Genomic DNA, 72,089 nt, shown 5'->3' on the forward strand with positions numbered 1-72,089 from the left:
TATCTCAACGATATCATGAATTGATATCGTTGAGGATAACAACGTGACTCAACGATATCATGAGTTGATATCGTTGAGATAACAGCGTAAATATCTCAACGATATCATGAATTGATTTCATTGAGATATAACGGCGTACAATATCAGTGTGAATTCCTCAACGATGATAATCTTCTAAGATAATTTGACATTTTTAATATATAAATTTTTCATAGAATAAGAATGATTAAAACAATTTAAGTATATATATGCATATATAAGGTAAGGTAAGGGAAGGGTAGGGAAGGGAAGGGGGAGAACTTACCTACGGAACGATACAGGAACAATGCCAGCATGCCAATCGGCAATCTGCATGAAGGCTGGTTTGGCCATGTCGAAATGCTTGCGGGGAGGGTTGCACCACCCTCCATTATCTGAAGCCTGTGCCCAGTTTGGTGGGCAAAGGTTTGTGGCTGTGATTGTTATGATGGGAGATCCTTTAAGGCAATGAGGTCCATCACTACACCTCATCTGGTAACAGGTGCCACATCCAAGACCATCATTAAATAGAGTGGTGCTTAGTGCTGCTGTATCGGTTCCATACCCGCTGCTGAAAAGGTTCCCGTATCCACATGCCCCTCCTGTATGCATGGCCCAAATCCATGAACAAATTTTTAAATTTTACAACACAATTTTTATATATGGGAGGGCCATTTCTTGGTGAAGTTTTAGATTTAAAAAGGCGTGCAACACACGGATTTTTCATGAGGTTACCCATCTCTGTACTATTTTCACCCAAACATGCTAACTTCATGTGTTTTGATGAGATATCTAAGCCATCACTTGTTTCAAAATTGTAGCACAAGGATTTTCAAAGAGGTCACTAATCAGGGTACTATTCTCACCCAATAACGCTCGACTTTAGAGTTTTGATGGGAAGTCCAAGACCTGTGTTCAGGTTAAGTTTATAGGTCTAACATAAGAAAGTGTGATCTTGACAATGTAATATATATCATGCTAAAAAAACAAAGTCGACATGATTTTGTCTGCTTGGAAATGCGGATCACCCTTTTCCTATGCAGCCGAGCAAGCAATTAAGCAAAAATAAAGAGGCATATAGAAGGACATACCCATGGTCTCCGATGCTGTTTGGTCACCATAGAAAGTGGCATGAGCAGGGGTCCATGCACCGGGCTGGAATCCACCACTGGGCGGCGGTTTGCTGCCACGGTATGGTGACTTGCCAGCGGCTTGAAGATGAAGAGGCCATGAGCTGAGCAGTACCAGGCAGAGGAGAAGGGCGTAGCTCAGTGAGGGCATGAAGCCAATGCTAAGTATGTTACAAAGCATACCTACTCCAATGCCAGCTCGTCCGGATCGCCTTCCTGCAAGCATTACTTCGTTCTACTTTGATCTGGGCAAGTATATAGATTTGCAGATATGTATGGCTGCATTGACTATTTGAAGAGGCTACTTTAGCCTAATATTATCATTGATGACACTGAGTCCAAAACTGTTAGCCGTGCTGCCATGAAGTCTCTCTCTCTCTCTCTCTCTCTCTCTCTCTCTCTCTTCCAAGACGTGCAATCCACATTGGGCATTTTCATGTGCCCTCACATCGTGCATCCTTGTAGTAGAGTTGGTGGCAAACCGCACTAGGTTTGAAACTTCATCTTCTTTTGTCTCAAAACGAATAAAAATATGATCATCAACATTTTCATAAGTATCTTTCAAAGGAATGTCTCCTGTAATATCCACTAACATTTGCAAGAGAAAGAGAGAGATTTTAAATGCCCTTTGATTATGTGTAACTTTTTAAGAATAATTTACGTAAAAGGAACTCAATGCATGATAAATTTAGTTTTAGCCAGTTTAATTTTTCACTATTTAAGATGAACGACTATTTTTTAAAGAATCCGCTAAGATGACCCCTTAAGTTGTTTGGGGATAATATTTGCTAGTCATTAAACACCTTTTATCTCTTTCTTTCTTTCTTTATGTAACTAACCTTGCAGATATGATCAGCCCCAAGGGGTTTGGTGCAGTGAAAGGGGCCTTGGTCGCTAGACAAACTGTCAGGGTTTCATTCCCATGAGCATCAGCCTTTTACATTAATGAGGGCAAGGGATAAACTTTTGTTTAGCAACTCTCTGTGAGCGAGGGGTGCATCACAAGTTTACACCATTAGAACAACAACCCTAACTACAACAAAGGTAGCCAACATGACTAGGTTTCTGATTCCAAGGGTGGTTTCTCCATTTTTCATGAACAAAAACCCTGCAGATATGATCTGTATGTTTTTGTTATCAGGAATAGATTATTAAATCATTGAAGTATGGCATGTTGGCAGGTTCTTATAAGGCTTCAAAATCAACAACCTACAATTTGTGATATTTTCTTGGATCAAAAAATCCTATTTCTTGTAAAAAAAAAACTATCCAAGATACCACTCCCTAGTACTTTAAACATACTGAATCCATCTATATATGAGATCTGATTGGATAAAAAAAGAACGTTTGTAGCAAATATTATACTGAGTCGACTTTTATATCACCATGCTGCAGTCAACCATATAACGTAACACATAAACTTTCGGATATCACTTAATTTGTAGCTCTTCAAAGAGTAAAAGTAACATACCCTGGCGTCTGAGCAATTTCTTAAGAATGGTAGGTTTCCATTTCAAAAATTTGAAAAAGTGAGAGAGTTATACATAAATTCACCATACATCAAGTGACTATATGTAAATTAACTCTTATCACTGTAAGTCCAGTCTGCAATGCGTTCAAGATCTCTGGTGATTCTGCCATTAGCTATTATTGCTAACATGCAGAGCAAAAGCAGAAGGTGACGTAACCAAAGGCAGCCTTCAACGCTTTCAAGGGGGTTGTCGATTAAAGTACAAAAAATGTTAAAAGAAAATTAATTTATAATATCCAGGGAGCGAGAATCATCCTTTTTGATTGTATGATAAAATAGACATTTAAGGTAAAAAGAATATATGAAATTAATTTATAATATCCGGTGAGTGATAACCATTGTTTTTAATTCTGTGACAAATTAAGTGCTCGATCTCCAAATAATAAACCAACATGGGACCCGGAAAAACAGGAGAACACTTCCTTTTCCTTGCACTGAATATTGTGAAAATGGAGAAGTAATATATGACCTTTTTCTCTTTTTCCTTAGGAGAGATAAAAGAGACAACATGATTCAAAGTCTTGGTTTTATACGTATATTCATTGAAAATATCTTCAGTGGAAAGGTTTGCAAAAGGTGTAGGGTACGTTATGGTCTGGATGAGGGGTCTGAGAACGTTGGACCCAAATCCAGTTTAGTCTTTAGAGGGTTTTTATCCAGAATTTTTTTTTATAGTTAAACAACACTAGTGCCTTAAAAAACATTATAGAGAATCACAAGTGGTTGGGATCTATCCAAGCCTACAGTTTGTGCTTCCCACCATAGTGACAAATATGGCGAGATTTATGAAAATCTCGCCATAATATCGTGAGAAATTGCCTGCAAGTTTAAAACGGAAATTTCTTGCTAGATTTTCAAAATATCATGAGATTTATGAAAAAACATAAATACTGAGATTTAAACGGGATATTTACTTTTTAAACAGCTGTTTATCTTGAAAAAACCATGTGTTTTTAATTTTAAATAATGTTTATAAATATTTTCTTATAAAAATTATTTTTTTATATTTTAATTTATTTTTTATTGCCAGATTTTGCCAAAAAACATGAGATTTATGAAAAATTTTCAAATTATCACGAGTTTTTGAAAAATGATATTTTGCCGTTTTTAACTTTTGTCAGTGCTTCCCCACTAAGTGGGACCTTTTTTAAACTTGATAAGCACCTCAGGATTCACTTGGTATTCTTTGGAGCCGAGTTTGGCAGGGATTCTCCTCCACTTGGGTCATCATATTAGGATTTTAGCCCTCTCCTTAGCCTCCGTGTAGGTCTGGTCAATCTTCAGAGCCAAATCTAGCACTTTATTTCCAGATACCGATTCTCAAAATAAGGTCAAAAAGTATTTTTGGTTTATGTTAGATTTATATATTTGGACTTGAATTTTGTCTTCTTTTACCAGATCCATCAATACCACATATGTTTTTTTACCAGATCCATCAATACCACATATGTTTTGGATCAGGATTGAATTCAGATCGGTGTCATGTTTTTTCTTTTTGGATAGGCCAAGGAAAAAACCACCCCATCACCAACCGCAGATTGTTTGGCCTTCAGGAACCAACCAAGCCTAGTTTGGTAGCCCAATCAAGTTGAAAAAACAGTGGGTCATTTGAATGTAATGGTAACCAGTAATATTGTTCATTTGAATCCATACCCAGTCTACTTGACTCAAATCAACGAGTTCGGTTTCACTCATCCCATATGTCATCACCCATGTTCATCTTGTGATGCAAGTTGTTTCGATCAAATCTGACCCTATAGATGGATTGAGCATATAGACGATTTAATAAGAATCAATCCTTAGATAATATTATTCAATAAAAAATATGGTTTTTAAATTACAAATTTTCTGTTTTGTCAACCGTTGATTTTTGAATGGACAAAAAAGTCCTGCCTATAGGGCTGGTAAACTAACAAAACAGATCACGACTCAGCTCGATTCAGATAGTCACGAACTCATTCGTATAGCTGGCAAGCCGAGCCATGAGCATCTTGTTAAGCTTACACGAGTTGAGCCCGAACACAGGGTGTTTAGCTCGGGAGGGCCTCTATAGATAAAATATATATATTTATATATAACATATATTTTAAGTATAATATATAAAAAATAACTCCGCCTGTGTATAACTGTTTAGTTATACACTGCCGGTCCCAAGCCCGGATAAAGGAGGAGGGTTGCGATAGGCCTGTGACAGCCAGCATAAAAACTTAGTCATACCCTATGAAAATGAACCAATATGAGATTTTCGTTGGGGCGTTCCCTACTGAGCGACGCGCTGTACTCTCTAGGCCCGGAGGCAGTGATAAATGGGCAAGGGTTGCTAGGTCGTCGCCCAGAAGCGACGCGTCACACCGGCGCCCGAGTGTGGTGTCAAATAGGCAAGGGTTCCCTCACTTTGTTGGACGGGTGGGGGTAAAGAAGTTAGTCCAAGACCATAAAATTAGGTTAGCCACTTGAAACATAGGGTCTTTAACTGGTAAGTTGGTAGAGTTAGTAGATGTTATGTGTAGGAGAAAGATTGATATTTTATGTCTACAAGAGACCAAATGGGTAGGTGAGAATGCAAAAGTGATAGAACCTTGGGGATATAAGATTTGGTATACAAGAATAAATAAGAATAGGAATGGAGTAGGGATTGTTATGAGTCGTCAGTTTATAGATAATGTAGTTGAGGTCCGTAGGAAGGGTGATAGAATTTTATTTATTAAATTAGTATTAGGTACGGATATTATTAATATTATTAGTGTTTATGCACCTCAAGTAGGTTTAGATGATTCCATTAAGCATCAATTTTGGGAAGATTTAGATGGAGTAGTACAAGGGATATCTTATGGAGAAAAGCTTTTCATCGGCGGTGACCTTAATGGACATGTAGGCATTAGTAGGGATGGATTTGAGAGTATTCATGGAGGCTATGTTATAGGAGAAAGAAATGAAAGTGGAGAAAGGATTTTAGATTTTTGTTTGTCCTATGATATGATCTTAGCAAACACTTGGTTTAGGAAGAGGGAGTCTCACCTAGTAACATTTAAAAGTTGGGTTAATACGAGTTAGATAGATTTTTTCCTACTTAGAAAGAGAGATAGGGGTTGTTGCATTGATTGTAAGGTTATACCGGGAGAAAGTGTAGCTACACAACATAGAGTCTTAATTTTAGATCTTAGAATTAGACAAAGCCGCAAAATGGATAGACATAGGATAGATCCTAGAATTAAGTGGGAGGCACTGAAAGAAGCTAAATAAGGAATGTTTGTAGAGCAGATAGTTAAGGAAGTTGATTGGTGTCTCGAGGAGGATTCAGAATCAATGTGGAATAAGATAGCGGGTGGCATGAGAAAAGTGGCTAAGGAGGTATTGGGTGAGTCTAAAGGCGGTGCACCACTAGGTAAGGATACATCATGGTGGAACGAGGATGTCAAATTAGCTATTAAGGTTAAAAGAGAGTGTTATAGAAATCTAAGAGTCGTGATAATGAGAATTTGGAGAAGTATATGATAGCAAAGAAGGAAGCTAAAAAAGTAGTTTGAAACGCGAGGGCTAAGGTATATAAGGAGGTTTATGACAGGTTGGATACCAAAGAAGGCAAGAAAGATATTTATAGGCTTGCAAAGATGAGAGATAGGAAATCGAGGGATTTAGGTATGGTTAGATGTATCAAAGATGAAACGCAAAGGGTTTTAGTCAAAGATGAGAAGATTAAGGAGAGATGGAAAAATTATTTTGATAAGCTGTTTAATGATAGTCATGCTCAAGATCTTGGAGACTTCTCCATTCCTTTTCATGAGATAAATCGTGACTTCATGCGCAAGATTCAAAAGAAAGAAATTGCAGAGGCTTTAAAGAAAATGAAATCAAGAAGGGCAATTGGCCCAGATGGTATACCTATCGAGGCTTGGAAATGCTTGGGAAAGAAAGGTTTAGAATGGTTGATAAATCTTTTTAACTTGATTTGGCGAACAAATAAGATGCCTAATGAGTGGAGGAAGAGTACTTTGGTGCCTTTATATAAGAATAAGGGTGATATACAAGATTGCACAAACTATCGTGGTATAAAACTCATGAGTCATACTATGAAACTTTGGGAGAGGGTGATTAAGTCTAGGTTGAGAAAGGTTGTCATGATATCGAAGAATCAATTTGTTTTTTTGCCTGGAAGATCAACTATGGAAGCTATACATCTTCTTAGACAACTTATTGAAAGATATAGAGAGAGAAACAAAGATTTGCATATGGTTTTTATTGATTTAGAGAAGGCATACAATAGAGTACCTAGGGACGTTCTCTGGTGGACAATGATGAAGAAAGGTGTTTCTCTCAAGTACATTAGTATAATTAAAGATATGTATGAAGGAGTAGTAACCAATGTCCGAACTTGTGGAGGGATGACAACCAATTTTCCGATAACGGTTGGGTTACATCAATGATCTGCTTTAAGCCCTTTCCTATTTGCGATAGTGATGGATGAGCTTACGAGATCAATTCAAGAAAATGTACCGTGGTGTATGTTGTTTGCTGATGATATTGTTTTGATTGATGAGTCTAGAGCTGGGGTTAATGCTAAGTTAGAATTATGGAGACAGACATTGGAAGCTAGAGGTTTTAAGTTGAGTAAGAGTAAAACTGAATATATGGAATGTCGGTTTAGTAAGCAACGAAGTAGTGATGGGAGTGTAGTGAAGCTTGGTGAGCAAGAAATACCGGTGAATGATTATTTCAAATATTTGGGATCCATCATTCAAAAGTATGGAGAAATTGATGGAGATGTAAATCATAGGATAAAAGTTGGGTGGATGAAATGGAAAAGTGCAACTGGAGTGCTGTGCGATCGTAGAATGCCATTGCGGTTGAAGGAAAAGTTTTATAGGACGACTATTAGACCCAATTTACTATATGGTACGAAATGTTGGGCTGCCAAGAGACATCATATTCAAAAAATGAGTGTAGCTGAGATGCGGATGCTTAGATGGATGTGTGGAAATACAATAAAAGATAAGATTCGGAACGAGGAGATACGTAAGAAGGTAGGTGTTGCACCCATTGAAAATAAGATGCGAGAGAATCGTTTACGGTGGTTTGGACATATTCGGCGAAGGCCTAATGATGTTCAAGTTAGAAGGTTGGAGAAATGGGAAAATATATTAGTTAAAAGAGGTCGGGGTAGGCCTAGGAAGACTTGGATGGAGATGATAGGAAAGGATATGAATGCTTGGAACCTCACCGAAGACATGACATTGGATAGAAATGATTGGAGGAAAAGGATTCATGTGGAAGACCCAAAATGAATTTCTTTTTTGGTTCATATCGCTGACCCCAATTGTTTTGGGATGAAGGCGTTGTTGTTGTTGTATAATATATAAAAAATGCATAAAATATATGCATAAAGAGAAGGATGAATGAACAATATATACATAAAATATGAACTATTAAGTGTAATATAAAAAAAAATATATTTTAAGTTTAATATAAAAAATATATATTTCATGTATAAATAACATAGAATGTTTTTGCACGAGTCGGCTCGTGTTTTGGCTAAAGAGTCAAGCCATAAGCTCAATCCACTGGTAAACGAGTCGATCCTGAACATGCCCTGCTCGGTTCGTTGGGTTCATTTACCAGCCTTACCTGTTTAACTGCAAGACAAGTGTTGATGGGTCCCACATGACATGCCACAAACAAGCTAAAATTGGCGGAGCCTGAAGACTGTGCCGGAAGCGTGTTTGGTTTTCAGCAAAAGCATGACGTGTTCGGCGAAATGTGATTGCAACCTCTCTCTCTCTCTCTCTCATGTTTTTTTTTTTATCTTAGCTATTCATCAAGATGCTACGCTAACTCTCCTTGTTGAGTCCATGATTTTTTTTTGGTTCAGTGGATTGTGGATCCTTATCCTTTGGATCGTATTTATTACCGCAATCTCTTATGATGAAGCTAGTGTATATCTTATGATTAGGGGTGTCAATGAGTCAGGTTTGACCCGAAACTGACTCATACCAAACCCTGTAGGGTCAAGGTTTGGTAATAAACAAGGAGGTCCCATTAGAAACCGGGTCAGATTCAAAGGATTTGATTAATATATAGAGCTGGGTATGGTTTATAAAATTTCATATCAGACCTGGGCATGATCGGGGAGATCCGACTATGATATGCAACTTTTTAATGTAAAAAAATAAAAAATTTAATTTTACCAGGTATGGTCCAGGTCGGGTTTATGCAATCCTAATAGGATCCAGGTATGGTTTCTCTTATGGTAGGTCTGATTGGACTCGAGTCCAGACCCTGGTACCAGCATCTTAAATCAAATATGGGTTTGGTCTCACTTGGGTCTGAACCAAACCCGACCTGTTGGCACCCCTACTTATGATGCCACTTTCATACAAAGCAAAAGGGTTTTACATGGAAAGACGGAGGCCTCACTATCTCTTTCTCATGTGATACCTGTTTTACTTCCAAACAAGGGAAATGGGGCCTCTTTCCCATGTTATGGGGTGAAACAAACGCCCACTTGTAACTGAATCACACACAATGTGTAAGCTGAAAGTTAGACCAAGTTCACACCAACTAGGTGTGTGCCCGATCATGATCGAGTGGTGCATCAATGATGTCACTTGGTTTGTTATTCGAATGATATATGCTTTCACATAGGCTTTGTTTGGAAACTGGTTGTTCAAGGGAGTTTATGCATTTGGAAAAGACATTGCTGGTTGTTCAAGGGAGTTTAGGCTTTGTTTATGCGGGTTTCAAACTTGTGATACCATAATAAAGTTGTCAAAACTTTTCCTATTCTCACAAACACTGTGATCTTGGAAAGATGAAACTTGTGCTGTATTTGTGAGTGGTCACTTGAGCATGAGACCATGGATCACGTGCTAAACATATATAGCATGTTGCTGGTGGCATGCATGCATAGAATTGAACTCCTGCTTCTTTATGTACTTATTTATTTATCACCGTGGACCGGGTCTTTTAATAGACCCACCCCTCTATGAGGTAAAACCCCAGATCAGGACATGACCACCCTGCCTTACGTGCCCCATCCACCATAAAGCTGCGGACAAACCCTCACACAAGCGACCAGCCACCCTGCTTCTTATGTAGTTAATTAGCAGGCGAGTCTTGTTAATCCAGGGTTCTCCTTCAACACATGCTTCTGTCCAAAGCTGTGAAGCATGTGTTGAAGGAGTTGTTAGGAAGGACAACTCTCTCCTTATGATCATAAAAAAGCACAAACTACACATAACACGTACCAGATTTAGAGTTGTTCGGTCCAAACATGACTTAGGTCCACTATTATATCTCTCTATCTCTTTATCACACAATAGAGAAGAGCTGTCCTTCCTTTTTATTAACAATTTTAGTGGTTATAAGTTTTGATTACAAGAATATCTAGAAACATCTTCATTGTGAGTCTTGTAGCATGAACTAAGCTTTCTTTCCTTCTTCTTAGCTAGATTGCAGGGATGATTTTCTTTTCCTTCCTTCTCATTAGTTGGTTTGTGATGAATATTTTCTTGTCTTGTACAATCATCAAGATAGCAACTTTTTTCCTCCATGTTGATGGATCTTTCCTTCATGACGCGCAGGCCCTTCTGAATGTCTGCACTGGTTTGGTGTAGATCTGATCCATCATCATCAATTGGATCTAGGTTTGTCACATTAATCTTCACACACCCCCTCGAGCTAATCCCTCCAAGAATAAGCTTGTCCTTAAAATATTGAAATTTTGATCCAGGTAGAGCCTTTGTAAGAATGTCAGCAATTTGACCTTCAGAAGGTATGAATTGAACTTCGATTTCTCCTTGAACAACTCTATCTCACAAAATGATTATCAATCTTTATGTGTTTCGTCTTGGCATGAAACACTGAATTAGCAGTTAAGTATTTAGCTCTTATAATGTAGCACCAGAAAACCAGAACAATACCCAAAACCTTCAAGAGTTGTTTAAGCCACATTAATTCTGAAATGACTCCTATAAGGGCCTTGTATTTAGCCTATGTGCTCGACCGTGCAACAATATAGTGCTTAGATGAGCTTCAAGAAAGCAAGTTGGATAAAAAAATATGAGATATCCACTATTGGATTTTTGATCATCTGGGCATCCTGCCCAATTAGCATCAGCAAACCCTATAAGTCTAAGATTGTTAGATCGTTTAATATGCAAATCATAACTAAGAGTCCCTTTAAGATATCTCAGGATGCGTTTAACATGTTTCCAATGATCCAGCACTGGCTCATACATGAACTAACATGCTTTGTTAACAACATATGCTCTGTCAGGTCTTGTAAATGTAGCATATTACAAAGTTTCAACAATATTTCTTTACTGAATTGCATTATCCAACAATTCTCACAAAAAATAAATAAATTAAAAGAGAAACATTAGCAACAACATTTTCGCAATCAATTATACCATATTTCAATAAGAGATTAGTGATATATTTTCTTTGAGCCAAAATGAATTCGGATGAATCTTATATAACTTTTAAGCCCAAAAAGTAGTGTAAAGAAACCAGATCTTTGATAGAGAACTCCTGATCAAAAGCTTTAATAATATGTTTGACTTCTTTATGAGAATTTTTTGTTATTACAATGTCATCAAATATATTAAAATATACAATTGTATATATTCCATTATGATGATGAATAAACAAAAAATGAGTTGACCTAAGACTCAATAAAATTTATTTTTTTTAGGTACACTTTTAACCTTTCAAACCATGCACATGGTGCCTTTTTCAACTCGTATAAAGCTCTATTGGGCTTGCACACATAGCCAGGGTAACATTTATCTTCAAAACCTGGTGGTTGCAACATGTAGACTTCTTTCAAAAAATCATACAAGAAAGCATTGTTAACATCTAGTTGATGAATTTGCCAACAAAAACTAACAACAATTGAGAAAACCATTTTAATGGATGTAGGTTTGATTATGAGACTGAATGTTTCAAAATAATATACACCCTTTGATTGACTATACCCCTTGGCAAGTAACTGTGTCTTGTATTGAGCAATGAACCCATCAATATGCAATTTTATTTTGTAGATTCATTTATAACCTACTAGATTATTGGCAACTGAGGGAGGAATAAGAGTCCAAGTTTGATTTATATGTAAGATAGTTATTCCCTCTTCTATGGCCTGTTGCCATTTTGGTTCTTGTATAGCTTTGCCAAAACTGTATGGTTTTTTTCTTCCTGCATTACCTCTATCTAATATGAATGAGATATCCCATAGCAGCAAACAATCTATGTTTCAACGTCCCATCCTGAGAATTGATTGTCATATGATGTGTCCTAATAGGACCTTAATTGGTGAGATCAACAACAAGGTTTATCCCTTCTAACTCAGAACTAGATATATGACACAATTCCTCTAAAGGTATAACATGAGTCTCTTTTGGTGAAGTAGGAGAATTGTGATCAACACCTATATTTTCTTGATTTTGATCTTGGTGCACAGATTTTTTTGGAGAGTTACAAGTTGACACATATAAATAGGAATCAGATAGGACAACAGGTGAAGGGAAATCATGGACACTATCAAGTTTTTTCATTAGTGTTTGTGTCAAATTTTGAATTTAGATCCAGGAGGCAACTTCCTTGTCAACAAGAAGTTCTTTTGTTCTAGAATATAGAAACTTAAGTTCATCAAAGATTACATGCCTGAAAATAAAAACTTTCCTTGTAATTGGGTTATAGCAAACATAACCCTTGTAGTTGGTACCATACCCAATGAACACGTAGGCCTTAGATCTTGACAATAATTTGGAGTTAACATAAGACCTTAGATATGAATAACAAGTACACAATTTTTTTTAAAATGCTCATAACCTGACACACGATTCAACAACAATTCATATAAAGATTTGTCACCCAAATCGGACTTAAGAGACAATTAATCAAATAAACAACAATACAAAAAGCATCAACCCAAAATTTAATATCCAAAGATGCATGAACCAAAAGACTCATCCTTGTTTCACAAACATGTTTATGCTTTTGCTCAACAACCCCATTTTGTTGATGTGTATAGAGACAAGACAACCATCTCTTTATGCTATGCTTGTTCAAAAAATTAGAGAAAACACCACGGACAAATTCTCCTCCTCAATCACTATGAAAATTTTCTATTTCCCTTTCAAGTTGGTTCTCAACTATTGTTTTAAAATTTTCAAAATATGCTAGAGCATCCGACTTTCTATTGGAAAGAGCCATGAAAACCTAAAACAATTACCAACCAAAAGCATATAACAATTATATCCTTCTCGTAAAAGAAAAGAGGCATACCAAATTAGGTCGACATGAATGACCTCTAAAGCAGAGCTATACCAAAAAATTAAGCTTTCTAAAAGAAAGCTTATGAATCTTGTTCACCATGCAACTAGAACAAGAGTGATCACCACATGAACCATAAATATCACCATCACATGATATCGACTTATTTTTTTCAAGCAATTTCAATGTTCTAAAATTAACATAACCCAAACGACCGCCAAATATACTTAAAAATTTATGAGACACTTATCAAAATAAATTTCACCAAAAACAGCTTCATCACTCTTCTTTTTACCATGTGGGGGAACTGGCTAGGAGTACAGTCCTCCTACTTAGTCCTCTTTGAAGAGTAGTCCCATTTCTCTGATCTTTAAATAGTTGAATCTACCCATGCAGTGTGCATTCAAACAAGGAGGTGCCACCTTGTTTGCACACTTTGAGGATGAAGCAAATCAAACTTCGAGAGTCTGGTGCAATGAATTCTATCCATCGATTCATATGCCAACACCGAGGCCTTTGAAGAATAATGTTTAGGATTTATTCTGAATTTTATGTATTTATTTATTTTTATGTTTTTCTGTGTAAGTTTATTTTTAGTTTAGTTCAATATGAACTTAGTTGGATCCAACCTTGGTGGGTCTAGACCCAACTAATATTGGATCATATTTTATTTTTTAAGCATTGGGCAATGACATTAAAATGAGAGGGTAGATGTTGGGAGCTCTTCCACTCTCTGTCTTTTATTGTTTTAAATGCTAGTAAGGTAGGTGCTAGGTGGATGGCATTATGTTTGTTTAATATTTTAGTTGAGGAAAAAAGTAATTGAGTCAAAGGTAGAAAGTACATTGGTTTTTTAAAATATTTTTTTGTCTTATATGGGTTAGTAAGTAAGTAGGTAGTTGTTATTTAAACAGGTAGATAGTTTTTTAAAAGTTTTGGTTGGTGAGATAGACGTTGGTGGCTTATCACATATCATTAGCTAATTTTCTATAAATATAAATCATATAGAGATGTATGAGTTTTTGAATGAAATGAGGTTTTGGAATATTCTTTCTTTGAGTGCTTGTTTGTGAGGATACTAAAGAGAGAATAAGAGACTCGATGAACCATGCGTTGAAGCCCCAGTCAAAACGTCCTTGCCCTTGTGTGCTATTGTGTTCATGCTCATGTCATGGATGGCCCATGTTGCATTGTGGGATCCGTGGTTGGAGCCCACCTAGCCATGTATTACCAGTTTGTTGTGTGACCGATGTTTTTGTTGATGAAAGACCACTCTTTGGTGTAGAGTGCATTACGACCAGCATGGATAGGTTGCACACTCTAATTATGTTCATTATTGGACTCAATCGTCCACATCATTTGGAGTGTAGGATGTTGAGCATCTTAGTTAGACACAATCTATGGCATGGAGCAAAGATCGAGTTGAATTTATCCATGCAGTGTGTGTTTGACCCTGGAGGTGCTGCCTTGTTTACGCACTTCAAAGATGAAGCAAATCAAACCTCGAGAGGCTGATGCAGCGAGTTTTGTTGCATCAATTTGCATGCCAATGATGGGTCCTTTGAAGAATAATGTTTAGGATTTATTTTGAATTTTTCATAATTTTTTTATATTTTCTATGTAAGTTTATTTTTAGTTTAGTTAAATATAAACTTAGTTTGGTATAATCTTGAGAGGTCTAGATCCAACTAATATTCAATCCAACTAGATTATTTAAAGCATTGGATAATGACATTAAAAGGAGAGAGTAAACATTGAGATCTCTCCCCCTCCATGATATCTTCCCTTATTTTAAATGCTAGGAGAGTAGGTGCTAGGTGGATGTCATTGAGTTTGTTTAATATTTTAGTTGTCAAAAAGTAGTTGAGTCAAAGATAGAAAGTATATATGTTTTTTCATAACTTTTTGTTTTATATGAGTTAAGAAGTAAGTGGGTAGTTGTTATTTAAATATGATGGTATTTTTTTTAAGTTTTGGTTGGTGAGGTAGACATTGAGGGCTTGTCCTACATCTTTACCTATTTTCTTATTTAAATGCATATAAACCTTAAGGAGATATATAAGTTTTTGAACGAAATGAGTTTTTTGAAAATTCTTTTTTCTTTCTTTGTGAGGATGCTAAAGAGAGAATGAGAGAGTCGATGTAACGTATATTGGAACTCCGACCAAAATGACTTTGCCCCCCATGTGCTATTGTGTTCATGCTTGTGTCTTGGTCATCCCATGCTGAAGCTAGTACACTATGAGACTTTGGCCTGACCACACCATATCATGTGATACCAGTTTTTTGTGTGGCCAATATTTTTGCTGACGAAGGACCAACGTTTGGCTTAAATCATGTTATAGCAAGCATGAACATGTTGTGTGCTCTAACTTTGTCAGCCATGGGTCTTGACATGCGCATCATTTGGAATCATAGTGTAGATTGATGAGATTCTCAGTTAGACATGATCTATGGAGTGAAGCAAAGATAAAACTGAATATGCTCATGCAATGTGAGTTCCACCCTAGAGGTGCCACCTTGTTTACGTGCTTCAAGAACGAAGCGAATCAAACCCTAGAAGTTTGATGCAGCAAGTTTTACTGCCTCGATTCATATGGCAACGTTGGAGCCTTTGAAGAATAATGTTTATGATTTATTTTTTTTATAATTTTTTATTTTTTCTATAATTTTATTTTTAGTTCAGTCAAATCCAAACTTAGTTGGATACAACCTTGGTAGAGCTAGAGCCAACTAATATTGGACCCAACTAGATTTTTTAAAACATTAAGCATTGACATTAAAAGAAGAGGGTAGATGTTGAGAGCTCTCCCCCTCCCCAACATCTTTCCCTATTTTAAATGCCAATAGGGTAGGTGCTAGGTGGATGGAATTTGGTTTATTTAATATTTTAGTTATCAAAAAGTAGTTGAGTCAAAAATAAAAAGTAGATAGTTTATTTTTAACATTTTGTTGTCTTATATGGATTAGGAAGTAAGTAGATAGTTGTCATTTAATTAAGTAGGTAGTTTTTTTAGAGTTTTGGTTGGTGTGGTAGACATTAGGGCCTTGTTACACGTCTTTTACCTATTTTTATATTTAAATGCATGTAAACTTTATGGAGATATGAGTTTTTGAATAAAATAAGTTTTTGGAACATTCTTTCTTCTTTGAGTGATTCTTTGTGAGGACACTAAAGATAGAATGAGAGAATCGATGAATCACTTGTTGGAACCTCGGCTGAAACATCCTTGCCCCCTGTGTGCTATTGGGTTCACATTTGTGTCTTTGCTGACCCATGTTGTAGCCAATACACTATGGGACCCTTGGCAAGACCTCTTCTTGCTGTGTGCTACTAGTTTGCTGCATGGCCAATATTTTTGTTGAAGAAGGACTACCCTTTAACATAGATCACATTACAATCAATATGGACATGTTGCACACTCTCACTCTGTCAACTATGGGTTACACTCGTTCACATCATTTGGTATTAGACCCTACGCTATTGAGCTTCTCAATTCGACATGATATACGACATGGAGCAGTGATTAAGTCAAATCTGCCCATGTAGTGTGCATTTGACCCCAGATGTGTTGCCTTGTTTACATGCTTCAAGGACGAAGCAAATCAACCTCCGAGTCTGATGCAGAGAGTTTTACTACCTTGATTTATGTGTCAACATTGTGGCCTTTGAAAATTAATGTTTATGATTTATTCTAAATTTTTTATATTTTTTTATGTTTTCTGTATAATTTAATTTTTTGTTTAGTCAAATCCAAACTTAGTTGGATCCAACCTTTGTGGGTCTGGACCCAACTAATATTAAATCCAACTAGATTTTTTGAAGCATTGAGTGGGAACATTAAAAGGAGATGGTAGACATTGGGAGCTCCCCTCCTGCCCAATGTCTTTCCTTGTTTTGAATGCTAGTAGGTAGGTGCAAGGTGGATGGCATTGAGTTTGTTTAATATTATAGTTGTTTAAAAGTAGTTGAATCAAAGGTAGAAAGTAGATAGTTTTTTTTAACATTTTTTTGTCTTATATGGGTTAGGAAGTAAGTAGATAATTATTGTTTAAATAAGTAGGGAGTTTTTTTAAAGTTTTTATTGGTGAAGTAGATGTTGGGGGCTTGTCCTATGTCTTTATCTATTTTTTTATTTAAATGCATGTAAACCTTATGGAGATGTTTGAGTTTTTATATGAAATGAGTTTTTGGATTATTTTTTCTTTTTTGAATGCTTTTTTGTAAGGACACTAAAGAGAGAATGGGCGAGTGGATGAAACACATGATTAAACCCCCCCGGTTGAAACGTTCTTGCCCTTGTGTGCTATTATGTCTATGCTCGTGTCTTGGTCAGCCCATGTTAGAGCCAATACGTTGTGGGACTCTTGGCTGGACCTCACTTTGGCATTATCAGTTTGTTGTATGGCTGATATTTTTGCTGATGAAGGACTACCCATTGGCGTATGAACATGTTACACACTCTAACTTTGTTCAATGTGTGCCCCAATAATTTGTATCATTTGGTATGAGAGCGTAGGTAGTTGAGCTTCTAAGTTTGACACGATATACAACATAGAGCATAGATAGAGCTGAATCTACTCATGCAGTGTGCATTCGACCCTAAAGGTGTCACCTTATTTGCACACTTTGAGGATAAAGAGAATCAAACATTGAGAGTTTGATATAATGAGTTTTGATACCTCGATTTGCATGCCAATATTGAGGCCTTTGAAGAATAATGTTTAAGATTTATTTTGTATTTTTTTTTATTTTTATGTATATTTTTTTAACTTAGTTGGATTCAACTAAATTTTTTAAAGCATTGGGTAGCAACATTAAAATGAGAGGGTAGACGTTGGGAGGTCTTCCCCTTCCCAACATCTTTCCTTGTTTTAAATGCTAGTGGGGCAGGTGTTAGGTGGATAACATTGGGTTTGTTTAGTAGTTTAGTTGAGTCAAAAAGTAGTTAAGTCAAAGGTAGAAAGTAAATATGTCTTTTTAGTATTTTTTGTCTTATATGGGTTAGAAATTAAGTAGGTAGTTGTTACTTTTACTTCGCTTTGGTTGTTTGTGTGCTCCGAGGATGAAGTGAATCGAACCACGTTGGCTACTACCTACTTACTTCATAACCCATACAAGATAAAAAATATTAAAAAAAACTATCTACTTTCTACCTTTGATTCAACCACTTTTTTACTTAACTAAAATATTAAATAAACCCAATGCCATCCACCTAGCACCTACCCTACTAACATTTAAAACAATGTAAGACATTAGGGAGGGGGAGAGCTCCCAATGTCTAACCTCTGCTTTAAAAAATCTAGTTGAATTTAGTAGGCCCGCCAAGGTTTGATCCAACTAAGTTTGGATTTGACTAAGATGTTTGGAAGGGGAGAGAGATCCCAATGTTTAACCTCTGCTTTAAAAAATTTAGTAGAATATAATAGGCCCGTCAAGGTTTGATCCAACTAAGTTTGAATTTGACTAAACTAAAAATAAAATTATATACAAATTTGACTAGATCTCTGTTCTATGCCATAGATTATGTTGAACTGATAAGTTTGACAACCTACACTTTGATACCAAATGATGCGAACCATCAGGGCCCACGACAGATAGAGTTAAAGTGTGCAGTATGTTTATTATGGCCTTAACATGATCTATACCAGAGGGTAGTCCTTCATCAACAAAAATGTCAACCACACAACATTCTGGTAGCATACGGTAAGTTGGGGTCCGGCCAAACATCATACAACGTACTGACTCTAGCATGGTCCAGCCAAGACATGAGCGCGAACACACAAGGGGGTTGGAGGGAGGTAAAGACATTCTAATTGGGGTTCCAGCATGCTGTTTATCAACTTTCTCATTCTCTCTTTAGCAACCTCACAAAAAAATACTCAAAGAAGAAAGAATATTAAAAAAACTCATTTAATTTTAAAACCCACACATCTTTATAAGGTTTACATGAATTTAAGTAGAAAAATAGCTAAAAATGTGGCACAAGCCCCAAAGTCTACCTCATCAACAAAAACTTAAAAAAAACTACCTACCTATTTAAATAACAATTACCTACTTTACTTCTTAACCCATATAAGACAAAAAAAAAACTATATACTTTCTACCTTTGACTCAACTACTGTTGACTTAACTAAAATATTAAACAAACCCAATGTCATCCACCTAACACCTATTCTACTAGCATTTAAAAAAAGAGAAGACATTCCTCTCCTTTTAATGTCACTACCGAATGCTTTAAAAAAGCTAGTTAGATCCAATATTAGTTGGGTCTAGACTCGCTAAGGTTGGATCCAACTAAGTTTGAATTTGACTAAACTAAAAATAAAATAGGCAATGAAACTCACTATATCAACTTGACAATTGACAAGAGTTTTTTTATGCCAGGCACATAAAAAACATATAAGAAAGCAAATTGTTTTCTATGAGCAGTCAAAGAAAGATTACCTATGTTTGCAATTGATAAATTTAGACCATTGCCAACCATGTCTCCTTCACGTCCATGATATTCAGACTTGTTCATCATACTTTTGTTATCTATCAACATGTGATATGTGGCTCCCTGAGTTATGTTGGTTGAGAATTCTTTAAACCGTGTTAAGATTCAGTATAAGGATTATGTGTGACTTTATAAAACAATGATTATACCCAAAGGAAGGTCATTGTTTTCCAAATTCACACCGAGAGTAATAGTAGGTGTGTATACCAGCTCATGAAGCATATTCATACTCAAAGGTATAATGGCAAATTATTTTTGGTTACATGATCTGCTAGTTTCGTCAATTAAAGTCAATTACTTATAAATTGAGGAGTCGAAGCATCTTTGAATATTAGTGTTTCCACCAAAGTGGATCGATACTGACTCTATTATGCTTGTCTCAAAAAATATGAATAATAAAGGGTTTCAATTTTACCTTTTCAATATTAGTCTAATTCAGATAGTTAATTGGGATATTAAACCATTCAAAGAATAATAGACCCCCAATTGATCCAATCTCTTTCAACGTATTTAAACAGTGCATACCCGTAATGATTTTTGTTATGCCTATGTTAATTGTTGTTTGTCTAAAATCCACAATGTTCTTGATTGGTATAAATTATAGTATGCTCTTATGTGCTGACACTTTATTTGCATGCCTTGGGAAGATATTCTCTATTAAGGCTTGTAAAGTCCGACCCTCAATATTTACCGTTTTTCAGATCAGCATGAATGAATGTAAGCTATTGCGAGATGCTAGGACTGGATTCATGGTGTTCACCTCTTCCTTGCCGATCTGAAAACCACTTTCATTTGATTTAGTAGTTTATTCAAATTTGAAACTATTTGATGTAATAATTGTTACAAACTCAATGAAATGACTTTTGTTTTTTAGTAACTTTATCCAAGATGCACTCATCTGGAATTACCCAAGATTTTTCAACCTTACTCCATTTATTTTCGCTGTGTATTGATTGAAAAAAAAAATTGCCTGAAATTTTGGATTAAATTTTGTAGTGTTACATGTTACCTCCCTCATGTTTGTCCATGGTTCTTTGTTTCTTTGTAAGGCTAATGAGGCTTCTATATATTAGCTATTTCAAAAACATATTGATTGAGTTTGAACAATATGCAGGGATAAAAATAAACCAGTTAAAGTCCCAATTCATTTCCTTGAATACTGACCAAGACGCTGGTAATCAATTGCAGAATATATTGGGATGGAGCCGAGGAGCATTACCGTTCAAGTATCTTGGTCTTCCATTGTTTGCGGGAAATTTGCATTCAAAGTGGTATTCAAATCTCCTTGCCAAGACCCGAAAAAAACTTGATGGATGGCAGTCTCGTATGCTATCATATGCAATAAGGGTTTGTCTCATCAAGCACTTACTCTCAAGCATTCCTTTACATTGGGTTATGTTATTTAAACTCACTATCTATGTTATAAAAGGACTTGAGTGAATATTTTCAGCAATTTTTTTATGGGCTGGTGTTGGACTCACTCCAAAACTTAATTTGATTAAATAGAATCAGTTATGTCGGCCAAAGAAGGAAGTCGGGATAGGATTAAGAAAAGTCTCAGAGGTTAATCAAGCAAATCTTGCCTATTTAGGCATACAATGCATTACTTCCAAAGTTTGTTGGGCAAGATGTATGCGCAACACATATTTGAAAAGGAAAAGTATGTGGTGTCATAAGACTAATTTGAGAGGGTCTTATGCGTGGAACAGACTCAATTGAGGTTGGTGTTGCATAGCGAAAGTTATGAAATGGAAGATCACTAATGGAGCGAGAGCTAAATTCTGGACAAAACCGTGGTCGTCACAGTGCCTTGTCCGTCATCACACCGGAACAATATGGCCAAATACATTATGACTTGCAGCTCACAGTATTTGAGGCCATTTTTCCTTTACCAAAATCGTGAAGACACATTCCATCAATTCAGAAAGGTTGTCTCCAGCTAACTCGAAAGGAGCTATGGAAAGGGTTGAGAGTGAAATACAACAAGAGTGGAGACATAATATATGGCTTAAACACTGCCTTCCTCGAGCAGCTTGGATGCTATATGGCCTGTGAGGAACATCTATTAACACAAGACCGAATTCATCCCTATGGTCAATCGATGTCCACCGTGCTGTGCATGCATGAAAAGTAATCACCACATATTCATATCATGTTATGTCTCTCGTAGTAGTACATGGAACAATGTCTTTGGCACGGTACGGTAAAAACCAAGATTTTTTCTCATACTATTATTCAGGAGATGAACTGGTGGTGTAGAGTGAAATGTAATCAGGATTGGATGCAGGTCTGCTGGAAAAAAACCATCCACCTTGTGGTATGGCACATATGAAAGTTGAGAAACAAGATTATCGACGATGTTGTGAAAGTTGAAGCTCACTCTGTTTGTCATCCTTGTAAATAAAAATACCTTAAGCTGAAATGAGAGATCCTACATTGATTGCTGGATCAGATTCAGCCTAAATCCTCAGCGATGGATCACCCTCCATCAACCATGTTGATATTCAACAACTTTAAAATAGGCTTCGATATGAGAGAGACTCTTCGGGGAGCCATGTGGTGATTGGGGTTGGGGCTGCTCAACGACCGAAGGATCGAGTCTTTCCAGAGATCCAAATCCTTGAGGAACTACTTGAGTTAGCTCAGGGGACTGAAGCCAATATATGGGTGCATTCAAACAACAAAGGACTGAAGCCAATATATGGGTGCAGTGCAGGAGGGGCGATTGTACACCATGAGACTTGGGGAGCTCGCCTTTTATCTTGTGTCTATTGATGCAGGGGACCTGAACCAAAGCTTTGTTGGGTCATGAATTTAGTTTCAGAAGTGATGGACTATGCATTGTTGGAAGATAAACCACCTGATTGAGAATGTTAACTTAGTGTGTAGGTCTTATCTACTGTTGGTAAAGGTAGGGAGCCTTAATCTCCCAGCTTGATAATAATAATAAAAAAATACAATATCACCTGATATGCTTTCCTCTGGATTGCCACGGAGTGACTGCCCCCACTGTTAAAGAGTGGGCCCTACGCCTGGCCCTTAAAAGGGGTGAACCACTTTATAAGTGTTCGCCTGAACACTGCTGGACCACGGCCTCATCTTACCTTGGATGCACTAGGCACATCACTTGGAAGTGCGACCATGTGGGATTGTCGGATACACTTGAAGTATAGCTGAAGGAAAGATGTGCTACGCCATTGTCATTGTTAGTCCATATCTTTGATGTACATGTGAGCATCCTTTTCCGCGAGGCTGAAACTGAGTGTACTCCCTGGTGGACAAAGGAGACCTGGGGCTTTTACACCAATGACCCTGCAAGGTGTGGTTCACCCTGGTCTGGTTATACAAAAAGGAAGTCGTCTCTAAAAACATGAATGCTTCACAGGCAATGCTTATCTCGACATGCATCGGTGGTGCCGCGTTTTGCCACTTGTATTTCATGTACTGTGCTAAATGCAACCTAAAGCAGATCACACAGTGCAACATCATGGTTAGTAAGGATAAATCATAAAATCATCCCTATCTGTGATGGAATTGTGTCCATGTACATGAATGTGTTCATTGTCAAGCTTATATGTCCATATGCATGTGTCCTGCTGAAAGCCATATACATGAACTTGGATATTTACATGCTCATGTGCCACTGTGTGAGGGGTTCTATGTACTTTTGACCATGTTCCAAGGTGATGCCAAACTTGGACTGCACCATTGGTTGTTCTGACTTCTGACCCCTACTCATGAATCGAAAATGAAGAATCTGTCTCTAATTGAACTCCATAAATTTGGTTGACAGTAAATTACTCATTTCAAGAGTAATGCCACTAATTTAACCTGTTCTAGAATCCAAACCAGTAAGCCTCCTGTTACTAATACTTATAGACTTTACTCAGACAATGATGCAAGATTTGAATCCATAGTTCAGGTGATGCATTGAGTGTGATTAGACTGATTTACCCAAAGGGTCTTGGATGGAATGCCGTGAGCCAATTCCACCACTAGTTCTTCTAGCTTGTTATACAAGAGGCAGAATATTTTGCAGAACAAACACTACAAGAAAAATGCTAATTAGCGACAGAAATTTGTGATGGATTTTTTTATCGCAAATTTGTGACGGATTAGCAAGAGAAAACTCTCTGTCACTAACATTCAAAATATTTATGAAATTAGTGACGAAAAAAATTTCGTCGTGAATCCATCGCTAATTAGCGATGACATTTTTTCATCGAAAAATATTACAAGAAAAATGCTAATTAGCTACAGAATTAGTGAGAGAATTATTATGTCGCTAATTTGTAGCTAATTAGCGAGAGATTTTTTTCATCAAAAATCTGTAGCTAATTAGCGAGGAAATTTTTCCGTTGCTAATTTTTTATTTAAACCGACTCATCGAGGGCGTAAAACTTTTCCTCTCTCTCCGTGCAAAATTTAAATCGGCCGTTCGATTAAAGCGCCAGACAACGTGCTTCTCTTTCAGATCGTCCGGCTTCCCCGAGAAGCCTCATAGGTGACAACTAGAATCTAAGGTCACCGAGGTCTGTCGAACGGGAGAACTCTCGCCGGAATAACCGGCGATCCATAGCTCTCCATGAGATCATCACTGGAGACATGAGTGTTCCTCTGCTCCAACAGGGCGGAGGAGGAGGGCCGCCATGGCGACAAGAGCTTTACGACGTGTTTATGTGATGCCCTCCATCTCAAGGGCATCCGCTCTCTCGCAGAGGAATCGAACGGTGGTGGGGAGAGGGTGGAGGGATTGGTTGTCTGCATGGTAGGAGGGAGGCAATGAGCGAGGTCCGATCTGAAGGGAAGGAGGTAAAGGGCTAGAGGGAGGCGATGAGCGAGGTGGGCGAGATCGCCGAATACGTCCTCTTAGACGCCGACGACGAAAGGTGTGTGAGTCTCTCTCTCTCTGTGTATCGTTATGGATGAGTACGACTTTTGCTTTTCATTGCAGTGGCGGGCCGGACTGGACAAGTGGGAAACCAGGTTGAAAGGGCGTCGAAGAGCGCACCAGTTCTATGTAAAAGACCCTGCAGTGGTTGTGTGGTGAGGTACAAGTCTGGCCTATTGCTGCCAGAATACCGCCCAGCAGGGAGCAAAATTTTTTGTTTATTTTTTTTTTAATTTAGCAACAAATTAGTGATAGATAATATTTGTCGCTAATCTGTTGCTAGTTTAGCGACGAATAATGTATGTCGCATAACCAAATCAGTCTCTATTTAGCGACAGATTAACAATGGATATGATCTATCGCCAATCCGTCACTACTTAGCGATGGATTGGTGATAGATAATTTTTGCCCCAGTTTAGCGACTAGGGTTATGCGATGGACGTTATTCGTCGCTAATCCATCTCTAATGTATTTAGCGATGGGTTAGCGACGGATAAAGTTTGTCGCTAATACACATTTTTCTTGTAGTGAAATAGGTCTCATTTCCCTTTATCATGATTCAACCTAGGCATTTCAATGCGTGGACAAACAATCTCTCGGTGCAATTAGTCACTGCGACAATTTTTCTTGGAGATTTCTTTCAAAAAAGACAATTTGTCTTGGAGACAAAATATCTGGGATAAATAGTTGAACCCCTTAAGGTCCAACTATTTGTCTCTGTTTTTGGGGCACTTTATCCCAAATAAATGGGAATAACTTTTTTTCAATATTTGATTCCATTGCACGACCCATGCCCAAACTAGGACAAATAGTCCCAGGTAACTAGTTGTCACTGAAATGAAATGCACCCTAGGTCTTATGAACACTTTTGTACCTACAGTCTGAGGTTTAAACCATGCTAGACAATAGACACTACATTTTTATCCTGACAATTATTTGATGTGTTCATTTACAATGCTATTTTTTTGTTTAGATAATGATGGAAAACCACCTCGCTCACTTGCAAGCTCATTGGTGCAAAAGTTCCAGGATCCCCTTGCCCAACGTGAAGTACACCCAGCTTGGGCCATGCAGCAAGGGATGTGCACCAGTGGGTTTTGAACCTATGACATCCTTCCAGCTTTGTGACACTCAAGAGTTCAAGGTGCCTATCAAAAGACTCGTTGATGATATCCACATATTTTGTCTAAATGAAGAGAAATTAACCAACCAGGATCAATCCCTAATTGACCCCATCCTACAATGGTAATATGGGAGAGAGCAGACCAGTTCCATTGTGCTGCTCCATACTTGTTGCAGGTTTGATCCCACCTGATGACACACATGAAATACACCAACTCCATAGATACCAACATAGCTTTATACGGGTCTTATATACGTACCAAGAAAAGATTAATTTCAATAAACGCAAGTTTCAACATGCATTTCAACCAATCTTGCCTCAACATCAGAAGAGTATACACATCTAGATGTCTCTGCAACACAACCTTTGTTCTTTTTTTTTAACAAAGCAACATTGCCTTTGTTAATTTAGTTCAGTTGAGCTTACAGTTGGGCATGTTGACTAATGTGCTAACTTAGGTAGTTGGAAAGTGATATTAATGAGTTAGTTGGCAAGTGACTAGTCTAGAATTATCTCTGAGTATTCCAATAAACCTAGAATGTTATGACTAGTCTAAAATTATCTCTAAGTATTTCAATGAACCTAGAATATTGTGACTAGTCTAGAATTATCTCTGAGTATTCCAATGAACCTAGAATGTTGTGATTAGTATAAAATTATCTCTAAGTATTCTAATGAACCTAGAATGTTGTGCTTAGCTATAAATTAGTTTAAGATGAATGAATCAAAAATTAATCTTGGCTCCTATCATTTCTTTTCATTTTCTTGGTTGAGCACCCAACAAAATTGGTATCAGAGCCCGATTCCACAACCTTGTTCATCCCCTAAAACCAGAAAATTTGAGTAATTTTTCATCTACACATAATGGCCAATCATACTAGTGATGGTTCTCCAATTCCCATATTCTATGATGAGCACTATGACCATTGGTTTGTAAAAATGAGAACAATTTTTATATCACAAGACTTGTGGGAATATGTAAAGAATGACTATAAAGAACCAGAAGGTGAAGAAGGTATCACCAATCAAGAGCAAAAAGCCCTCGAGGAGAATAGGAAGAATGATGCAAAAGCTCTTTCATATATCCAGCAAGGTGTGACTTTGGATATCTTCTCAAGAAGCATGAGAGTCGAAAAAGCCAAGGAAGCATGGGAGATTCTACAAAAGAAGTTCCAAGAGAACATCAAGATAAAGAATGTCACCCTTCAAACTCTTAGAAGAGAGCTTGAAAATTTAAAGATGAGTGATTTTGAAAATATTCAAGATTACTACACAAAGATCACCAAAATTGTAAATGAAATGAAAACCTTTGGTGAAGAAATTAATGAAAGCATAATTGTAGAGAAGATTCTTGTTAGTTTACCCCCAAAATTTGATCCAATGGTGTCCATAATTGAAGCGACAAAAGATATCTCATCAATCAGTGTTCAAGAGTTATTGGGATTCTTGAAGGCTCATGAGAGAAGGATGGCTAGACATGCTGAAAAATCCATTGAAAGTGCTTTTTAATTAAATCTGAATTTCAACCCCAAGACCAATGAAAGAGAGACCTCTTCTTGCTATCAAAGAGGAGGAGACTCACAAAGAGGTGAAAGATATGGTTGTGGAAGAGGTAGAGGTAGAAATTCAAGAGGAAGAGGAAGAATCAACTTTCAAAGAACCTCTAATGCAGAAAATTTGCAGCATTGCAGTCATTGTGGCAAGAGCAATCATTTTGAGAAAGATTGTTGGCACAAAGGCAAACCAAAGTGCTATTATTGCAAGAGACTTGACCATTTGGAGAAAGATTACAGGTTCAAGACCAACCAACAAGCATAATTTTTAGAAGAAAAACAAGGAGAAGGAAGCTTGTTCTATGCCTGTCACATGGCCACAAAAATCAAGAATGACGGGTGGTACCTTGATAGCGGTTGTAGGAATCACATGACAAGAGATAAAACCATTTTTTTGGACTTCGATGAATCTGTAAAATCAAAAGTGAAGATGGGAAATGGAGTCATAGCTCAAGCACAAGGATTGGGAACCATTGGATTCCAATCCAAGCAAGGTACGAAGTTCATTCGTGATGTTTTATTTATTTCAGATTTGGACCAAAATTTATTGAGTCTTGGACAGCTTCTTGAGCATAAATATGCACTTAACTTTGATGATTATGAGTGTTGTATCTCTAACAAAAAGGATGGTAGACAATTTGTAATGAAAATCAAAATGCAAACCAATCAAAGTTTTTCAATCAACTTCAAATATAGTGGAACTCAAGCATTAAATGCACATGTCATTGAAGATTCATGGTTGTGGCACAAGAGGTATGGCCATTTGAATTTTCACAGCCTCAAAGTACTTCAACAAAATGAGATGGCGTATGGCTTACCAAGGATTGATGAGAAACATGAAGTGTGTGAAGGTTGTGCACTTGAAAAACAACACCGGCAACCATTTCCGAAAGGAGTTGCATGGAGAGCCAAGGAAATTTTGGGGCTAGTGCACACAAATGTTTGTGGACCTATGAGAACCACTTCTCATGGAGGTAGCAAGTATTTCATCCTTTTCATTGATGTTTTTTCAAGAATGACTTGGGTTTATTTCATGAAAGAAAAATCCAAAGTGTTTTCAATTTTCAAGAAGTTTAAAAGCCTTGTTGAAAAGCAAAGTGGCCACTACATTAAGATGTTAAGAAGTGATCGTGGCAAGGAGTATACTCTAAACAAATTTCAAGAATTTTGTGAAGATGAAGGCATGGAAAGGCAACTGACTGTTAGCTACACACCACAACAAAACGAAGTTTCCGAAAGAAAGAATCAAACGATAATGGAGATGACAAAATTTATGCTGCATGATAAAGGTTTGCCAAAAAAAATTTGGGCTGAAGATGTTTATACAGCTGTATATTTGCCCAACCGAAGTCCCACAAAGGCCGTGTGGAATCAAACTCCAATTGAAGCATGGAGTGGAAGGAAGCCTTCACTGAAACACTTAAAAGTTTTTTGAAGCATTTGCTATGCTCAAATTTTAAAAGAAAAGAGGTACAAGCTTGATGAAGTAAGTGAAAAATGTATTTTTGTTGGTTATAGTTCCAAGTCTAAGGGTTATAGATTGTTTAATTTGAAGACTAACAAAATCATTATTAGTCGAGATGTTTTTTTTTTATGAAAATGCTACTTGAAATTGGGATGAGAAAAAGATTGAAAAGCAGGATGTTTGCCATCATGATGAAGAAGAAAATTCAACAAATGAAGAAGGAAGTGATGATCATTCAATTCCAACAACCAACCCAACTTCATCTCCAAGTTCAAGCTCAAGTTCCTCAAGCTCAAGTCCAAAGAAAATAAGGAGTTTGAGTGATGTCTATGCAAGATGCAACTTTTGCATTCTTGAACCAGAAAATTTTGAAGAAGCACATGAAGAAAAGGATTGGAGAAAGGCAATGGAAGAGGAGATAAATGCAATTGAGAAGAACAAGACTTGGAAGCTAGTTGAGAAGCCTCAAGACAAGGAAATCATTGATGTCAAGTGGATTTACAAAGTCAAGTTGAATCCTGATGGCTTAATTCAAAAGAAGGCAAGACTTGTTGCTAAGGGTTATTCACAACAATCCGGAATTGACTACAATGAAACTTTTGCAGCGGTTGCAAGATTTGACACAATTAGAGCCCTCATTGCCATTGCAGCCCAAAAGGTTGGAATCTCTACCAACTTGATGTCAATTCTGCATTTTTGAATAGAGAATTGAAGGAGGAGGTGTATGTTCAGCAACCTCAAGGCTTTGTCAAAAAAGGAAAAGAAGACAAAGTGTACAAGTTAAGAAAGACATTGTATGGGTTGAAGCAAGCTCCAAGGGCTTGGTATAGCCAAATTGATTCTTACTTCATAGAGCAAGGATTCAAGAAGAGCAAGAGTGAACCAACCTTGTATGTGAAGAATCAAGGTAACTCAAAGATTCTCATTGTTGCTTTATATGTTGATGATTTACTTTATACCGGTAATAATGAGAAGTTGATTGTTGATTTTAAGAAAGACATGATGAAAAGATATGAAATGAATGACATGGGACTGTTACATTATTTTCTTGGTTTTCTTGGCATGGAGATTTATCAATATAATGATGGAGTCTTTATTTGTCAAAAGAATTATGCTGAAAATGTTCTTGTAAAGTTTGGGATGGTTGATTGCAAGCCTATAGCTACACCACTTGTTGTAAGTGAAAAATGTGTTAAAGAAGATGAAAAAAAAAAGTTGAATCTACTTTATATAGAAGTTTGGTGGGAAATTTGCTTTATCTCACGGTTACAAGGCCGGATATTATGTTTGCTTCAAGCTTATTATCAAGGTCTATGCACAATCCCAGTCAAATGCATCTTGAAGCAGCCAAGTGAGTGTTAAGATACATCAAAGGGACACTCAACTATGCCATCAAATTCAGCAAAGGAGTTCCTATAAACTTGCATGGTTATTGTGATAGTGATTAGGGTAGATGTCATGATGATATGAAGAGCACCTCAGGCTATTGTTTTTCACTTGGTTCGGGAGTGTTTTCTTGGGCACCAAAAAAGCAACAAAGTGTGGCACAATCATCCGTTGAAGCTGAATATGTCTCAGCAAGTTTGACAACATCTCAAGTCATTTGGTTTAGGAGAATTCTTGAAGACATTAGTGAGAAGCAAAAACAAGTTACAATGATGTTATATGACAACAAATCATCCATTGACATTGCCAAGAATCTAGTTTATCATAGTAAAACTTGCCATATTGTCATCAAACATCATTTCATTTGAGATGAAATTGAAGAAGGTGAAGTTGAGCTGAAATTTTGCAGGAGTGAAGATCAAGTTGCAGACATCTTTACCAAGACACTTTTAAAAGACAAGTTCAACTATTTTTGAGAGATGCTTGGAGTTTAAGAGCAGCACATTAAAGAGGGAATATGTTGACTAATGTACTAACTTAGGTAGTTGGAAAGTGATGTTAATGAGTTAGTTGGCAAGTGACTAGTCTAGAATTATCTTTGAGTATTCCAATGAACCTAGAATATTATGACTAGTCTAGAATTATCTCTGAGTATTTCAATGAACCTAGAATATTGTGACTAGTCTAGAATTATCTCTGAGTATTCCAATGAACCAGAATGTTGTGACTAGTCTAGAATTATCTCTAAGTATTTCAATGAACCTAGAATATTGTACTCAGTTATAAATTAGTTTGAGATGAATGAATCAAAAATTAATCTTGGCTTCTATCATTTCTTCTCATTTTCTTGGCTGAACACCCAACAAGGGCAGCTGTCTTGTGTTAAATCAATCACTATTGGTGCCTTGATTTATCATTGTGGTCTTGGTTCTATAGCAAATTCAATTTGCTTGATCTGATTTTCCATACTTTGGTCGTTGCAGAACAAATTGTGAATCATCCATCCCTATAATCAAGGACTTAGTCAATCCCATGCGTGATAAGTCAGTGTGGGGCGAACTTATGTACAGTCAATCACTTGTCTACAGATGAGTCAATGCTAGTAGTAGAACCTGAAATATATCTGTACATGTTTCTAATAAACATCTATACGGTTTCTGTAAATACAAGTTTCTAGTAAGTTGATGCAAAAGTATATTTTTTCATAAAGTTATCAACAAAATTAAAATCTTAAATGTGCATATGTAATCAATCGTATCATATCATAATTATTTTATAAATTATAATGTTTAAATGTCTTAATGAAAATAATGCCTTTATAAAATAAAATCCCTAACGCAAAAATGATGGATCAAGTATTTCGGGTTAGGTCTACAATACCTAACCAGACGGATTAGGGTTGGTTGGATATCTGAACGGTACCTTGCTTTACATCCCAATGCATTCCCCTTTGGTGAAAGGCCTCTCAAGGATTTTGTTACTTGTCGAGAGAGGACGTTGATTGAAGTAATCCAAATTAAAGATCCAAAGAAGATATTGAAATTCAAAGTCGTAGTCATGTTTAAGAAAAGGCATAGGGCCACATGGCCAGGACAAAGGGTCGCAATCCTGCAAGGGTGAGCTAACTCCCAAAACCCACTTCCACATTCCTTAGTTTGGTAGGTCCACAAGCGCTCAGTTACATAGAATTAAGAACAAATCATTGATGGTGTTAAATGTTGTATTCCAATTGAAGAAGACCCTATTGCAGTAGCCTGGTGACACTACACTAACAAAACAAATTAAACGTTATGTGTTCTCAAGCAGCAGCTTGTGATTCCACTTGAAAAAGGAAAAGCGGTCCATTCTTGGCCTTTTGCAACACCAAACAACTCAAAATGCAACTGCAGGATTCAAGTGCTCAACTTTGGTATTCCATGTGGGTGAATGTTTTTTTTTTTTTTGAACTCATCATGGTGTGCTATAATGAGGCCATAAATAGCCCCAGAAAGCAGGCATATTCTTCGAGGAAAGTGGATATGGGCATGAGAATGTTGTCCAGGATTATTATGGCTTAATAGTTTACATTGATTGTCATAAGGGTCTTTACTAGGGGTGGCAATAGTGTCGGGTTGGCGGGTCGACCCGACGGTTTGGCAGGTCAGCATACCTCAACCCGAAACACAACCCGTTTATTAAACGGGTCGGCTGTGGCAAACACGAACCCGGCCCGTTTAATAAACGGGTAAACCGACACGACCCGCCAACCCATTTAATAAATGGGTTGGGTCGGGTAAACGGGTTCTCAGGTTCGTGGGTCGGGTTGGCGGGTTGGCAGACGGGTTGGTGGGTCGGGTTGGTGGGTTGGCGGGTTGACCCACCCGCCTAACCCGTTTATTAAACGGGTCAGGCGGGTTGGCATACCCCTAACACGAACCCGACCCGTTTAATAAACGGGTTAGGCGGGTCGACCCGTTTATTAAACGGGTTCGTTTTTTTCAAACCCGAACCCGCCTAAGAGGCGGGTTGGGGGGTCGTGTCAGGTTTCGCCACCCCTAGTCTTTACTCAGTGCTCTCTCTCTCTCTCTCTCTCTCTCTCTCTCTCTCTCTCTCTCTCTCTCTCCTGCCAGCCATACCTAAATGGCAGAGGCATCATAAAGGTTCTATTCAGTGCCCCCATCAAATGGTGGTAGTTGGATCCCCAAATTTGGTGACCTACTCTATGCCGCGTCTGTATATTCAAGGTCATGGTGAAGACATTATTGACGTACTATATGGGAAGGTCTTAACCATAAAATCTAGGAGGGATGGATGGCTTTCTATAGTTCTTGTAGAGAAGGGAAAAAGAGATGGAGTTGATAGCTAGAGTTAAGTATTCATTGTATCCAAAAATATGCCAAAATACATAGTGAACAAAAACCATGTTGATTGGCCACTAGGGCTCCACTCATGTGGCAGGGCCGACTTGTGAATGTCATCAAGTTGAAGGGATGTCACAAGTTTGAAACCCACGGTTGGTGTCCCTTGTGGCATGGTCAAAGCTGGGTGTACACCCTAGTGGGCAGGGGAAACTCAATGTCCCTTGGATTATTATCCAAAAAATAAAAAATTTGTTTTTTCCGTTCATTTAATGGGGAACTAGCATTAGGACAGGAGGCCGGCCAGGCTGAAAAGTCCTGCCAAGCTCCCCAGGGAGCCTGCTGCTTTGGCTCTGCAGCAAAGGATGCATATTTCTAGAATCAAACCCTTGACATCGTTCAGCTTGATTGCCTTAAGCCGACCCACCTAACCAAGTGATTGTAGTTGTGCGTATGTGAATCCAATTCTTACTCTTAAAAGAGAAGCCACAGCTAACTCGCTACTTTCATGCTTTCTTAATGCTTTAAAATTTTTAGTGATGATGAAATGAATTGATTAAAGCAGTGATAAACAAGGCAAATAGTTGATGAAGGATGGGCCACTTACATTGACTCGTGTCAACTGCTTTTTATCATAATTAACATTCTCGTAGCCAAAGGAGGATGAACAAGATTAAAAGAATGGAAAGATAGAATAAGAAGGTGAGAAACCTTAGAGGACACATTAATGATGTAGTTATTAAAAGGTCCTAATTGAGGGCCCCAAAATTGTGGAAAAGAAACAAGATCTCCACTGAAATTAGGATCACATGCAGCAACTTGGATGGAAGGGCAAACATCAACTACCGTGGTCATGTGTGCCAGTCCAAAATCTCACAAGTTGAGCAACTAAGAACTTTCCTGCTGCGTGGCGACGATGGCATGGTCCACGTGGTGCATTCTTCGTGCTAGGGACCATAGGATTTGTCTTAGATTAGTGGTCATAAATTAATATGACATTCATCTTGCAAGGAGCTCAAAAGATCATGGCTCTTTCATTTAGTACAGTATCAACCATATACCAATAAGCTACCGTTATCATCATTTATCACCACCATATTTGAAAACTACAAAGAATGAATGATATGTGGCGTTCGAATCGCAGACAGCAGAGGACAGGACAGCGCGTCCTATCCTGTACTGTCTGTAGACAGGACAGGGCAGTACACTGGGGCCCCCTCTTTAATAAGGGGGGCGGCGCCCCTTTTTTTATAGGGTGCAGCCACTAGGGATGCAAACGGTTTAGATTTCCGATCTCAAAATATATTGGGGAGTCAGATAGGTTAGGATCCAGGACAGCCAAAATTTGCAAAAGTCTCTTCCTGAATCTGACCGGTTTGCAACCCTACCCTGAACACTCAATCTGCTCCCCTCAAGAACATGCCTATCAAACAGGAAAAGAAAAAAGGAAGGCAATTTGCCATGTCCATAGTTTTCAATGAGACCTCAATCTCGTATGAATTCTTTCTTTTTGTGTCAATTTTCTTTGGAAATCCTTTTGTCTGATTTCATTACAAGTGAGGAAATTAAAGTCACACCCCCCCTTATAGTGGTTTCACATTGGAGGAAGATCCTTTCTGCTGAAACCTGTCGACGCATGAGGTCCAAGAATAAGTGCATCACCTTGGAACAAGCAGTAGTAATTTCATATACCATGTGGGTATGTCCAAAGAGACATCCAACAAGAAGATAGATGAATGGTTCAGATGCATCTTTTTGTACCACACAACCGCCAGGAGTAGAAATAAGGACATGTAAATTTTCTCTCCTATCTCTCATCTTTCTGAAACCTAAATGAAATTTTCCATGTGATTCCCATGCCCTAATCAGAGAGAGAGAGAGCAGATCAAGTACTCGACCGAGTATCTTGCAAACGTACTTGGTCGAATTAGTGGATGCCATTTATCCCTCCTCCCCCTTTTACCAAATGGTTGGACACATGGTGTCCAGCAATTGGACCGAATACCTTGCAAAGTACTTAGTCCGATCACTAGATATCCTCTTGATCAGACCCCACATCATACGCAGGTTTGGAGGTCCCCATGATTGAATGCAGGACACGACCTGATCGAGGGTAGGGATGGCAGCGGGGTGGGGGACAAGGTCTCCACCCCCGGCCCGCCTCAAGATTAGAACCTCCATCCCGGGCGGGGATGGATTTTAACCTCCACCCCCGCCTTCATCCCCGTTTCATGTCCTCCATCCCCGGTTCAAATGGGGATGAGACGGGGCGGGGTGGGGATAAGGCGGGGAAAAGTGGCAGGGACGAGGCAGGGCGGGGAAAAGTGTACGTCCATCCCCGCCTCCATCCCCGAACCGGGATGGATTTTAAACTTCGTCCCCGCCTCCATCCCCATTTCATACCCTTCATCCCCGGTCCAAACGGGGCGGGGCAGGGCCTCGCTTTCCCTTGGTCCACTGCCATCCCTAATCTGAGTTTTTTTTTTTAAGGCAACCTGGGGTTAGTTAGACCCCTACCAGATATCTCTTAAGCCCCATGTGGCAGAGGGATTCAAACCTGGGCCTTCAGCTTGGCACAGGACCCCGCTTACCAGAGTGGGGGAGTTGCTACCACTGAAAACCAACTCGAAGATAGTAGTTGCAAACTGCTGCTGTTGAGAATCAGCAAGTAGATGCAAAAATTGGGAGATTGACATTCCTTCAATGTGTCAGAGAAATATTGATTAGATAAATATATGAGATTGATTATATGTACCTTTTACCTGGAAAACGATAGATGTAAAGACTATCCAATGTGGCCTCATAGATGTGTTCAAAATGGTTTGTTTGTTACTTGGTCAAACCTCGGATTATGTTTTGTTGAAGTAAAAGATTAATTTTTGAAGAAAATGTCAGTTTCTTTATAATGAAGTGCAATTGATCATCCAAAATCTCTCTCTCTCTCTCTCTCTCTATATATATATATATAACCAAAAGAAAGTCCAAAATCTATAACCAATGACGATTAGAGGGTTTCCTTTCTCTAATGTTTGAGTATTTTTATCTATCGAAATTTATATATTTATTTAGTAAGAAATATGCTTTACACAAATCCTTCACAACCTTTAGACATGTTTTTTGAAACATAAAAAATCAATGACTTACAATGCATTTAAAACTTTACAATACAAAGTTTTGCTGGCCATTTTTTTTTGCGCTTTCAAAAAAGCATGTAAATATAAAAAATTAACAATCTTAAACATGTTGCTTAATAAATAAATAATAAAAATCCTATATGTAAAGTTCAATTGATGAACAACACCATCATTAAAGAAGAAATCATCATTGGTTCTAGTGTTGAATTTTGAATCCACCAAAACTAAAAGTACCGTCAAACATGTTTGTGCCAAATCGTTGAAAACACAACATAAACCGAATCTCAATGTGAAAGTGTACTTGAATCCATTGACGCTTCGGTAGATCGTTGATGAGTATGATCTTCCAGAACCTATATACGTGTTCATTTTCCTTTCTCTAAATCTTATGAGAAAAATTGATTTCTCTTGTTGTAGATGGAGAGTCTAAAGAGAGAAAACCACTATATATGGTTTGAGGACCATAACCTAATTTGTAACCAACTGTGAGTCTTTTTCCAATTCAACCCATTATAGAATTAGAAAATGACAGATAAGGGCATAAGAGGTCTCTTCACATAATAAGACCATTCCATATGAGATATCATATGGCTCAATCGAATTAGATTACATAAAGAGGGCCTGAACCTTAGACAACCAATAATCTGTAATTTCTCGTATGTAGGCCCATACGATTTTTTCCAACCATCTCCCACTTAGGCCGCATATGTTACCTTATAATCACACATTATGACCTTATGAGCTCAAAAAACATTGTCTTATCAACTGATATATTTACTAATCTGGTCCATTGATCATGTCAACATAGAACCAAAGTGATCTTCATTAGAAATAACGTAATTGGACCCATCAATGATCACATATCTTGACATAACCAAATGATATGGATCAAGTATGAATGTGAAGCATAAAAAGTACATGTAATGTGATCAAACATGCATATTTTCAACCAGTCATTCCTTAAACTCTAGTGAGATCACAACATATGAGTACAGAATGAAACAAAAACTTTAACTTTATTCTGAAGTGGTAAAAGAAACTTTATTATATCATAGAACGTCCAAATATAAACTCTCGCTAAACCAGCATATCATAAAATGATAAAACACCCATTCGAGCAGTATGCTCGTGAAAGACCTTGGGTGACAAACCTTTAGTAAGCGGATCCTCCATCATAGAGTTTGTGCTAATATGTTCTATTGATATCTGATTATTCTGCACACTTTCTTTAATAATAAGAAACTTAATATCAATATGCTTTTACTTTGATGAGCTTCTGTTGTCATTAAAATATAGTACTATTGAATTATTGTCACAAAATAACTTTAGCAGTCTCTCAACATTATCCAAAATTCGTAGTCCTGCGATAAAATTACATAATCATATTCTATGATTGAATGTCTCATAATAGGATATAAATTATGTTGCCACAGTGGAAGAAGCAATGGGGTGTCTGCTTGGCACTCAAATACAAGAAATTTGTGGATTAGCGATGGTCGTAATCCGTCGCAAATTCGTCACTAAATAGTTTAGTGACGGATAACTTTCATCGTAATTTCCTAGTTGCTAATTAGCGATGAAACATATTTGTCTCTAATTTGTGATGGATTAGCGAATATCATGATCCATCGCGAGGCCATCGCTAATTCGCATAGATTTGGTTTTGCAATAGATACACATTCATCGCTAATTTTGTCACTATTGTAGAGACAAATTTGAGACAGATTACAATCCGTCACAAAATATCGGCTGATTGAGTTTTGCGATGGATAAATATTCATCCCTAATTCGTTGCTAAAATGGAGGTCGATACTAATTAGCGACGGATATTATCCATCGCTAATCCATCATAAAAAATAAAAAATAAATGTTTCAAATATAAATATCGAGAAAAAATTTCATATTACTTTTAAATCCATATGAGCCTTCAGATTATCCTTTGTTTTCCCTTTGACATTCATTATCGTATTAAACACATTATCAAACACATTTTTCTCTACATGCATCACATCCAAATTATGTCATATCAATAAGGTCAGCCAATATGATAGTTCCCAAAATATAGATTTCTTTGTCCAATTATGATTCTTCTCAAATCCAAGGAAGGGCGTCAGACTACAAGCATCTGTCAGTACATATGGAAAGTATCGCAATCATCTTAAAATATTTATGTCAGACAACCATGTAGGTGAACCTTTCATTTCAGTTGTGCCTGCTCAAAACACATTCTTTTGTCGTCAGAACGGATGATCGCTAGGTAGAAATCGACGATGATAATCAAACCAACACGACTTCCTTACATGCATCAATCTAAAAGATTTTATATCCTTCATGCAGTACGAACATGCCAACCTTCCATGCATGCTTCAACCAGATAACATACTATATATAGGGAAGTCACTGATTGTTCATAGAACAACAACCTTCATATTGAAGTTTTGTTTTTTATGTGCATCGTACATGAGAACACCGTCATCCCACAATATTTCGAGTTCATCAATCAATGACCTCAAATATACATAAAGATTTTGTCCCAAAGAGGTCAGACCAGGGATCAATAGAGACAAGAAAAGATTTTGATGCTTCAGACACAAGCTTGAAGGAAGGTTGTATGGGGTGACAAATACTGACCAACACGAGTATGGAGTTAATCTACCCCTAAATAGATTAAATCTATCTATACATAAACTTAGTCTAACATTTCTCACTTACATTATGAAGGTCTGATGAGTATAATCAAAGTACTTTCAAGCTTCAGCGTCAATAGGATGTGTGATTTTGTCTTCATCATGTCAAACTTTACTTGCATGCCATCTTATGTGTTTAGATGTCCTCAAAGACATATACAATCTTTGTAATCTAGGGGTGAGAGGGAAGTAACGGAGTAACTTGTATAACACTTCTTTTGACCTCGTGTTATCATTGCCTCTTGTCTTTGGCTTGAACCGAGGATGCTCACATAATGGACATGATCTGCTATTTTCTTGATCTTTGAAATACAACATGCAGTGATTTGGACAAACATCTATCTTTTGATACTTCATACCTAGAGTGTTGACCATAACCTTTGAATGATAGAAATTTTATGGCAATTTCTGATCTTTGGGCAACATACTCTATATAATAGAGCACTGACACTCAAAACATGATTGACTCAAATTATATTCAGACTTCAAATTCATTAGTCAAAGAACTGTAAACAAGATATTGTAACTCTTGTAACCATTCCAAAGTGGCTCATTAACATCTCTAAGTAAGTCATAAAATCGACTAATTGCATCGTTTGTTGCTTCTTCCTCTACCCAAGTTGGTGCATCACTAGGACCTATAGCAGAACCCAGTTCTGGTCCTGCGGCATCACATATCAAATCCATATATGGATTATCATGCACCATATTCACCCGTGCATCAAAATTATTCTAAAATTATTTACCATGAAGCATCCAATTCTGATAATCACTCACAAAACTCTTCATGTATAGGTGATTTCTAACACCATGAGGTTCTACAAAACTATTGTTCTTACACATCGTGCAGGGGCACCTGATCCAACCAGTGGGATCCACTGCACTGACACTTGTCGTTGCAAATTCAATAAAACTATCAACACCATTCATATATTCAAGCGATACCTCATTGTCAATTATCCTATGGTACATTTATTCACGGTTTGCAGTCATTTTGTCCTATGATGTTGCGGATATTATTCTAACCAGTTAAAAAAGAATCATAAGAATGCTATGATGAAGAAAATATCTAATTTATCATGCATTGATGGTAGATGTAATGATTTGATATATATATATATATATATATGATGTCATTCAATCACATGAACTATGCTGCAAACGTTGATAACTTAATTTTTTTATGTGCAAAACTATCACATCATATTTGCACTCATCACAAGGATATTTAAATTGATGAAATTACATTCATCAACACTATACATTTATTTGAAACATGTTTTCATGATACAATTTCACATAGAAGGCATAATCAAATTGAAAATAATTTCATGCAAGCATGGATACAGTCACATTAAATATTGCAATACATTCATATCAAAACAATGTCAAACATGTACCTGCAACAAACATACTCCAATATCCTACTAACTATTATCATGACTAGCATGGAATCCGAACTCTAAAAGTAAGAGCACTTCTATTTTCATACATTCAAATCATGCTCAGCATGATCTCCGAACTCCATCAAAGCAATCCTAAATATCCACAACTAAGTGAGTGTGTGAACAGAAAAGTATTGCATCCAAGAAATTAAATAACCTGTGATGCACGTGCATCACTTACTCACCATGAGTATTTACCTCATTTGCATGCTTTTGCCTTTTTATTTTTCTTATTTCTTTTTGCATGGCATTTTTAGCCACATGTGATGCTTATCACTAAGCATTGTGCAATTAGCTCAGATACGCATATGCAAAGCACAAATGTACAAATAGATGATTGGCCTGCAGTGCCTTTTTTATCAGTGTACCATCGACTGAAATGAAGGCTCACGACACGATGTGGTGAGGCAAGCGGGGGATTACCATAGTCGTGCACTCTATGTGTGGTAGATCTTCGCAGCTCACACAAAGTGTCAAAAGTTTGCTGGAACTTTAAAGGTGATTAATCATCTCAGCTTAGCGACCCCAGGTCAGCTGAGGCTACCCGTTGAGTTTAAGCATATCAATAAGCGGAGGAAAAGAAACTTACAATGATTCCCCTAGTAGCGATGAGTGAATCGGAAATAGCTCAGCTTGAGAATCGGTAGGCTTTGCCTACTGAGTTGTAGTTTGTAGAAGTGTCTTCACCGACTGACTGGACCCAAGTCCCCTGGAAGGGGGTGCCAGAGAGGGTGAGAGCTCAGTCGTGTCTGTACCCTGTCGGACCACGAGGCGTTGTGAACGAATTGGGTTGTTTGGGGGTCGTCGAATGGTCAGCACACAATGGCGTTGGTGCTCGGGGGTCATCGGGGGTGGCACACAACGATGAGAGATAGAGTGAGGGAAGGAGAGTGTGGCGGCTGACGGGTGGCGAGAGAAGGAGGAGGTGAAGGAGAGTGCGGCGGGTGACATATGCTGAGAGAAGGAGGAGGTGAAGGAGAGTGCGACGGATGACAGGCGGTGAGAGAAGGAGGAGATGAAGGAAAATGTGACATGCGATGATCAGCGAGAGAAGGAAGAGGTGAAGGAGAATGCGGTGGGTGATGAGCGGTGAGAGAAAGAGGAGGTGAAGGAGAGTATGGCAGGCGACGGGTAACGGGCGACGGTCGATGGGCGACAGACGGTAGACAACAGGTGATAGGCAGTGGGCAAAGGGCGACTGTCGATAGGCGACGAGCGATAGAATGAAACAAAAAGAGAAAATAAAGGGGCTCGCATTAGGGTTTTATGGAAAATTTAGTGACGGATTAGCGATAGAAAATTTTCATTGCAAACACCATCATAAATTTACGATAAAGTAGCAACAAAAAAATGGTGTCGAGAAGTTGTGACAGAGTGTGAGATATAGCGACAGCATTGGCGACAAAATTTTTTTGTCACAAATTGTGCAACTAATTCCAATTTTAGGGATGGATAGTTTTTGCTCGCTAATCTATCGCAACGTTGTGATGAATTATTTTTGTCATAAATTTTTGTTGCTAAATAACAATTTTCTTGTAGTGCGCCTCCAAGAAATAGCTCCCACGACCAACAAAAAAATATAACATGACGTAGATCTGTGACTGCCTTGGCATCTCATAAGGTCAGAATCAAAATACTCAATGATCTTCAACTGATATGACTTCCTGTATATGAGCGTGTAAGCTTTTCTTCTCTACAAATACCGCATAACCAGTTTGGCTGCTTTCCAATGATCTATACTTGGGTTACTAAGATATATGTCTAGCATCCCAATGATGTATGCTAAATTCGAACGCGTACACACTTGAGCATACATAAGACTTCCCACAACAGATACATAAGGAATTTGTTTTATATCCTTAATTTCAGGCTGGTGTTTGGGGCACTGAGCGAGACTAAACTTGTTTGTCTTAGCAATAGGAGTATCACCTAGTTTATAATTCTTTATGTTATATCTATCTAGAATTCTTTCAATATAGTTCTTTTACGATACTCCAAGAATACCCCTAGAACGGTCTCAATGTATTTGGATCCCTAATACAAAAGTGGCATCTCCAAGATCTTTCATTCCAAATTTTTTTGTCAGAAATATCTTGGTTTCATGCAATATGCCTATATCATTACTAGCAAGCAAGATATCATCAACATATAAAACCAGAAAAATATATTTACTCACATTGAACTTATGATATATGCATTCATCAACAACATTCATCTCAAAACCAAATGAGAGAATAACTTGATGAAATTTATGATACCACTGACAAGAAGCCTACTCAAGTCAATAGATGTATTTTTTTAATTTGCAAACCATTTTTTTTCCATCGTCTAAGACAAAATATTTTGTTTGAACCATATTTATTGTCTTATCAATGTCACCATTAAGAAATGCAGTCTTTATATTCATCTGATGCAACTCAAAATCATAATGAGACACAAATGCCATCATAATCTTAAAAGAGTCTTTCATAAAAACCGAAGAAAAAGTCTTTGTGTAGTCAATGCCTTCCCTTTGAGTAAACCCTTTTGCAACAAGACAAGTCTTATATCTTTTCACATTACCCTTTGAATCTCTTTTGGTTTTAAATGTCCATTTGCAACCAATGGGTTTTATACCTTTAGATAATGGGATAAGATCCCATACGCCATTGTCCCTCATGGATTTAATCTCTTCATGCATTGCATCAATCCACTTTTGAGAATTAGAACTTTGTGTAGCTTAATGGAAGTTAATTGGATCATCTTTCCTTAAGCTAGTATCACCTTCATGTTCTTGTAGAAAGATAATATAATCATCTAAAATTATCCTCCTCCTCTCTCTAATGTATTTTCTTAGTGACACTTATTCTTGAGGTGTTTCTTGAAGTTGTTGAGTTTGTACTCAAAGAGTAAAAGCGTGATTTCGGATAGGGAGATCTAAAGCATTGCCTTGATCCGAATTTGTAGAAACAATGTCAAGAATAGAAATCTGATCATTGTCAACCATAATTGTAGGAAGCGAAAGAAACTCTTCTTCAAAAGCAATATCTTTTACTTTATCACTTCCCTCAAACTCAGCACCTTTAAAGAAATAAGTGTTTTCTATTTCAAAAAAGAACTTATTCACAGGGTAATAAAACTTATAACCCTATGGATCTTTTAAAATACTCAACAAAGTAGCAGGTAACCGTTCTGGAATCCAGTTTCTTTTCATGTGGCCTAGCCTCAACTGGACATCCCCAAATATGAAAATATTTTATACTAGGCCTTTTGTTTGTCTATAATTCATATAGGGTCTGGGTTACTGCTTTAGATGATACATTTTTCAATACATAAGCTATAATCTTTAATGCTTCTCCCTAGAGGGACTCTGGTAAGGTAGAATGAGAAATCATACCCCTTACCTTATCCTTAAGAGTCTTGTTTCATCTCTCAATAACACCATTCATGTTAAAAGTGCTTGGTATGGTATACTAAGGGACGTGGGCTCTTACCATACCTCTAGGAATTTGGCAAAGGGCCCTGGACGTTGTTCACCTGATCCATCATATCTACTATAGTACTCACCACCACGGCCAGATTTGATGGCCTTAATCCTTTTGCCAAGTTGGTTTTCAACTTCAACCTTAAAAGATTTAAACACATCGAGGGACTAAGACTTTTTATGAATTAAATATAGGTACCAATAACGAGAATAATCATCTATGAACATAATAAAATATTATTAACCATTCCAATAAGTGGTAGGAAATTATACACAAATATTTGTATGAATTAGTTATAAGATGTTCGTTCTCTTTTCAATACCCAATTTCCTTATGTTCATTCATTTTCCTTTTATACACTCAACACAAACCTGAAAGTCCATAAAATCAAGAATTTCATTCATCACAAGCCTTTTAATTTTTTGTTTAGAAATATAACCTAAGTGCTTGTGCCATAATATAACAGAATTCTCATTTGTTAATTTTTGTTTTGTACCACAAGAACTTAAATGCAAGGTTTCATTATATAAGACAACAATATTAAGCAAATAAAGGTTATCAACCGTAGATAAAGAATCAGTTTCAATAAGATTTGAATCAAGAAACAATTTAAATTTATTATTTCTAAATAAACAAGAATAACCATATTTATCTAAAGTGGAAATAGAAACCAAATTCTACCTAAAAGATGCCACAATAAATATTTCTTTCAAATCTAAATAATTTTCAGTTTTTAAAGTAATCTAAATGTCCTTATTGCCTCAACTTGAACTAATTTGTCATCTCCCATATAGATAAATCTTTCAGCATCAATTGACAGTCGACAACTTAGGAAACCCTATATAGACACACTTATGTAAGTGGTAGCACTAGAATCCATCCACCAAGTATATTCAGACACAAAATTTAACATAATCTTAAAAAAAACCAAAGTAAGGAGTACACCTTTATTCTCACACCAAGCATAATACTTGGTACAGTCCTCTTTCAAGTGACCCTCCCCTTTGCAAAAGAAACAATTAGACTTTAGGTCTTGATATCTTTTATGTTTCTTCTGTGATTGAAGGTACACTGCAGCTTCCTTAGTTTTTTTTTTTTCTTAAACTTGTTCTTAGAGGCTATTGCCAAATAAGCACTTTTTATCTTCTCTTGCTTCATCATATCCTCTTCTTACATACAGTGTGAAATGAGTTCATTAAGAGTTCATTTATCCTTATGGCAGTTATAACTAATCTTAAATTGACTGTATTGTGTAGGAAGGGATATCAAAACTAAGTGCATGAGTAAGTCCTTAGACAACTCTATCTTAAGTGCCTTTAGCTTCGAAAAAAGATGAGACATCTCCATAAAATACTCTCTAATGTTTCATTTACTTTTATATCTCATGAAAACAATATTCGAAAGGAGAGTACTTATCTCAGCCTTTTCATTTTTAGCAAAATGTTTTTTCTATTTCTTTAAGAAAACATTTAGCATTAACCTCTTCAGATATAGTGCCTCTGAAGGATTCAAGAATTGTATGTTTCATGATCATGAGACTCATGCGATTAGATCTATCCCACTGCTCAGAGTTTCTTTTATCCTCAGTGGAACTCCTATCTGTAAAAAAGGTGGTTGATCTTCTCGTAGTGCAAGATCCAAATTCATGCATCCGAGAACAATCATAACATTTTCTTTTCAGTTTTTGAAATTAGAACAACTCAAAATAGGGATGGAATTAATGTTTTCAGATATTGAAGAAGTAAAAGTATTAATTGAATCAAGAACAAACATGCTCACGATACCCAGCACAACATTGACATTTAATCTTTGGACAAAAACGTCAACTTGTAAGTGGTACTCTCAATACAGTAATCAAACATAGACAATTAGTCCTGTTAAACAACGAGCCTTTCTTTGGACTAACTCATTATTCACATAGAAAACCATATAATTATCCCATATTTATTACTGAAAATATGCATTTGGGTTCGGCCAAATAGTAATCTTCTTTTGGGCCGATCACTATTTGCATGAACCTCAAATACATAAATATCACAATATTCCAAAATGAGCTAATCTACACAATAGGGGCTACTTGGCAATATATTGATTCAATCAATTCAATTTAGAATATCAGACCCTTAATTCTCAAAAAAATACCATTGTTCAAATACGTCAATACATGCATATGTACAAAAAGAAAAGCACAATCATAATCTGTATAGGGCCAAAAAATAACTGAAGATGGCCCTCTGAAGGGACCCTTAGTGCACACCAAATAGCCTTAATAAAACTCTCATAATTTTTTTATTTATTATAGCTAGTGCACAGGTCTGGCCAATCAGACCGGGTCGGACCCACCTGCGGGTCCATATCTGGTCTGACCTAGATCGGGCGAGACCCAGTAATCCGTAGCCAGGTGCAAGCCTGTGCAGTAGATTGGGTCTTATACAGGCCCGATCCACACAAAGTCGCACCTGACTCAGTTCAGCCCTTAACCAAATGGGGTTGAATCGAGTCATCAAGCCTTTCACCCCTTAATACAACCTCAGTTGGTTCGACCGACTCTGGTTTTGTTAGATAAAGGTTGAACCAACCTACAACAGATGGTCGAAATGACCTATTTTGGTTGAGCAAACTGAAGGGGGGTGCCAGATCAGCCCAGATTTGATGGTTGAATCGCCCTAACCTGGCAGAGTCGGATGAAGGGACGCTGAATCAACCCTGGATCGTTGGCCGAATTGCTCGAGCACAGATGGACGAACTGGCCCAGCCAATGGCCGAACCGCCCAGCCTGACTGAGTCGGCTAATGGGTGCTGGATCGGTCTGAATCTCAGTATCGGCTTGAACCTGAGTCACCCCTATGCGACGATGAACCAGTGAAGACCGCAATGACTCAAGTCGCTGAATCGGTCTGGAAACTTAACCAGTCCCGACTATACAAGGTCAGAACAGAGGCAGTCACAGTGTTGTCACCGACCTTGAGGCACCCGACGAAAGTGGCAGGCATGAGCCGAATGCCCCGCACCCGACGCAAGTCATTGGCAATGGCATGGGGCAAGCTGTATGCCCTAAGTCACCGTTGATCATCTACTAGTCGGCTAAGACCCAGTTGATCTGACAAATAGAGTGTGAGCAATATCGTCGATCAGCGATCCGAACACATCTCTCTATGACCAGCGATTCAAAAGGAATGGAAAACCCTTTTTATCCGTCCGGCAAGGCCAAAAGAAATCAGTGACGGGTTGAACGACCCTTCCATCCGATCATCAACAAAAGAGAAGGGCCTGATGGCCCTTCCCGTCTGGCCAACAACAAAAGAAAAGGGCCCAACGGCCCTTCCCATCCGACGGTCTGAATAGGGGAATCCCCTTTGTATTGGCTGTGGTGATCCGATGTTCAGATGAGGTAGGGCAGAAAGGCCCTCTCACCCATTTGAAAACCCTAAGGGGAGGGTCGATCGGCCCTCCCAATGTTCGGGCACATCCGGACGGTGCAAGAAGGGCCGATCAGTCCTCCTTCACCAATGCCCCAACCACGATCAAGATGGATCGATGCCACAAACGAAAAGACATGAAATGTATTAAATAAAATCAAATCTTTTAATGATTCAACAGGGAACAAGTCGCTCTGATACCAATTGTTGAATTTTAAATCTACCAAAAACTAAAAGGATTGTCAAACATGTTCTTGCCAAATCGTTGAAAACAAAGCATAAATTGAATCTCATTGCGAAAGCATACCTGAATCCATTGACGCTCTGATAGATCGTTGATGTGTATGATCTTCCAGAACCTATATACGTGTTCATTTTTCTTTCTCTGAACCTTATGAGAAAGACTGATTTCTCTTATTGTAGATGAAGAGTCTAAAGAGAGAAAACCACTATATATGGTTTGAAGACCATGACTTAATTTGTAACCAATTGCGAGTCTCTTTTTAATTTAACCCATCATGGAATCAGAAAATGACAGATAAGGGTATAAGAGGTCTCTTCACATAATAAGACCATACCATATTAGATATCACATGACCCAATCAAATTAGATCACATAAAAAAAGCCTATAATATGTAATTTCTCATATGTAGGCCGATCCAATTTTTCTCAACATGTAGATTTTGAATCTTTCTTTGGTTGAACGGTCTTAATTTTATCTCTGTCTCTCTCTCTCACAGGTTGCAAAGTGTTCATTGGACTGGTTGTTGTCGTTACTATGGAATGACTATTCGTAGCAGATCCCATGACTTTCTTTCACAAAATAAAGGCTATTCTCTTTTCTTCAATGGGGGACCACCATATTCCTTGTTTACGTTGGCCAAGCTTGGTGTAACGTATTGTTCAAACATAAAACAGTAAAGATTACCTTTTTTCGAATTTTCTCTTCATTTCTTTTACATAGTGACCGTCATAATTAATTAAACTCGAGCTCCTCTTTTTATCTTCAATCTTGCTTTTGCTGAGATGGAACATAGGATACATGTATTAACCAATAATAACGTGGGTTCGAATAAGATACCTGGATGGTCAGGTCGCACTATTATAACCCAGAGATCATGGGTTCAAATCTATTGCAGTGTTATCAGATAACAGATCTGGTGCAATGTGATTGCACACTTTTGGTGTGCTGCTTTACTTGATCACCCTCTATCTGCTGTTCGGCACCACATTTGACAGGCTTTATCCCAAAGATGGTGCCGGTGCAACATCACACCAAAAGCATGCAATCACATCTCACCTGATCCCTTCTCGAAAAAAGCAAAAAAAAAAAAAATAACAGTAATGCATTTTTCAATCACAGTAACAGTAATAGCATCAAAGAGCAAAGGTCATGTGCAAGGGACTTGCTTTTGGTGTCGCTATTGATCAAAGATCACCATCCTTTGTGATGCCATTTTTCTTCTCTCATAGTTGGGACCATGAGAAGGGCAAGGAATGAGGGCCCCACATCCTTGTTGGGAACATGCTCTTCAACCTTGTGAAAACAAGGATGAGAATGGTTGACGTGGAGGCATTTTGTAACCAGAATCTCAATGTAGGGCATGATGACGTGGCTAGCCGAATGGTGGTGGGCCATAGGCATCACATGGGCATGCCCACAAAGAAAAGAAAGTTTATTTTCAAACTTCCATCAAATATTTTTTCTTAATTAACAAACCCTAATGGTATAGTTGTATAACTGGTAGGAGTCTGAATAACCCCAGCTTGCCTTTCAAAAAAAGAAAATGAAGCAAAGTAAAGCATTTGTCTCTACTTCTTCAGATCAAACAACAAAACTTGTGGGCCTTACCTTTCTCTAGTAATTAATGAACATTTGATATTATTTCTTAAGGATAAAATAATCAATTAATATTCAGCACAAAGGAACAAAAGCTTGCATATGGATTTTTCATAGGAAACATTGTGTTCCCATAAAAGGGGTAGGGCCCACTATTTGGATCTTTGTTTCATGTTTGGTAGAAAAAAAATACCCATTTTCGTATAAAAATTAACAGTATCCCCGTTATTCTTTGTGAAATAAATTGGCACTATGTAGCAAATAGACAGGGCATGGGAAGGATCCTACCTGATCCGATCTGAATTTTGTACAGTTGATCCGAATCTGTAAATGAGACCTGACAACGTAAGATTGAATCCAGATCCTAAATATATGTTGTGATAGTGGATCCGGCAATAGATGATCCAAATCAAGGTTGTTTACACGAAAGAAAATGGTTTTTACATGTAAAATATGCAAATAGATTACATTAGATCCAATATAAAACACTGATCTGAGTGATATAAATCCAAAAATGATCTGAATGTGTAAATCTGAATACCCTTTTGGATCTTAAGTCAATTATCCGTATCTAGAAATAAAGTGTTCAGACTTCGGGTCTAACTTCTGCCCAAAATCAATCCGTTTGCACACAAGTCCAAAGGGTGTTTGGCAACAGGGAGTCACTTGATTAAAAGTGGGAATGTTTGATAGGAGGCCGTTTGGAAAGTGTGAAGACCCTGGTGGGCATATCCTATTGTAAATGTTTGATAGAATTCATGGCACTACGAGTACATGCAGGTATGGGTGGGCAATGGGCCGAGTCGTATGGTGGGTCGGGTTTGGGTCAAGGTTTTAAGGCCATGACCCACTAGCTATTGGGCCAAAACCTTATATATGGATCGGGCCCAATCGGCCCATGGACTACCGGGCTGATCTGATGAGCCTGAGTTACCTAATTAATTTTTTAGTAATTGGTTGCATAGTAACTTGGTAACTATTACTATTTACCTAATTGGTGACATTGCAGGGTGCATTAATCTTTCATTTAATTCATTGCTTTTGGTATCATACGAATTAATTTATGATCTTCAATCGAAAATAACCTTTAAATAGGTTTGGGTCAGGATGAACCAACGTGCTAAACATTGTCACATTGGGACAATGGGCCAAATCATGGGCTGCTCTTCAAACCCGAGCCCATTAAGAACCTGACCAAAACTTGGCCCAATAATATATGAGCTGAACCATCTCTGGGCTGGGCAGAACTTAAAACCCAATGGGCCGAGCTCTAAACGGGCCTCGCCCGGCCAGATGCCCACCCTTAAATTTATAGTAAGAAAATATGGGTCCTCAAAGTTTTGGATAAAAAATCATGAGCCAGTCTTGGCAGGACAACTTTATGTGATGACATTTTTTTTTTAATGATGAAAAACCCTCACCCAGAACTGGGTTATTTACTGGGCGTGCACCCTGTGAGGTAAGACGTGATGACATTTAGCTGGGGTTAGGCGAACCCTTACCAGAACAACTGTCACCACATGTGGCAGAGGGATTCGATCCTGGGCCTCCAGCTTGACACAGGACTCTGCTTACCACATGGGATACCATCTCAGTGTTGAGGTAATGACATTGTTGTTAGCATCATTTTGTTAGTTTTACACTTAGAGGCACATTTGATCAAAAATAATGAGAACATATGGTTGTTTTCATGTAGTAAAATCCAAAATAAAACCAAGCATATTGACAAATTTGCTACTTTTGCTCATTTATTACCATCTTTTTTTCTTTTATGAGGAGGAAACCACCAAAGACCTCGCCTTAATTAGCCCCATTCGGATCAAATTTGGATCTATTCAATCGGATCACTTTTGGTTACGGATCAGCATTCTAATTTGAATCTGGAGGTGATCCGAACCAAATGCAGTTTTTACATGTAAATAGCATGTTTTACTCTATTATTTTCCAGATCCAGTACTACCACATGTACTTTGGATTCATATTAAATCTAACCTCTTCAGATCTTATTTGGATTCGGATTCAGATCTAGCCCTTACACCCCCCCCCCCCCACCCACCACCACCACCACCACCACCACCACCACACACACACACACACCAAAGACCAAACAGCAAGAAAAAAAAAGTAAAAATGGTAAGATCACGTTTGAATGGCGGGACACGCCCAAACAAGAACAGAGGTGCTGCCCCGCATTTGATAGGCAGGGATAAAGTGGTCCGCATGGGGTACGCCGGTCACACCACTAAAGTTGCGACCAGTACATCCTGATTTCTCGCAATTTTTCAAAAAATTCTTCCCAAGAAAAAGGGAGGAAAATCATAAAAATCATGAATATTTGGTTGAAAAATAGAAAAATTTAGGGGTTTCTTTTTTAAATCGTTGAATGCCCACGATTTTGGCTTGGGTTTTTTGTAAAATATGATTTTTGCATAGAATATTTTGATGTGCTCTTCGGCTTTTGGCTTGAAGAACCCTAATCCCACAATTTGTTTCAATTTGTTTCTTTATTCTGGTCATTTTTTATGTTTTAAGGTTGCAAATGCCCTCTCTCTCTTTCTCTAATGGGATATGTTATAAGCCCTCAATTCTCTTATGATTTAGGGCCGTTTGAAAGCAAGAAAGATGTAGAAAAAGTGATGCAAAATTAAAAATCCTTACGGATTTTTTGACCATTCTAAACGAGAAAGACTTTTTCGTTGAGTTTTTCTAAAACGTACATTTTTTTTTATAGAAAACATTCCTTCATGGGGAGGTGGTGGAGGAATGTTTCCAAACAAGAGAAAAAATATTTTTACACTCTCTACCACACATGTCACCACCTACCACCATCAACTCCGTCCTCCTCCTCTCTCTCTCATTTTTTCACATTTTTCAATTATTTTTCTCATGCTTCACACACGAATTTTTTTTTTGGAGAACTCATATCAAATAGGCAAAACTTTCTTTTTCCTATGAGAGTTTTTCCCTCTTCCAAATGTGCTCTTAAGGTTGCAACTTGGAGGATTTACTCATGCTCTGGGAGGGGTCTACGTAACCCCAGCTTGCCTTTCAATATATATATATATATATATATATATATATATATATATATATATATATATATATATATATATATACTTTTTTTTTGCTAGGCTAAGTACCCCTCTATCACCAACTACACCTTGACTAGCCTTTTGATAGGTAAAATCCTATAGATACTCCTCACCCACCGAAGAGTAGACTCTCCTTTGACCTTGCGGCAAAGAACACCCCCGTGGGTTTTAAAACATGATCGTCCAATGTCAGGTGGAGCCTTCAAGGCTAAAATATGTGCTACTTAAAATTTTATTTTTGCTATTTATTTGAATCACTCTTTCTGCGACCTGTTTTATATAGTTGTATCTCGAGTCTGTTTTGCTTTGGTTGAGTCTTGTTGCAAAGTGTCAAGTCACTTGTAACTTTTTTCAGGTTATAACTTTCTTCAGGTCACCCATGTACTTTGATTTAGGTTGATAAATACCTTGAAGGGTCGGCTCATAGATCTAAACAGTAATGTGCTTTCGAGCAAAAATGTGAATGAATGCAAATGCGAAAAACTTTCTTTTGTTTATCCTGAATGCTTTGGAGTGATTGTGATTTTTCTCTCTTTATGTGATGGTAAAGAAAGACCCTCATGCCACATTTGCCTGTTAAAAGAAGTAATCCCGTGACTCTCTCTCTCTCTCTCTCGACATAATGCGGCAACATTACTTTTGGATTCTTAAATTAATCTAAAAAGAGGGTGTCATCTCGTAACTACGGTTTTTCTTGGCCTTTGTTCCTCCCAATAATGAAACCAAATGCCTTACAATAACCAAAGCATTGAGGACGGAGGGACAGATAATGACATCAAGGCCTTGTTCTGCCGGAGAAGGTATCGGATTCCGGCTGTGCAGCTGGCCGTGTAAAGAAAGGGAAGAGGGTCAACTTACCGGGAAAAGGATGGGACCACCCATTGTTAAAACTCAAAAGGGCAAAGAAAAGAGATCAACGACATAATCATACAATAGAAAACGTTATTATTGGTTATAGATTTGAACCCATGATCTCTGGGTTATAATAGTGCGACCTGACTATCCAGGTATCTTATTCGAACCCACGTTATTATTGGTTAATACATGTATCCTATGTTCCATCTCAGCAAGAAAGATTGAAGATAAAAAGAGGAGCTCGAGTTTAATTAATTATGACGGTCACTATGTAAAAGAAATGAAGAGAAAATTCGAAAAAGGTAATCTTTACTGCTTTGTGTTTGAACAATATTGAAAAAAAAATAAGTGAATAACATAAAGGCAAAGGTAAAAGGTGGGGTTTGGGTGGTGGGTGCCAAGGGTTGGAGGGGTGGTCATACACAGAGTACAGCAAATTGCCATGGGCCTATGACTCCTTTAATACCATCTTAATTGGAATTTGTTGGAAACCATGGACCACTGTGGCTGGTCGCCCAGGACAGTCCCTATTTTTAGAAGGAACTGCTCAGAGGGCATCATCCCTCTCCTCATATCCGACGGGACAAATCCACCCCTCCACTCTGCCCCCTATCAGACTTCCCCTTCGGCGCCCCGCCCCAACTCCACACTCTCTGAAGTCTGAACCCCATACTCCAGTCTCAGATGGGATTCGTCTTTTTTTGTGCTCAGCAGCAGGAGATGTGAGGTTCTTTTCTGAGGATTCGTGCAGCAGAATCTCCTGTTTGGGATTGCCACCAACCGGTTGGTATAAGTTAAAATAATTAAAGATGGTACATGGCAGATCCTGATTAGATGCAAGGCAAAGGAAAGCGCTTTTCTTTCTCTGTTCCCCCTCTGCTTTTCCACAGGATACGGGCCTGCAGGGCTAAAATTATTGGTAGAACTCCTGGCCTTTCTCTCTCTCTCTCCCCCTCTGAGAGTACTAATTCCACTACCATCCAATCAGAATTTCGTTTTTTGTAACTTTTGTTTTTTGTTTAGTTCACTGTGGGTGCACCAACTTTTTGAAAAAGGAGAGATTCATGGTCCATGTCACACATGATTTCCAACATCATGCTTGGTGACATATTTGCATGTATTTACATGGTGCTGGGTTACAGTGATTATTGTGAGGGGCATAAGAGGGTAGGCGTCAAAATCTAATTGTGGCTGACATTTGGGTGTCCGTTAAGATACCCAAAGACTTGAGCTCTTCCATAATCAGCAACGGATGGTTCTAACACTCCTTACCCTCCCTGGCCCCTACCTGTTTGTGGAGGTGTATAGAGAGAAAAAGGAATAAGGGTCTTAAAGTTGGTTCAAAACTAGCCTTTTTGTCGTTCCTCCCAACTCCCATCTACCCTCCTGGAGGACTTCATCAAAATCTCTCTTGTTTTTGTAGACCTTCTCCCCCACCTTCAATAATTCTAATGATGGGTATGGAAGAAGGGGTGTTGATTGACAGGGGCCTGCGATTGAGAGCTATTTCTGAGCTGGGTGAGTTCCACCAAGACCATCGTAGCCATCAACAAGGCATCGATGATAAAGCAAGAGCACAGATCTCTAGCTATGGTGGCTACTCTGACTTCACCATCAATCCAACCATCCCCCACATGGTAGTAGGAGAGACCATGGAGCACCCCCAGATGCTGAACCCCGCGGAGATCTTCAATCTCCAAACAGGGATGGAATTGCTGAGCTTCCCCTCCAAGAACTTGAGGGACGCCTCCACAATGAGACCTTCAGATGTCTTCAAAGGCTTCCTTGCTGTGAACCAACAGCCAAAACCCGAACAAGGATTGACAGCGTCATCATCATCAACAAAGGCTACAGCTACTACCAACATAACCTACCACCACCATGATGACCTTTCAAGAGGACCATCCATTGATCTCACCAACCAAGGGCTCATCATCAACGCCCAGCCAGCAGCAGACTACCATCATCCCCAACACCAACGCCAGAGCCGACATGGTCTCTCCCTCTCACTCTCACCCCACAATCTCTCTGAGCTCAGAGTCCAATCCTTCGAGTCTGCTGCAGCAGGAGACGAGCTCAGGTACGGGCCAGCTTACCGTCTCGGCCTCAATACACAGTCATCCTGTGAAGCTCAGTACCGTCCCTATGAACCCATGAACTCCAAGTACCTCCCTTTAGCCCAGGAGCTGCTGTACGAGTTCTGCAACCTCGGAACCAAGCGCCAATCAGCCACCAACCACAAGAAGAGCAAGCAGCCATCCATCGAGGACTCCACCCCCATCAACCCTTTTCTCTACAACGTCGATTTTCTCGAGCTTCGGAAACGTAAATGCAAGCTCGTCTCGATGCTAGAAGAGGTGAGCAATTCGCGAAAAAAAAAGGATAATCCAAACTAAAAATGGATCCAAAATGATTCAATAAGCCGGGGCTATGTGCCCCTCTCTAGCAACTGCATCATGACTCACCCATCCCAAGATGGTTGTGAGTTTTTTGAAAGATGGTTTTGTTCTTTTCTTATGTTACTGCCCTTTGTGGGTACCTCTTGACCGGGTAGATAGGATATACAAGCAATACTACGAGCCAATGGCTTATGTCCTGCCTTTGTGGGTATCTCTTGATCAGGTAGACAGGAGATACAGGCAATATTGCCAGCAGATGAGAGTGGTGGTAGCGTCGTTCGAGGCCGTGGTTGGGGAGGGTGCGGCAGATGTGTACTCGTCCTTGGCGTCGAAAGCCATGTCTAAGCATTTCAGGTGCTTGAGGGATGGGATTGTGGCTCAGATCAAGGCCACCAAGAAGGTGTTGGGGGAGAAGGATGCGATTGCATCGGGCACCACCAAGGGGGAGACCCCTAGGTTGAGGATTCTGGACCAGAGTCTCAGGCAGCAGAAGGCGTATCAGAACATGGGGATGATGGAGAACCATCCATGGAGGCCTCAGAGAGGGCTGCCTGAACGTTCGGTCTCTATTCTTCGTGCCTGGCTCTTTGAACACTTCCTCCACCCGTAAGAACAATGAACATCCTTTACTCTCTTTTCCTCAATTGCCTATGAATATGTACATGTATGCATGTTTTAGCACAAATTCTGTCTATAAAATGAATGAATCAGTAGGGCTTTCCTTAGCTTTTTTTTCTGTTATATTACATTCTTGTATTAATGAAACAAAAACAGGTACCCTAGTGATGTAGATAAGCATATTTTAGCTCGGCAAACAGGACTATCTCGAAGCCAGGTACGCTGCCTTTTTTTATCTGAGATCATGTACTTATGTGTCGCATGTAGATATATTAATAATGGATGGTGATGAGGCTACCATGAAGGACATATAATCATAAATCATAACATTGTTTTTGGGGTGTAGGTTGCTGTTTGTGTCTTAGTATATACCCCAACGTCATGAAATTTTCTGATAGATTCATGGACGGTTTTGGTGCATGGAATTAGGTATCAAATTGGTTCATAAACGCGAGAGTGAGGCTATGGAAGCCCATGGTGGAGGAAATGTATCTTGAGGAAGCAAAGGAGAAAGACAAGGGAACTATGGGCCAAGACAAGGAAAGAAACCCTAGCCTGCAGCCACAGCAAGGGACAACAGATGAACCCCCTCCACCGGCACTTGTACACGACTCGGATTCTCTCTCTTCCATCATCAATGGCGAGGAAGCCAAGAGGAAGGTCACAACCACCACCATCAATACCATCCATAACCACAACAACAGTAGCAATAAGAACATGGCCATTGATGGTGCCACCATTGCTCACATGAGAAACCGACAGCAGCCAGCCTTTGGCTCAGTGGATTATGATTTTTCTTCTTCATACCCCAATGATGATTCTTCTCCCTCCCAACGCCAGTATGCCAGCAACGGCGGTGTCTCCCTCACATTGGGATTACACCAGCACAATGCTAATGTCAATGCCTACCATCAATCTCTCTTCTTTCCTAGAGATAGCAGGCATCTTGATGAGTGCCATCCTCCTCATTTCTCGGTTCTGGATGATGGTGAAGGTGTGCAGGGCAGCTCAGCCTTTGGGCCACAGTTATTGTCCTCCTCTTACAGGAATGGCCATCTTGTTGATACCCAATTGCTGCATGATTTTGTTGGCTAGGAAAGCCATATATATACCTATACATGAATACCACCAGTGGAGTTATTGGCATAATTGCTATCATTACCATGTACATTCTATATTAATGTAGTTTTGATTAAGGTGGATGAGTTAAAAGAACGTTATGTATGTACACTACTCATTGAAGCGAAGTAGTGGTTGTGTTGGTTTTTCTTTTTGTGGTGCATGTTTGTTGCTGTCAATGTGGTTGATGGCTTTATTATTGTCCTCTTTTAATGCTTTACCTATGCATGGACAATGCACATATGGAACTTCTAGTGTTGTTGCAATCTGGGCCAATAGCTGTTTACTACCTAGGCACAGTAAAGGAGCCGACTGTGAAAAGTTTTGGCCCCAGCTATACGGGTCAGCTAAAATCCAGGGACATGGTGTTAAGACTTGGGCCTCTCCTTTGATTATGCTTCTTGATTGAGTTTACTGTGGGCGCCTTTATCCGTTTGGCATTTGGCCTTGTTCACGCATGTTGATTTCATGGATAACTGAGTTACAGCAAGTAATAGGTGTTCAAACTTCAAAGGCATAGAGGTGCAATTTATGTGATTATTTTCATCTCTCTCTCTTTTATGTTGTATAATCTAGCCTCCTCTATGGGCAATTGCTCAACTGCCATTTTCAGGCTTTACACTATCTTCATCCCTTAACATGAAGACATTGTAATGGTAACAGAAAGTTATTTGGATCAAGCTTGTAATATGTCACGATGAGTAGCTAATGTTTAGTAACCAACGTCTTTGTTTTTCCTAGAGCCGTGTATCTGTCCGTGGAGTTTTCTTCCGCTCTTGTAGGATATCTCAGAAACATTATAAAAAGTGTTTCATTGAAGGTATAAATGCACCGTGAGAAACTCAGAAATCACAGGTTGCTGAATTTCATAAAGGCAAACATATCATCTTTGGAGAATTTATTTTGATCAGACCACCACGTAGCTTAGAGAGACGTGCACAGGCACACTCAAAGTGTACTTGGCCCCTAATCCTAGCTCCTTCACCAACCAATCTCTATTCTAGACTTCATCCTTCTAAAACTTTAATGGGGAACATTATGTTGGTTTTTTGGTTTTGTCATTATAACTCAGCATACTCATAAGGATGTCAACAAGTTTTTACTTATCGTTAAAAAAAATCTGTGATTAGACACAAACAGTTTTCACTTCCCAGCATTTCTGTTAGTTTTTTCTTTCTCGGATAAAAATTTCATCGAGATTGCTGTAATTTAGTCAACCTTAAAAGCAGTTGAACGTGTTTGATATGTCTGTGATAATCTCTGGCGTTGCCGTTCTCAGGATATTGGAGAATTTTTTGGAAAAGACAACTGAAAACAATAAATTGGTCAATTTCAATAAAGATAGAAAGAAACAGACTATGGTGAACGAGTACTCCCACGCAGTCTGTTTGTGCTTTTCAGATGTGAGGATGAGCTTGATGTGATAGGAGTGAGTGGTTGTAGGGCTAACAAAGGCCAAGGACTTGGATATATCACCTGAACTTACGGGTTTGTTAGACTGAGTATGACTATGACCATGTTCACCAACTACCTATATTGCCACTTGTTTATAATTTACTCAACACAAATTTGATTCTTGTTTTTTGATGTGCTGTCTAATACTGATGAAAGAAAAATTAATGGCCTAATATATTGATTCATTCTTTAGATTACTCCACCATAGCATTGATACATTCTAGCACTGTTTGGGTGCATAGTATATTGATTCCTTTAGATTACTAAATACCACTGAACTTAAGAGTGTGCTTGGGTACCATCAGAAACATGAACGAAGCCAATGAACTTCAATGTTCCCACTGGTGGAAGAAACATTGCTGCATGTTACTTGGTCAGGCTTCATACCAAACTAATGTGGATGTGAAGCAGAAATTAGTGTTGAACTTCATGTATTTGGTCATATTTCAAGCGATGCATTACTGTGAAACGCAGTAAGAAGAGGGTAAAAAGTCTGAAATTCAATTCAGAATCTTCAGTTGCAAATGAGTTGGGCAGTTAAATAATGCAGACAATTGGCACAGTGACATGACCTACTTAAAAGAGTTTCCCCACTTTGCACAAAATAATTGTAGAAAGTGATCAATACAACCTATAGTTTCAAACATTGCGTTTAGATATTGGAAACACATGATAAACAGCCATGGATAAGATTTATTTAGTTAATATATTATCAGCATTATCGGATTGGAAAACGTTCTAGATGAATTTTTGCTAGTTTGAAGTTGTTCATTAGGCTGCTTTCTTTCTTTCATTTGTTAAGTTAAAGTCAGTGGTTCCCAGTCAATGCATTTAAACCCTTCATTCTACATGTGTCAAGCATCCTGTGACCCTTTTATGGTTGACATAGGATGTATTCTTCTTGGCTAGCACTAGCAGTAAGAATTTTCCTCCTCTTAGACTTGGGTATCTATTTCTCTTAGTTTATTTGCACTGAGTTCTGGCCAGAATGCATAGCTGTGCAATTTGATTGATTACAGCATCCATGCGTGGGAGGAGAAACCTTATTAATGGTGTCTCTGTCACAGCGGTGCATGTCGCTATTTTATCATGAATGGCTGAAGCTGGCTGATGTGCTACCATGTTTTGAGTTTACTTTGCATTCTACAAAGTATAAGAAATTTCCATGCCCTATTGACGTCTTCTCTACATGTTGGAGGGACCCAGATTGTGGTCAACACATGCACACATATGCAGACAATGCTCTCACTCACTTGAATCCCAGTTGTCCAAATCCAGCTCCCCTGATTCGTGCCAATCTGAATCCCTCCCTTTGTGCTGACTTGTATTTCACCATCTTCATTCTAATGGCTATCAATTAAATGCTGCCTTGTTTCCACAAATCTCACATTTTTACAAACTATTCTTCTGATTGATCTCCTGATCTTGAATGGGGCATCATGCATGTTGTTAGCAACAAGACATGCTGCCCATGCACATAATATATTTGATGACAAACTTGGTGTCTTTAGCGTCCCATAGAGCGCGGCCAAGATCATGAACGACAAAGCGGAAACTTTGGTGTTTGTAAACTTGGTCATGTTTGAGAATATCCCAAAGGCATTCTTATTGCAGATCAAAGTTTAGTTGTGATCTTATCCTGTAAAGTGCATCTTGGCTGATGTGCTTGGGTTAATTATAAGAAATTTTCAAAACTAGGTGTTTAAAGGGCCATATCTAGTGTGGTCTCGTACCTCGATCAGGGTGTTGGAGAATGGCATCATCGAGTTCGGTCATAATCTTCTGCTTTTCTGCAAGAAGTATCCATCCTCAGAACTTAAACCCATGTCTTCACGTTGATGGCGTAGCTCTTATATGATTGCACCAAAGACCCTCTCAAACAGGTATTTATCACAAGCTTTCTTATTGAGACATAAGATAGATATATGCTTGGTATTATGGTGCCCAAATAACATATCAACGAACCCAATTTCCTTGACATTCTGGAATTTTATATTCTTTGTCATCCGAAGATTTTTTCTGCGTAATCAATTTACTGATCACAATTTAAGGCTGCCACTTGATGTTAGGTTTGAAGATTCACATAAATGAGCTTTCTCTCTTATTTTTTTCTTTGTTTTCTTTTGATAACGTGGAGAAACCACTGTTACAGTTCAGATATTCCGTTAACGGCCGAGAGAGAGAGTAAATATTTTATATATGTAGTGCATGTTCGTCTGTTGCCTATCTTGTCATGTGCCTACAACCATTCAATGACAAGCGTGCATTTAACTTTTTGCTATGCATGATGTCAAGATCTCACTTTTTAGGAGTATTACTATGTTGACAAGCTAACTATAGAGCGTGGTTATTTTTTTTTTTTAGATTTATAACCCGAAGAAATCGCACCAGACATGAACACCTGGCCGATCGTGCTGGCTCAGCCTGCCATACTTAGTCATCTCAGCGTAAAATTCCAAGGTTAGGACCTCTGCTCCCGGGGGCCTATGCTACACATTAGCTTGCGTAGAGGAGCGACGCCCGTGAGAATCAAACCTTGACTGCCCGTCTAGCAGCTAAGACCCCACCCCACTACGTCAACCCCTCTTGGGGCAGAGCTTAGTTAATTAAAACCAGTTCTATGGTGAACTGTGAATGAAATGAAGATACTTTATAGCTAAAATAAATTTTTACACTTCTTTCCCATAGTTTGGTTAGGTACAAGGTTCACCCCAATCCCGATCCATCTTATACAGATCAGATTCCATCATCATATCCAGACCCACTTTTGGGGTTCCAGGCAGACTTGGGAATAGCATTCATTCAGATTCAAAATTGGGAAGTCCGGTATTTATGTCCAACCCAATCGGGATATGTTTAAGAGCTTCTGTGGACATAATCTTTGGGATTCATCCATACGGGTCTGGCTCATCAATCCACTGAAAAAAATCAGCTTGGTTAGGCTCAAAAATCCAATTCATTGACAGCCATATCTTTGAACCAAGCAAACAATAATGCCATCCTATTTGACCTATATCTGAAGCTGAAGGACCACCCACAACAAGGACCCATCAGTACACCTTTAGTCGGCAAAGGTAAGTTGAATGGTTTGGATTCTTCTTTAGCTTAGTTGGTGAACATGATTTCATCTGCCAATAACTAAGATAGGACCATCCATGCCAGACTCATAAAAGAATGGTCCTAAACTGGAGACGTCACTTAAATATCCAGTTCAATAACTGAACAAGAACTAACCAAAGAAATTAAGAATATACTAATCTTAAATGTACCAAGAGGACCGAACATGGAAAGATAAACCACCCAACTGGTTCTTCAATGCATCGAATAATTGATCTGTGTCCTGTAACTGGTAGGGGTCTGCCTAACCCCAGCTTCCCAATAATTAAAAAAAAAAACTTGGGTTGAGAGCACTTGGCTACCATGGAGACTTGAGATGAAGGATGTCATCAGATCGAATTCCATTGCTATCAGGATTGCTGCCGGCCCCCCCTGAGTTCGGATCAACAGAGAAGAACAAAGAAGAAGATGGGGGAAGGTGGACTCACCTTGCTGCTGTCGCCGCCGCCGTCTCAGGTAAGAGCCTCCCTCTCTCTCGCTCTCTTTCCCTCTCTTTCTCTCCCTCTGCCACTCGTTTGGTGCGGTGGAGGGAGGCTGCGTGAGGGTTTTTATAACCCTCACGCAGGGTGAGGATAACCCTCACCCCCGCGGATTTTGGGGGGTGAGGCTTATCCTCCCCCCTCCCGTTATGGGGAAACCGCAGTTTCCATTATTATTATTGTTTTTTAATGTTTATCCCCTCCGGCGACTCTGCCGGAGGGGGTTTTAGAGTCTACTTCGTAGGAGGGGCAAGCTCATTAAGTGTCCCATATCCTTAGGGCGCCTCATCCTCAAATAAATAAATAAATATTAAACGACAAAAAAATGAAAATAGAGAGATTTCTTGGTATAACCTAAACGATATTAAGTAATTAAGAGCTAATTTGCCTACTAATTCTGCATCCCACCTTTCACCCATTGCAAAACTCCCCCAAAAATTGTTGGTTCAGTGTCCAACACAGCCTAAGAAGCATCTCAAGCCAACTTGAACCCACAAGATGGCTGACTCTAATACACTTATGGTTATTTAATAAATGCCCATAAGTAATAATATGGGATCGGGGTAAGTTCACGGAGTTTTATGCTGCCAGGACAGAGACCATAAGTACGGCAGGCAAGGCTAGGGATGGCAGTGGGGCGGGGCGGGGGACAAGGTCTCCACCCCCGCCCCGCCTCAAGATCTTATCCTCCACCCCCGCCTCCATCCCCGGCGGGGAATGGATTTTATCCTCCATCCCCGTTTCATGTCCTCCATCCCCGGTTCAAATGAGGATGAGGCGGGGCGGGGCGGGGATATTGCGGGGAAAAGTGGTCGGGGCGGGGATGAGGCGGGGATCGTGGCGGGGACGGGGCGGGGCGGAGAAAAGTGCACGTCCATCCCCGCCTCCACACCGGGACGGGGATGGATTTTAACCTTTGTCCCCACCTCCATCCCTGTTTCATACCCTTTATCCCCGGTCCAAACGGGGCGAGGTGGGGCGGGCCCGGCTTTCCCTCGGTCCATTGCCATCCCTAGGCAAGGCCAGTGAGGCTAGGCCTTCCAAGCTTAAAGTTCATTGGCATGGTTATGCATAAACTCCAACAATATTGGATATTCATGCCGACGGTTTAATGACCAGAAAGGAGCCTAGATCTGACTATGAGGTACTAGTACCAGGTCCGACTGGATCTACCACACCACACCCGGGTCCTTATATGAGGATTATATAAATCAGACACAGTCCACACATGATAAAATTATATTTTTTATGTTTTTTACATTGAAAAATTTCAAATTTGAGTCGGATCTCAGATTGTACTCGGGTCTGGTATGAAATTTAAGCGGGTGGTTTCTTCGTGTAAATATATTTAAAAAAAAATATTTGATGCAGTAAATGAATTCTTACCACCAGGAATGGTCAAAATGAAAGCATTATTTGAGGAACAAAAGTACAAGTGGAGAAGAATTAATCTGACCGAATGTAACATCTCATTTTCAACATCAATAAATAGATATCTTTCACTAAAGAACAAAAATTGAGAGCAGAAATAAAGAAAGTAAATCAAATTAAAGAATATGAAAATGGGTCGTTAATGCCAAGAAAAAGTTGTTGGCCTTCGTCAGCAAAGTAGTAAAGCTCTAAAGGTATTATAAGTACCTTCAGGACATAAGTCAGAAATATCCCTTTTTTTTTAAATATCATGAATTTAACTTTAGATTTTGAATGACCACTATTTTGCTGTTAAAATGTAATATTTTCAAAAAATAATGCCCCTTCAAATCAGATTCCGTACATTATTTTAAGTTGAATCTAATTCGGATTTGAATCAAAATCTAAACTGGATACATTTTTCACATGTAAATGGCCTATTTTTTATTCTTTTTCTATTGGATCTAGTATTTCCAGATATATTTTGGTTTCTAATTCATTCTTATTAGATTCCATTCGATTCTGATTATGTATATGTATGCTCGTTCACTAATGGCATTTTTTACAAGCGAGAATGCACAAAATGTGTGCAATCATATTGCACTCGATCCGAAATCGGTGTGAAGAGGCATTAAACGGTTGGCCACGTAAAAATTGAATGAGAAAATTCTAAATATTTTTTGTTTTTTAGAGAAAATTTCAAATAAAGTCAAGAACTTAACCTTATTGTATGGTGGGAGCCGGCTTTTAAAAGCCAGCCGACTCCTTACCCTCGTAAATGAGATGCAGATTGGACAACTTTGCATTTAATGATATGATACAGACATAACCATATATTCTTTTGTAAAATATTTGCTATTAATGAAGGTAAGGAACTAATGAGCTAGAAATGTCAAGTCAATTATGGTTGTAAGAACCACCATAGAAATCATAGGTGCAAGTTGCATCAACTCAATCTAATTACATGGAAGTGTTCAGCATGGTTTGTTTGTTAAAGATTAAGCCTTGGATTGTGCTTTTCTCATGTAAAAATATGATATTTTGAGTCATGAAATTTTGGCACATTGTAGGCCGTTGACTTTTGGACTGATTTAAAAACTTAATTATTTGTCATAATTACATGATTCAAAACAAGTTTCCTACTAAACAAACCATGTAGATCACATCCAAAACATTTTATCTAAAAGAAAGATGGTTTTTACTCATTAGTTTCTCCCATATTTACCCATACTCTCTCTCTCTCTCTCTCTCTCTCTATATATATATATATATATATATATATATATTGTCCTCTCTACCTTCGAAAGTTGGATCAGTTTGGAAGCTAGTCCAAGAATCTGAATTCTAGCCTCTATCAATTTACTACTATCATGAAACTTGGTAAGATTGGTCAGTCAACTGAGGTGCAATTTTTACCTTTATTAATCTGATCAGTAAGAGTTCAATATGTATATAAGGCTCAGTGCATGCCAAGTCCGATGTCACAGAGACACTCCATTTTAGCGGCGTGTCCTTGGTGACATGAGTCAGACACGCTCTGCCATGTTGACATGATTGGGCACATACAGACACTATTTCAAATTTTTTTAAATAATTTAAATAATATTTCAAAATATATATTTGTATATATTAAAAAATATTGCAAAAAATGTTTTTATTGCTTAAAAATTCAAAAATCATGTGTTCCTATGCCCTAACTTAAAAAAAAAGATCCGAAACTCACGAGTCGGGTCGTACCGTTATCTTTGTGACATAGGCCACAAACCTAATAAACTTGTGAGACATGATGAGAGCTCTTTCTCCTTTTACTTCTTTTCTTTCTTCTTCTTATCCTTATTATTCCTCTAAACATTGCTATTATTATTATTATTATAGATTTTCCCTGTTTACAGCTTGGGACAAATATGGCACCAGACATCTTCCAATTCATTTTTCTCTAGCCTGGCCCTTCAACCACCAGTAGATTTTGTGATGGCTCATCCACCAAATGCGTACGTAGGATGGCACAAAGTAGAGGCCACTCCAAGGCAAAGTGCTGCCTATAAAAGCCCCTTTCTACTCTTTCTTTATGTGTTCCCTTTCATTCCCATTTTGTGTCTGGCTTCAATTAGCTTCATGATCCCAACCAATTGCTTGAGGATGAGATGAGACTGATCTCTTAAGATTGTATTACCAGTTTATGTCAGTATGAAATTGTCAATGCCTTTGTCAAAAAGTGGACTGGCCAATTGGGATGTGACCTTACAAGGCCCCTCTTTTAGATATGAGAAATAATGGTCACCACCAATGGAGTTTATCCATTTGGGAGGGCCTCTACAGCTAGGGCAACTTTAGAGTCCCAAAGTCTCTCTCTTTCTCTCTCTCTCTCTCTCTCTCTCTCTCTCTATATATATATATATATATATATATATATATATATATATATATAGTCTTTGACTCTTAGTGGCACACGAACCTTTAGTTACGAGCATAGTGACATGTTTAAAACGGCCAAATATCGTTTTTCAAAAAAACAGGCAATAATTTAAAAGATTTTCATAAATCTCGTGTTTTTTCGGCAAAATCTTGGCAATAAAAAATAAAGTTCAAAATATAAAAAAAATATTTTTTATGAGAAAATATTAATAAGAAATATTTAAAAAATAAACACACGGTTTTTTCACAATAAATAGTGTTTAAAACGTAAATATCACATTTAAATCACAGTATTTATGCCTTTTCATAAATCTCACGATATTTTGAAGATCTCATGAGAAATTGCCATTTTAAACTTTCAGGTAATTTCTCGTGATATTATCATGAGATTTTCATAAATCTCACGATATTTGTCACTATGGTTACGAGTTTATTACACAAGAAATTTTACCACAATAAAAAAAAAAACTCTCTCAACCTGTTGAGCCACACAGAAAAAAGTTCATCACAATAAAAAAAAACAAAAGAAAACCTCTCTCTCTCTCTGTCAACACGAATGTATAGCCACAAGGGGCAACCCAATCTTTTTTTTTACATTGAAAAATTGTGGATCCTAATTGCAACCCAGGTTGAACCCAGATCTGATATGAAATTTAACAAACCATATCTGACTTCAAAATTTACCACAATAAAACAAACTCTCTCTCTCTCTCTCTCTCAACCTGTTTATCCACACGGAAAAAGCTTACAGCAATAAAAAAACAAAAACAAATCCCTCTTTCAACATGAAACTATAGACACAAGAGGCAACCCAAACAATTTTTTTTTCACATTGAAAATTTGTGGATGATTGGATCCCAGGCCGAACCCAAATCTGGTTTGAAATTTAACAAACTACATCTGGTTCCATATACTAACACTACAAAAAAAACTTTAATTAACGACGGAAATTTGTGATGGATTTTTTTTGTCGCAAATTTAGGACGGATTAGCTAGAGAAAACTATCTGTCGATAACATTCGAATTATTCGTGGAATTAGCGACATACCAAATTCTGTCACGCATCTATCGCGACTTAGGAACGGATTCGCGACAGAAACATTGTGTCTCAAACTTCGTCGCAACTTCATGACGAATCATCAGCATAAATTTTATGTCTCTACTCCGTCACAAATTTGCGATGGATGCGTGACGAAATTTTGCCATCGCTAGTCCGTCACAAAATTTTCCGTAAATCCCTAATGTGGGCCCCCTTTTTCTTTCTGTTTCATTTGTTGCCCGCTCGCCGCCGCCCGCCTGCTGCCCGTCTACCTCCCATCACCCATCGACCTTCTGTCGCTGGCCCGATCGCCGCCCGTCGACCTCCCATCGCCCCCCTGCCGGCCAACGACCTCCTCTATCGATGGCCTCTCATTTCCTCTCCCATTGTCGGAGGGCCGATGACCCCAGCCTGCCGGCAGGTAACCCTCCCCCTTTCCCCTATGTTGGATCCCCCCCCCTACGGTTGTCGGAGGGCCAGCAGAGGCCCGACAGCCTCTGTCGGTCCCTCCCCACCCATTTGCAGTCGGCAGGGGCTGGCAGAGGCCCTGATCGCCTCTACCAGGCCCTCCCCTTGCCTCGATCTTCGGCAGGACATGGGGCTTTGCTCTGTCCTTTTGAATGCCAACAGGGGGGTTATCCTCTTGACTTCTCCTGCAGTGGGGCTCCGCCCCGCTGTCGGAGAATGATCGGCAGGGGGAGAAGCCCCCTGCCCTTTTGTTTTCCTTGGCAGAGGGTGGCTTCGCCCCTCTTGTCCTCGATAATTTTGACAGAGGCGAAGCACCAAAGCCCCTTTTCTGTTTTCTCAGCAGGGAGCAGATCCACCTACCGAAAAATTTTGCCTCGGCAGGAGGCCAGTGCCCTTGCCTGTCTCGCTTTGAACAGAGGACTGTGTCTCCCTGTCCAGGCTCGTTTTCAACAGAGAGTGTCACCCTCCTTGTCATCTGGTAAATAACAATCATTTTAACACAGTGTCTCCTGCAGATTCCGTAACGGATCTCGCTTGTGCCCCGCGACCCGTGGTAAGTAAGTAACAAAAGTAATGCAAATCAGGTAAATATCCATGGTGAGTAAGTGATGCATGTGCATCATAGGTTATTTAATTTCTGGGATGCAACACTTTTTTGTTCACACACTCACTTAGTTGTGGATATCTAGGATTGCTTTGATGGAGTTTGGAGATTATGATGAGCATGATTTTAATATATAAAAATAAAAGTGTTCTTATTTTTGAAGTTTAGATTTCATGCTAGTCGTGGTATTAGTTAGCGAGATATTGGAGTGTGTTTAATGTAGGTACATGTTTGGCATTATTTTGATATAAATGATTTAAATGTATTGCAATCTTTGATGTGATTGTATCCATGCTTGCATGAAGTTACTTTCAATTTGATTATGACTTCTATATGAAATTGTATCATGAAAACATGCTTCAAATGAATGTATCGTGTTAGGAATGATTTTGCACATGAAAATATTAAGTTATCAATGCATGCATAATTGTTTTTGTTATTGAATGACATCATATATATATATATATATATATATATATATATATATATATATATATATATATATATATATATATATATATATGTGTGTGTGTGTGTGATATATATCAAATCATTATATCTACCACAAATGCATGATAAATTTGATATTTTCTTCATCATAACAGTCTGATGATTCTCTTTTAACTGGTTAGGATAATATATGTAACATCATACGACAAAATGACTGCAAACCGTTAATGGATGTATCGTAAGATAGTTGACAATGAGGTATCACTTAAATATATGGAAGGTGTTGACAGTTTTATTGAATTTACAACAGCAAGTGTCAGTACAGTGGATCACACAGGTCAGATTAGGTGCCCCTGCACGATGTATAAAAATAATTGATTTGTAGAACCTTATGGCGTTAGACATCACCTATAAATGAAGGGTTTTGTGAGTGATTATCAGAATTGGACATTTCATGGTGAAGAATTTAAAAATAATTTTGACGCACGGGTGGATGTGGTGCATGATAATTCATATGTAGATTTGATATTTGATGTCGCAGGACCAGAACTGGGTTCTGCTATGGGTCCTAGTGATGTATCAACTGAGGTACAGGAAGAAGCACCAAACGATGCAACTAGTAGATTTTATGATTTACTTAGAGATGTTGATGAGCCACTTTGGAATGATTGCGAGAGTCACACTATCTTGTCTGCAGTTCTTCAACTACTGAATTTGAAGTCCGAGTATAATTTGAGTCAATCATGTTTTGATCGTCTGTGCTCTATTGTGAAGAGTATGTTGCCCACAGATGAGAAATTGCCACAAAATTTCTATCGTGCGAAGGTAATAGTCAACGCTCTAGGTATGGGGTATCAAAAGATAGATGCTTGTCCAAATCACTATATGTTGTTTTTCAAAGATCAAGAAAATAGCATATTATGTCCGTCATGTGGACATCATCGGTTCAAGCCTAAGACAAGAGGCAATGGTAGCACGAGGTCAAAAGAAGTATCATACAAGTCGCTCCACTACTTTTCTCTCACCCCTATATTGCAACGATTGTATATATCTTCGAGAACAGTTAAACATATAAGATGACATGCAAATAAAGTTCGACATGATGAAAACAAGATCACCCATCTGGCAAGGGTTGGTATCAATAAGTGCACATGGGAACCAGAAGTAGGTATGCGAGAGAAGTATCCTCACTTATTTGAGTGAAAATTGTACCGAATTTAAAGGACAAAATTCCTTTATGGGAGAAGGATGTAAAACCTATGAAATTTTCATAAAATATCTACATAAATAAAAGAGGATTTTACTGTAATTTCTAAATTTTTAACTGTTCAAAAGTGAATAGGAATTTAGAATATCAATTAGATTAAAATTAAAGGTTTGAGGAATTTAAAACTTGAAATTTAATTTCTAAATTTAAAATCCATTTGGGTTTGTATTTTTGGATCTAGATCTCAGATAGATCTAGAATCCATTATCAAAGGTGTTTAGATCTAGATCTTGAGAAGATCCAAAATCCATTAGAGAAAATAATTGGGTTTGGTATTTGGATCTAGATCTCAAGTGGATCCAAAACCCACTTTGGATTTGATAAGTAAGGGTTTGATCCAAATAGAATTGGATCTAACATGGATCCAAGATCCAATAAAAAATGTAAATTTCTGTTTTAAATTAAATACTTTAAGATTTAGTATTAGATAATATATTTATTTCATATATATCACTTAAGAACTAACCAACTATACAACAACAACAACAACTACGCCTTCATCCCAAAATAATTGGGGTCGGCGATATGAACCAAATAAAAAAATCATTCTAGGTCTTCCACATGAATCCTTCTCCTCCAATCATTTCTATTCAAAGTCATGTCGTTGGTGAGGTTTAAAGCATTCATATCCTTTCCTATCATTTTCATCCAAGTCTTCTTAGACCTACCCCGACCTCTATTAACTAATATATTTTCCCATTTCTCCATCCTTCTAATTGGACCATCATTAGGCCTTCGCTGAATATGTCCAAACCACCGTAAACTATTATCTCTCATCTTATTTTCAATGGATGCAACGCCTACCTTCTTACTTATCTCCTCATTTCGAATCTTATCGTTTATTGTATTTCCACACATCCATCGAAGCATACGCATCTCAGCTACACTCATTTTTTGAATATGATGTCTCTTGGCAACCCAACATTTTGTACCATATAGTGGGCCTAATTGTCGCCCTATAAAACTTTCCCTTCAACCGCAATGGCATTCTACGATCGCACAACACTCCAGTTGCACTTTTTCATTTCATCCACCCAACCTTTATCCTGTGATTTACATCTTCATCAATTTCTTCATCCTTTTGAATGATAGATCTCAAATATTTGAAATAGTCATCCACCGGTATTTCTTGCTCACCAAGCTTCACTACACTCCTATCACTACTTTGTTGCTTACTAAACCGACATTCCATATATTCTGCCTTACTCTTACTCAACTTAAAACATATTACTTCCAATGTCTGTCTCCATAATTCTAACTTAGCATTAACCCCAGCTTTAGACTCATCAATCAAAACAATATCATCAGCAAACAACATACACCACGACACATTTTCTTGAATTGATCTCGTAAGCTCATCCATCACTATGACAAATAGGAAAGGGCTTAATGCAGATCCTTGATGTAACCCAACCGTTATAGGAAAAATGGTTGTCACCCCTCTACAAGTGCGGACATTGGTTACTACTCTTTCGTACATATCTTTAATTATACTAATGTACTTGAGAGAAACACCTTTCTTCATCATTGTCCACCAGAGAACATTCCTAGGTACTCTATCGTATGCCTTCTCCAAATCAATAAAAACCATATGCAAATCTTTGTTCCTCTCTCTAAATCTCTCAATAAGTTGTTTAAGAAGATGTATAGCTTCCATAGTTGATCTTCCAAGCATAAAACCAAATTGATTCTCCGATATCATGACAACATTCCTCAACCTATACTCAATCACCCTCTCCCAAAGTTTCATAGTATGACTCATGAGTTTTATACCACGATAGTTTGTGCAATCTTGTATATCACCCTTATTCTTATATAGAGGCACCAAAGTACACTTCCTCCACTCATTAGGCATCTTATTTGTCTCCCAAATCTTGTTAAAAAGATTTGTCAACCATTTTAAACCTTTCTCACCCAAGCCTCGATAGGTATAGCATCTGGCCCAACTATCTTTCTTGATTTCATTTTCTTTAAAGCCTCTGCAATTTTTTTCTTTTGAATCTTACGCATGAAGTCACGATTCATCTCATGAAAAGGAATGGAGAAGTCTCCAAGATTCTGAGCATGACTTTCATTAAATAGCTTATCAAAATAATCTTTTCATCTCTCCTTAATCTCCTCATCTTTGACTAAAACCCTTTGCGTTTCATCTTTGATACATCTAACCATACCCAGATCCCTCGATTTCCTATCTCTCATCTTTGCAAGCCTATAAATATCTTTCTCGCCCTCTTTGGTATCCATCATAAACCTCCTTATATACCTTATCCCTCGTGTTTCGAACTACTTTTTTAGCTTCCTTCTTTGTTATCATATACTTCTCCAAATTCTCATTATCACAACTCTTACTTATATTTCTATAACACTCTCTTTTAACATTAATAGCTAATTTGACATCCTCGTTCCACCATTATGTATCCTTACCTAGCGGTGCATCGCCTTTAGACTCACCCAATACCTTCTTATCCACCTTTCTCATGCAACCCGTTATCTTATTCTACATTGATTCTTAATCCTCCTCGAGACAGCAATCAACTTCCTTAACTACCTACTCTACAAACATTCCTTGTTTAGCTCATTTCAGTGCCCCCCACTTAATTCTAGGATCT

At 38.3% G+C, this 72,089-nt stretch overlaps 3 protein-coding genes across 3 annotated transcripts in view; 2 read left to right on the forward strand and 1 right to left on the reverse strand.

Moving 5' to 3' along the window:
* LOC149817719 (expansin-A7-like) overlaps positions 1 to 1,299 on the reverse strand; it is a 4,776-nt gene extending 3,477 nt beyond the window's left edge. The window contains exons 1-2 of the mRNA XM_089986057.1: positions 1,110 to 1,299; positions 305 to 620 (exon numbers count right to left, since the gene is read on the reverse strand). Of these exons, the coding sequence (XP_089842183.1) occupies positions 305 to 620; positions 1,110 to 1,299 (506 nt within the window). The remainder of the gene's footprint in view (positions 1 to 304; positions 621 to 1,109) is intronic.
* A 25,027-nt stretch (positions 1,300 to 26,326) lies between these two features.
* LOC149817720 (uncharacterized) lies at positions 26,327 to 26,971 on the forward strand. Its single transcript, XM_089986059.1, has one exon. The coding sequence runs from the start codon at positions 26,327 to 26,329 to the stop codon at positions 26,969 to 26,971; it is 645 nt and encodes a 214-aa protein (XP_089842185.1).
* A 26,155-nt stretch (positions 26,972 to 53,126) lies between these two features.
* On the forward strand, positions 53,127 to 56,878 carry LOC149817721 (uncharacterized). The gene is made up of 4 exons (XM_089984164.1): positions 53,127 to 54,997; positions 55,263 to 55,645; positions 55,814 to 55,874; positions 56,087 to 56,878. Exons 1-4 carry the CDS (start codon positions 54,092 to 54,094, stop codon positions 56,750 to 56,752), a joined length of 2,016 nt encoding a protein of 671 aa, XP_089840290.1. The 5' UTR covers positions 53,127 to 54,091; the 3' UTR covers positions 56,753 to 56,878.
* The last annotated feature ends 15,211 nt before the right edge of the window (positions 56,879 to 72,089 follow it).

This window comes from Nuphar pumila, chromosome 13 (assembly GCF_984573655.1).
Source record: "Nuphar pumila chromosome 13, dmNupPumi1.hap1.1, whole genome shotgun sequence".
NCBI classification, from domain to species: Eukaryota; Viridiplantae; Streptophyta; class Magnoliopsida; order Nymphaeales; family Nymphaeaceae; genus Nuphar; species Nuphar pumila.

Bases quoted from the DNA above. Each gene is read 5' to 3' on its own strand.
- LOC149817721 (XM_089984164.1), top strand. From the start codon at position 54,092: ATGATGGGTATGGAAGAAGGGGTGTTGATTGACAGGGGCCTGCGATTG. The intron at 55,646-55,813 runs GTAAGAACAATG...AAACAAAAACAG, and splicing joins TTTGAACACTTCCTCCACCC to GTACCCTAGTGATGTAGATA. The intron at 55,875-56,086 runs GTACGCTGCCTT...GCATGGAATTAG, and splicing joins CAGGACTATCTCGAAGCCAG to GTATCAAATTGGTTCATAAA.
- LOC149817720 (XM_089986059.1), top strand. From the start codon at position 26,327: ATGGCCAATCATACTAGTGATGGTTCTCCAATTCCCATATTCTATGAT.